This window comes from Bubalus kerabau, chromosome 23, assembly GCF_029407905.1.
Source record: "Bubalus kerabau isolate K-KA32 ecotype Philippines breed swamp buffalo chromosome 23, PCC_UOA_SB_1v2, whole genome shotgun sequence".
Taxonomy (NCBI): domain Eukaryota; kingdom Metazoa; phylum Chordata; class Mammalia; order Artiodactyla; family Bovidae; genus Bubalus; species Bubalus kerabau.
The window spans coordinates 43,240,945-43,313,033 of NC_073646.1; the positions used below are offsets into that span (position 1 = coordinate 43,240,945).

The window sequence follows — 72,089 nt, forward strand, 5'->3', positions numbered from 1 at the left end:
GATGCCATCCAACCATCTCGTCCTCTGTTGTCCCCTTCTCTGCCCACCTTCAATCTTTCCCAGCATCAGGGTCTTTTCCAAGGAGTCAGTTCTTGACGTCAGGTAGCTACAGTATTGGGGCTTCAGCTTCAGCATCTGTCCTTCCAGTGAATATTCAGGACTGATTTCCTTTAGGATGGACTGGTGGATCTCCTTGCTGTCCAAGGGACTCTCAAGAGTCTTCTCCAGCACCACAGTCCGAAAGCGTAAGTTCTTCACTGCTCAGGCTTCTTTATGGTCCAACTGTCACATCCATACATGACTACCGGAAAAACCATAGTTTGACTAGACTGACCTTTGTCAACAAACTGATGTCTCTGCTTTTTAATATGCTGTTTAGGTTTGTCATAATATTTCTTCCAAGGAGCTAGAATCTTTTAATTTTGTGGTTGCAGTCACTATCTGCAGCGATTTTGGAGTCCAAGAAAATAATGTCTGTCACTGTTTCCCCATCTATTTGCCGTGAAGTGATGGGACTAGATGTCATGATGGTTGTTTTATGAATGTTGAGTTTTAAGTCAACTTTTTCACTCTCCTCTTTCACTTTCATCAAGAGGCTCTTTAGTTCTTCGCTTTCTGCCATAAGAGTGGTGTCATCTGCATATCTGAGGTGATTGATATTTCTCCTGGCAATCTTGATTCCAGCTTGTGCTTCATCCAGTCTAGCATTTCTCATTATGTCCTCTGCATAGAAGTTAAATAAGCAGGGTGACAATATATAGCCTGACATACTCCTTTCCCAATTTTGAACCAGTCTATTGTTCCATGTCCAGTTCTAACTGTTGCTTCTTGACATGTATACAGGTTTCTCAGGAGGCAGGTAACGTGGTCTGGTATTTCCATCTCTTCAAAAAATTTCCATAGTTTTTGTAAAGTAATTAACCTCCAATTAAAATAAATAAATTTATATTAAAAAAATTCCATAGTTTTTTGTGATCCACATAGTCAAAGGCTTTAGTGTAGTCAGTGAAGAAGTAGATGTTTTTCTGGAATTCCCTTTCTTTTTCTATGATCCAATGGATGTTGGCAGTTTGGATCTCTGGTTCCTCTGCCTTTTCTAAACCCAGAATGTACATCTGGAAGTTATCAGTTCATGTCCTGTTGAAGCCCACCTTGAGGGATTTTGAGCGTCGCCCTGCTAGCGTGTGAAATGAGTGCAGCTGTACAGCAATTCGCACAGTCTTTGGTGTGGGCTTTCTTTATTATATATTGGAACAGCACGGATTTGTGATGTAGGTTTTTAGGTGTCCAGGAACTTGATTCAGATATATGTAGATGTATATCTATTCTTGCTCTGAAAAGTGTGTTCAGTAGGGTTCTCTGTGCAACTCTGTGTGTCCTTTCTGATGACCTGTTGGGCACACATCAGCGTGTGTGGCATAATGCCAGTCTTAGTTCATCCTTCTTCTTCTTTTTTTTTTTTTTTTGTAATCGTAAGTTGGTTTTCGAAGTCCCTAAGCCTGTTTCTGTTTTGTACAGTAATTCATTGGTATAAACTGATAGATTCCACCTGCGGGTGATACCTGATGAGATTTCTCTCTCTGTCTCTGATAGACTTCATTGCGCATGGTCATGTCTTGGTCTGCCTCTGCTGCTCCATGACATTATTTATCTGATTAGCCCTGTTTTATACGTGAGGAGTATTCCAGGATCTAGCTGTCTCACTTAGTCTTCATTTTTCACTCTCTGGCCTTGTTGGTTGATTCTCTATCTCGGCTCTAGTAAATAGTGCTACTCTGAACGTAGGGGTGCACGAGGCATTTCAAATTATGATTTTTCCCCATGTCTGAACCCAAGACTAGGACTGCTGGCTCATATGGTGCCTGCGTGTTGGATTTTTAGGGAACCTCCGTGCTGTTTCCCACAGTGGCTGCACCCATCTACACCCCCACCGAGTGTAGGAAGATCCCCTTTATCTCCAACCTCTGCAGCATTTATTCCTTGTGGATCTTTCTGATGATGACCATCCTGACCATGGTGAGATGATTCCTCAGTGTTGTTTTGATTTGCATTGATTTGATAATTAGACATGTGGAGTGTGTTTTCATGTGCTTTTTGATCTTATACAGTGTGAGTATAGTTTACCTGTTGAAATTGGCCTCTTGAACATCGACCCTGTTTTGAATTCTTTTTTTGGTGCTTTACCCTAAGGACGTTTCTTGAGGGCGTTTGTCCTTTCCAGCCCTGCATGCCTTGTGAATACTGAGATCATTAGCACCGGTTTTAAAGTTGTTGTTCTGAAAAATGGCCACAAGGCGGCAGCATTTCTTCCTGCCCAACTCTGGTTACTCAGGCAACCAGGGGCGGGGCGGGGCGGGGCGGGGCAAGCCTTGCTCCTGGATTGTCGATTTCAGCGGCAAGCGGCCTAAGTAACAAAGAGCCAGGTCGTGTTGTGTCTTTCGATTTCTTCCCCCTTAACCTTTATTTCCCGGACACATGCTAATTCCTGCAACTCCACTTTGTGGAGGGTGATGTCTTATGTAGTGGGGTTAACCCCAAGGAAGGAGGCTGGAGTTGGGATCCCCACCACCAGGAGTCTTGGAGACCGGGGGACTTTTCAAAGCTCTCCCATCCCAGAAGTTCCAGCAGCTTTTGGATGCAATAGGCTTGGCTTGGCTGCAGGAGGACCCCCGCCCCCGCCCTGCCCACACACACGCACACACTCCCAGAGCTGGAGATTCCCCGGTCCTTGGGTAGAGGGCTCATTGCAGGCACTTCTTCCTAGACCACTCAGATGCAAGACACTCAAGCCTTGGGACCCAAGTCTGCTCAGCCTCCAGGGATGGGACACCAGCCTAGGCCACCATGTCTGAGGGGCCTGGAGCTAGCATTTCCATTTCTTCTTTTTTATTGTATCGTTTGGGTTGGGGTGCGTAAGTGATTTACAATGTTGTGGATTTTTTCCTGGTAGACAGCAACTCTATTCACTTATTGGAGGAAATGGCAACCCACTCCAGTATTCTTGCCTAGAGAATTCCATGGACAGAGGAGCCTGGCAGGCTGCAGTCCATGGGGTTGCAAAGAGCTGGACATGACTGAGCGACTTTCACTTATGTATAGACATTTGTGTGTTCCTTTTGTGTGCTTTTCCCATATAGTTTATTGCAGAGTGTTGACTAGGGTTCCACGTGCTATACAGTGGGTCTTTCTGGATTATTTCATAATTAGGAGTGTGTATATGAACCAGCTAACTTCTCCCCACTCCCTTTCCTTCTTGGTAACCATGTTTCTTTTCTATGTCTGTGAGGCTGTTCTCTTTGGAAAATATGTCATTTTTATCCATTTTTAGAATCCACCTAGAAGTGATATCGTATAATCCTGGTCTTTTCCTGTCTTTCTACTCCACTTAGCATGATCACCTTTATTTTCTCCTTTGTGACTGAACATGGTGTTATTTCATCCTTCCTTACGGTTGAGTAATGTTGCACTGAGCCATGCACCCTGTTTCTTTACCGTTCACCTGTCCTTCCACACCTGGGCTGCTCCGTGCCTTGGCTACCGTGCCCAGTGTGGCCAAGGTTGCAGGGTGCAGCTGTCCTTAAAACTCTGGAGTCCTCAGGACCCAGGACTGGGCATAGGATGGCTGGGTCCATGGACTTACACGTTGAGTTCTTTAAAGAACCTTCACACTCTTCTCCCTAGTGGATGTCCTGATTTACATTTTCAACAACACTGTGGGCGAGTTCCCCTCTCTCCACACCCACTTTAGGACTCATTGTTGGAGATTTTTTGAGATGGCCATTCTGACCTCAGTGAGGCAGCAGGGATCAGTGGCGTGAAGTGAGACCTTAATTCTCTGCCCAGGAATTGAACCTGGGAAGCCTGGATGAGAACCAGGACTCCTAGCCACCAGGCCAGCAAGGGCCAGAGGCTAGAAGCTCTTTTCCCCTGGATCTTTGCCCTCAGTGAAAAATGCATCTGTCGCAGAGGCAGAAACTGTGAGTGCAGGTACAAAGTTTATCGTTAGAGATATCGCACAACAACAAGTGGGAGAGCACCCAGAGACACGTGTGTTCAGTCAAGACAGAAGCAAGGCAGAGCTGCAACCCAGAAAGAAAGGCTGTGGGCATCCTCCCTGGTGAGGAGTGCAGTAAAGAGGCCGTCAAGTCATTTACATAGGGCAGTTCTTCCAGGACTTTGTCTTCCTTCAGGCCAATTATCTTGTTTCTTTGTCCACATCTGACCTAACCTCGGACCCTCCCCCGGGTGTGCACGCACCCCTCAGCCACGATGGGTCTTGAAGTGAAGGCTTCTGGGAGAAGCAACTCCTTATGGCCTGGCATTATTCCTTGACCTTTGACCCACAAGGAGCCTTTCTGCACATGCGTAGTGTCTCCCTTGTCCAAAAAGTGGGGGAAGGGAGATCCCTTAATCTTTTACTCACACAGGTTTCGACCCCTCTTTGTCCTTGCCTTGACTGCTGCCATGACTACTACCTTAACGCGTTTACAGAAGACAAGCGCCGGCTGTTCACCCTGTTTCTGTTGTCCTTCCATTTCGGAGGGCAAACGAGGCTGATGTTAACGCCTTGACTGGAGCCCCCTGTCTCTTGTCTTAGGAAATGAGCCTGCAGCCCACTTCTTCCTGCCCCGTGGAACGTGAACAAGAGGCCAGCTGTAAAAGTCTGACCAGAGCCCATCTGTCTCCTAACTCATCCTGACTGGTGTGAGGTGATATTACTTTGGACTTGATCTGCCTTTCTCTTATAATTAGTGATGCTAAGCATCTTGCAAGGAGATCAAACACGTCCATCCTAAAGGAAATCAGTCCTGAATATTCATTGGAAGGACTGATGCTGAAGCTGAACCTCCAGTATTTGGGCCAACTGATGGCCAAAGAGCTGACTCATTTGAAAAGACCCTGATGCTGGGAAAGATTGAAGGCAGGAGGAGAAGGGGACGACAGGATGAGATGGTTGGATGGCATCACCGACTCAATGGACATGAGTTTGAGCATGCTCTGGGAGTTGGTGATGGACAGGGAAGCCGGGCGTGCTGCAGTCCATGGGGTCGCAAAGAGTCAGACACGACTGAGCGACTGAACTGAGCTGAGCATCTTTTCTTGTTTTTATGGCCCTGTGTCTGCCTTATTCAGAGACATGTCCATTGAGATCTTTAGTTCAATTTTTAAAATTAAATTATTTATGTGTGTGTTTTTTATATTTCACGAGCTATTTCTACATTTTGGAGTGAAATCCCATTTGGAAGATTGTCTTTTTCTTTCTGTTAGGATTTCCTTTGCTGTGCAAATGCTGTTAAGGTTAATTAGGTCCCATTTGTTTATTTTTGTTTTATTTTTCATTAGCGTAAGTGGTGGATGAAGAACAACTTGCTGAGATTTATGTCAAAGCGTGTTCTGCCTGTATTTTCCTCAAGAGTCATGTAGTACCTGTCCTTTTGTTCAGATCTGTTTGGAATTTATTTTTGTGTATGGTGTTAGGGTGTATTCTACTTTCATTGTCCTTTTTATTGTTTAAGGAAGGTCCATACTGTTCTCCAGAGTGGCTGTTCTCAATTTACATTGCCAGCATCAGGGTTGGAGGGTTCCCTTTTCTCCACACATTCTCCAGCACTTATCATGTCTAGAGTTTTTACCAAAGGCCATTCTGAGCAGTGTGTGGTGATATCTCGGTGTAGTTTAGATTGTAGTTTTCTATATTTATTGATACAATTTTTCGTGTCATTTTTGGAATGGATTTGAGTAAAACATGCTTCTTGACCATCTCCCCTTTTGAATCCTTTTTTGATGACCACACCTAGGACATTTCTTGAAGGCAAGAGTTTTTTACTGATAGCCCCACAGGCCTTGTGAACATTAAACAGTCCATGGAATTCTCCAGGCCAGAATACTGGAGTGGGTAGCCTTTCTCTTCTCCAGGGCATCTTCCCAACCCAGGGATGGAACCCAGGTCTCCTGCCCTGCAGGTGGATTCTTTACCAGCTGAGCCACCAGGGAAGCCCTAAATGGCCATCAGCACAGCTTTCAAGTTGTTTTTACAGAAAGTGGCCACAAGGCTACATTTTTTGTTGTATTTTTCTATTTTTGTCTATGTATTTCTATGTATTGTCCTACTTTTTTTGTTGTATTTTTCATTTTTATTATATATTGTGGTAGCGTAGATTTCCAATGTTGTCTTTGTTTTAGGTATCTGGGAACTACTTCAGATATACATAGACATGCATCTATTCTTGCTCTGGGCTCTTTTTCCCACATAGGTTATTACAGTGAGTTGAATAGGATTCCCTGTGCAACTCAGTATACCTTTTCTGATTATCTTTTGGATACATGTTAATGTATATGTATTAATGCAAGAGTCTTAATTTATCACTCTTCCTAACTTTTTTTGATAAGCATAAGAAACTTTGCTTTTTGAAGTTCATGAGTCTTTCTGTTTCGTATAGTAGTTCATTTGTACAGATTGATAGATTCCACCTGTAAGTGATATCTTATGATATATTTTTCTCTCTGATTTACTTCACTGCATATGACAATGTCTTGGTCCATCTGTTCTTCTGCCAGTGGCATTATTTTATTTTGGTTTATGACTGAGGAGTAGTCCGGGGTCTTGGATCCCACTTAGTTTTCCTTTTTCAATCTCTGAACATGCTGGTTGATTGTCTGTCTTGGCTCCAGTAAATAGTGCTACTCTGAAAATAGGGATGCCTAACTCATTTCAAATTTTTATTTTCTTCAGTTTTGACCTAGGAGTGGGCCTTGTGGGGTCATATGGTGCCTGCGTGTTGGATTTTTAGGGAACCTCCATGCTGTTTTCCACAGTGGCTACACCCATTTACACCCCACCAAGAGTGTAGGAAGATCCCCTTTGTCTCCGACCTCTGCAGCATGTATTCCTTGTGGCTCTTTCTGATGATGGCCATCCTGACCATGGTGAGATGATTCCTCAGTGTTGTTTTGATTTGCATTGATTTGATAATTAGTCATGTGGAGTGTGTTTCCATGTGCTTTGTGATCTTATACAGCATGAGTACAGTTTACCTGATGAAACTGGCTTGTTGAACATCAGCCCTGTTTTGAATTCTGTTTTTAATGGTTCACCCCTTGAGATTACTTGTGGTCAGGTGTTTTTTCCAGCTGCAGGCCTTGTGAATATTCAAAGGCCTTCAGCACAGGTTTTAAAGTTGATGTTATGGGAAGTGGCCACAAGGTGGCAGCATTTCTTCCTACCCAACTCCGGTTACTTAGACAACCAGAGCCAGTGAGAAAGCCGTTGTCCTGGACTGTCACTTAGAGCAGAATGTTCCAGAAGAAACACCTAAGGCTTCTTGTGTTTCCGCCTTATCTTCTATCCCCTGGACATAGCCCAATTCCTGCAACAACACTGTGTGGAAGGTGGTGTCAGCCGTGGGTAGGGCGACCCGTAAGGAAGGAGGCTGGAGGTGGGACTTCACCCCCAGGGACTTGGTGCCCAGGGGACTCGCTCAGACCCAGGACATTGCAGCCTTGGGACCCAAGCCTACTCAGGGCTCCAGGGGTGTCACCCCAGCACTGGTAACCACACCCAAGGGGAATAGAGTCAGCATTTCTTTTCCACTTTTTTAAAGATATAGTTTAAAAATTTTGTTTTTTATTGAAGGATAATTGCAATATTGAGCTGGTTTCTGCCATACATCAACATGGATCAGTCAAAGGTATACATTGTCCCCTCCCTCATGAGCCTCCCTCCCACCTCCCACCCCATCCCACCCCTCCAGGTTGTCACAGAGCCCTGGTTTGAGTTCCCTGAGTCATACAGCAAGTTCCCACTATCTATTTTACATATGTTAGTGTATATGTTTCCATGCTACTCTCTCCATCTGTCCCACCCTGTCCTTCCCACCTGCCATGTCCATGAGTCTGTTCTCTACGCCTTCATCTCCATTGCTGCTCTGCAAATAGGGCCGTCAGTACCAGCCTTCCAGATTCCATATATAGGCATTAATACACGATATCTATGTTTCCCTTTCTGACGTAATTCACTCTGCATAATAGGTCTATTTCCATCCACATCATTAGCACTGACTCAAATGCGCTCCTTTTTATGGCCGAGTAATATTCCATTGTATATATGTGGCACAGCTTCTCCATCCATTCATCTGTCGATGCACACCTAGGTTGCTTCCATGTCTTAGCTATTGCAAATGGTGCTGTGGTGAACATTGGGATACATGTGTCTTTTTTAGTTGTGGTTTTCTCAGAGTATATGGCCAGTAGTGGGATTGCTGGGTCATATGGTAGTTTTATTCCTAGTTTTTAAGGGAATCTCCATACTGTCTTCTATAGTGGCTGTCTCAATTTACCTTCCCGCCAGCAGTGCAAGGGTGTTCCCCTTCTCCACACCCTCTCCACCATTTATTGTTTGTAGATTTTTTGTTGATGGCTATTCTGACTGGTGAGAGGTGATAGCTCATTGTAGTTTTGATTTCATTTCTCTAATAATGAGCAGTGTTGAGCATCTTTTCATATGTTTCTCAGCCATCTGTATGTCTTCTTTGGAGAAATGTCTCTTTAGGTCTTCTATCCACTTTTTGATTGCGTTATTTTTCTGACATTGAGTTGCATAAGCTGTTTGTATACTTTGGGAAGTAACCCCCTTGTCAGTTACTTCATTTGCTATTATTTTCTCCCATTCCGAGGGTTGTCTTTTCTCCTTGTTTATAGTTTCCTTTGCTGTGTGTAAGGTTTTAAGTTTAATTAGGTCCCAGTTTTTTTGTTTTTTTTTTTTAATTTTCATTACTCTAGGAGGTGGGTCATAGAGGCTCTTGCTGTGGTTTATGTCAGAGTGTTCTGCCTATGTTTTCCTCTAAGAGTTTTATAGTTTCTGGTCTTACAATTAGATTGTTAATCCATTCTGAGTTTATCTTTGTGTATGGTGTTAGGAAGTGTTCTAATTTCATTCTTTTACATGTAGCTATCCAGTTTTCCCATCATCACTTATTGAAGAGACTATCTTTGCCCCATTGTATATTCTTGCCTCCTTTGTCAAGGATAAGGTGCCCATGGGTGCATGGGCTAATCTCTAGGCTTTTGAGTTTGTTCCATTGGTCTATATTTCTGTTTTTGGGCCAGTCTGGAGGGTTGATTCCTCCAGCTCCATTCTTCTTTCTCAAGATTGCTTGGCTATTTGGGGTCTATTGTGTTTTCATATTAATTGTGAAAATGTTTTTTCTAATTCTGTGATTGCACTGAATCTGTAGATTGCATTTGATAGTATACTAATTTTCACACTACTGATTCTTCCAACCCAGGAACATGGAACATCTCCCTGTCAGTTTATGTTGTCTTTGATTTCTAGTATCAGTGTCTTATAGTTTTTGTACACAGCATTGTTAAAAATATATAATTTGAATTGTAGTATATATGTAATTTGAGGGCATCCCTGGTGGCTCATTAGTAAAGAGTCCATCTGCAAAGCCAGGAGACGTGGGTTTGAACCCAGGGTAAGAAGACTCCCTGAAGAAGGAAATGACCACCCACTCCAGTATTCCTTCCTGGGAAATCCCATGGACAGAAGAACCTGCTGGGCTACATTCCATTGCAAGAGTCAGAAATAGCTTGGTGAGTAAACCACCGCCACACGCAGGTGATTTACAGTGTTGTGGGGCTTCCCCCCTGATACACAGCAACTATGGGGCTTCCCAGGTGGTGCCAATGGTAAAGACCCCACCTGCCAATGTAGGAAACATAAGAGATGCAGGTTCGATCCCCGGGTCAGGAAGATCCCCTGGCGGGGGGAATGCAGCCCGCTCCAGTGAATGTGTCTGGAGAATCCTGTGGACAGAGAAGCCTGGTATGTTACAGTCCACAGGGTCAAAAAGCGTCGAACACGACTTTAGTGACTCAGCACGCACACACACTGTCTCCATAGATGCTCTACCCGAATGACGTCCCAGCACCAGTGCAGGGGGGTGCTCACTTCTCCCCACCCTCTCCAGCCTTGGTTCTTTGTAGAGTGTTTGACAATGGCCATTCTGACCGGTGTGAGGTGATGCCTCATTGTAGCATTGATTTGGATTTCTGTAATATTTATCAATGTTGACATCGTTTTCTGTGATTTTTTTTTTAAAGAGTATGAGTGAAACATCTTGCAATTGACTCTTGAACGTCTGCCCTGTGTTTTGATAAACACTCCTAAAACATTCCATGAAGGCGGGTGTTCTTCGCTCACAACCCCACGGGCCTTCTGAATATTGTGTCCATCAGCACAGCTTTTGACGTTGTTGTTATGGAAAACAGCCGCAAGGTGGCAGCATTTTTCATGCCCATTTCTTTTTTCTTTTTCTTTCTGTGCAATTTCATTTTGATCTTATTGGAATAGAGTTGATTTTCAATGCTGTGTTTGTATAAGGTGTACAGGAACTTAATTCAGTCATGCATAAACACATATCTATTCTTTTCCAAGTTCTTCTTCCCATATAATGAAGATCCTAAAAAGTACTGAGAAGCAAGAGTCGGAGGAGAACAAAAATACAGCAAGAGGTGGTGCAAACAAATGCAAAATCCAAGAAATGTAATCCTGTAGAAGCAGGGCTCTACGAGTTTAAAGCCCGGAAACTGGATTCCGGAATTCTTTACAGTGGGCACGTTTCCCCTAAGAAACTGCCTGAGAAGCCACCCACCGGGTCCATCTGCTTTGATTTTGAAATGGAGAAAAGAATCAAACAGCGAAAAGCAGAGAGGGTATTGGAAGATAAACACTTTAAATTTATGTGAAGCCTTACCCTTCTTGTATCTTGTTAGGTGTTCCTGAAAAGAAAGAAACTCCACTCACTGACCCCAGGACTCCTGCCTTTGCTGGGAAGAAGAGAACCCAACACCCACCCAAGAAGATGAAGAGGAGCAGCAGGCAGTAGTGATAAAGAGCCCAACAATCGCCCCATGCTGGAGCACCTTTGAAGCCCAAAATCTCGGTGAGGAGAACCGTGGAAATGCTCCCTCTCTCTCTCTCTCTCTTTTTTTGCCCTTTCTCTTTTGATTCAAAAAAAGTCCCTTACAGAAGAAGAAAATAAAACAGCTGCAGAAAGGGGAGATGCCCAACTTCTAGGCACTTCCTTCACCTCATTTTACACGATTAACCTGCAGGAGAAGATGAAGAACAGGCTCAGGCTGAGCCTTCTGCGTGTTGCCGAGCAGAAGAGGCGCCTGAGGGCACACACTTGTGTTCTCTCCGCGCCCGGCGACAAGGGCTCCTCCCGGGGTGATGGGCAGAGCAGCTCTGTGTCCCGCCGGCGTCTGCAGCCGGGTCTGGCGGCGGAGTCGACTGGAGAACCCGGGTGGTACCCACCAGTGAAGGGCCTCACTCAAGGTAGTTTGTGCGGCTTCCCTTCTCCTCCTCCTCTGTTTTATAAGTGTCAGAATATATCGTTGATTTACTTTATAATTTATTCACTTAAAGTATAATTTTTTTTTTTTTTACTTTTATCCTTCATTTTTTATATTTAAATCTAAAGATACCTGATTTAGTTTACAGTTTATGTCTGATTCTTTTCTCTTCTCCGGCAAGATGAATTTGGAGTTAAGGAACCCTTTGCTGTGAGAGGGGAGCCCCGTTAACCCCCCGATGAGGCGGAATTGATCGGCGCGTCCCTCACCGAGGCTGTCTGTCCGCTTCGGGCGGGGCTGCTGTTCAGCACCTCCCCTTGTGGGTGCTGACGATGAAGGAACGCTGAGCAGGACATGTTGTAAGTCCCCCTGTGACCTGGGCTGGGATCAACATGTTTGTCTTGTGTTTGTTGCTTAGTCGTGTCCGACTCTTTGCAACCCCATAGACGGCAGCCCACCAGGCTCCCCCATCCCTGGGATTCTCCAGGCAAGAACACTGGAGTGGGTTGCCATTTCCTTCTCCAAAAGGAACTATAGAAACAATTAAAAGAAAAAAAGACAGTTCCATACTCCGCTCCACAGTGACCGCGTGCGCACCGCATCCGCGCCGCGGGTGTTCTCTTTGCTCCGCCCCTTCGCCGCCGCTTCCCTTCGCAGGCTGCGAGCGCCTTTCAGACAGCGGCAGTGTTCCCTCGCCGTGGCTTCCTTTGCGCGTCTCCGCGGTTCCTGGTGTGCAGCACGTTTTCATGGACTTTGATTTTAACTAGTGTGTGTGGAATTGACGGCGGAAGTTTTCTTCTTTGCACTCTGCCCAGTTTTTATTCACTTTCAGTTAGTTACCCAGGGACATTTTTAAAGTGCCGATATCATTTAGAGCCCAGCGGTCCTTGTGAATATGAAGTGTTCATAAGTGTGGCAGTGAAATGAGAAAGTTTTCTTTTTCTCTTTTGCCGTTTGAGTCCTTCTCTCCTTTAACTGTTCCTGATCTACAGTCTGCAATGATAACTAAGTTTCCTTCTTTTCAGAAGACCAACCTGTTATGTAAGCTCTATCCTGCGTGTGTGTGTGTGTGTGTGTGTGTGTGTGTGTGTGTTAGTCGCTCAGTCATGTCTGACTCTTTGTGATCCCATGGACTGTAGCTCGCCAGGCTCTTCTGTCCATGACATTCTCCAGGTAAGAATACCGGAGTGGGTTGCCATGCTTTCTCTAGGGATATCCCGCACCTATTGCCGTCTAACTCTGCATGAGCCATACTTTGCATCTATTATCTTTTAATTTCATGCTAGCCACATCCTTAAGTTAAGTGATGCTTTACGTAAGATAATTTCATGCTAGCCACATCCTTAAGTTAAGTGATGCTTTACGTTACTCTCCGCAGACCTTCCCTTGTCATTTGTTAGTCTCTCTTTTTGTATTACGTAACGAAAGCCGCAGTGCAATCTGCAAAAGGCAGCGGCCCCAACTCCTGGGGCTGCCTGCCGGACCCAAGCTACTGGGCTCCCTGACGCCAGCCTGTTGGCTGTTTTGAAACAAAGCAAAAAGAAAGAACACAGGGTCCTTGCATGCTTGCTCTCCATCTCCAGCCTCTGACCACGAGCCCCAAGTGTGTGATCCCTTGATTCCCCACTGGGGGAGACACAGCTCTTGAGGCACAAGCCTAGCGTTTTCTCTCCTCTGCCAGCTTGGGGATTAAAGCCATCTTTCTATTTCCTCCAGAAAACATTTGTTTCCAGAAAGGTATAAGGTTCCTGTATTTTTGTTCCTTTTTGCCTTGTTTCAAAACAGTCAATAGGTCCTTCTTCTGAAAAGAAGGAAACTTAGTTATCAATGCAGACCGTAGATCAGGAACAGCTAAAGTAGAGAAGAACTCAAAAGGCCAAGGAGAAAAAAACTTTTTCTTACTTAACTGCAGCATAAGCAATAGCTTTAAAGTTTCTGTTGCAGGAAATGGCCACAAGGAGACAGGATTTCTTCGTGCCTTACTCCTGTTACCAGAGTAACCAGAGCCTTAGGGTGACTCCTAGTCCGTGGTTTCTTCTGGCACATGCCAGAAGCCTGTGGCTCATTAATCCTTGTTTTGTTCTTTTTAAACTTCATTTTTACTTCTTTTGGAGGATAGCTGACTTACAATGCTATGTTTGTAGGTGGAGAGATTCTTCATCAGTTATCACCATACATACACCGATTCATCTGTGTGTTTTTCACATACACATTATTATAGAGTGTGTAGTACACCACTCCTCACTGCTGCCCTGGTGGCTCAGAGGTTAAAGCGTCTGTCTGGAATGCAGGAGACCCAGGTTCGATCCCTGGGTCGGGAAGATCCCCTGGAGAAGGAAAATGGCAACCCACTCCAGTACTCTTGCCTGGAGAATCCCATGGAGGGAGGAGCCTGGTAGGCTACAGTCCATGGGGTCACAGAGAGAGTCGGACATGACTGAGCGACTTCACTTCACATCACTCAGTACACCACCCTTTCTAAAGTAGGTCTGTGTCAATTCTATATTCTATATGTATTTGTGAGGATACATGAATCCCAACCTCCTAATTTATCCCTTTCACCTGCAACCCACCTTCGGTAACCATGCTTGTTCCCTGAGACTGTGTGTGCATTTTGCTTTTATAAAATAGCTCCTTGGTGTCAGTTTCTCCTTCTGAAGTACTTGGCTCACTATGATTGTTCTAGATTATCCCCCAAAATGGCATTATTTCTTTTCATGGCTGACTCATGTTCCATTCTATGCATAAATGATGTCTTAATTCATTCACCTGTCCATGTACATTTTGGTTACTTCCAGGTCTCAGCTGTTTAAATGCTGCCGCATACACGCTCGTGTGCACTGTCGCTGTTGTGCAGTCGCTACCTGGGCAACTGATCGCAGGGCACATGGATCAGGCAAAAAGCCAATGAGCAGCAGGTGAGGCTGCCGCTGTGATCTCCTCCCAGCAGACCGTCCAACTCAGCAGAGACCAGAGCTGCCCCTTGTCTTCCGGCCCAGAGTCCGGTGTGTTTTTGCAGCACCTCTGCGGGACAACAAAAGCCCAAGACCGCCATCACCAGGGCAGCGTGTTCAACATTATTATGGCAGCTGTAAAGACAGCACCGCACGGGACGGAAGGGACAGGAGGGGCTGCCCTGAGACACGGCGGGGAGGAGGCCAACCGGGCACACCTCTGTACCCAGCCAGGAGGTCACAGGAGCTCACTCGTCTCCACCATCGAGGCCCAACCAGCAGAGACCTGGTGTCCTAACCAAGGATCTTGCCACCCCAGGTGCAGGGTCTGGGAGGGCGTTCACCCTAGAGACTGTGGATGTGTGACCCTAGGTGCAGGATCTGGGAGGTGGGCCACCCTGGAGACTGGACGTGTGACCCCAGGTGCAGGGTCTGGGAGGTGGGTCACCCTAGAGACTGTGGATGTGTGACCCTAGGTGCAGGATCTGGGAGGTGGGTCACCCTAGAGACTGTGGATGTGTGACCCCAGGTGCAGGATCTGGGAGGTGGGTCACCCTGGAGACTGTGGACGTGTGAGCCCAGGTGCAAGGTCTGGGAGGTGTGTCGTCCTGGAGACTGTGGACATGTGTCCCCAGGTGCAGGGTCTGGGAGGTGGGTCACCTTGGAGACTGTGGACATGTGAGCACGGGTGCAGGGTCTGGGGATTGTGTGGGTCTCACTACAGGCACACAGGTCTGGATCCTGTACGTAGAGACCCCATGTGTGCTCTTTACCTCAGAGTGTCTGGTCCGCTCTGAGATTTCCAACGTCTGAATTGAGGGTGTTGCCTGGTTAACCTGTGCTCCTTTTTCTTCTCTTCATATTGTCCCATTCACATGAGGTCCGGCACCTCTGAGTGAGTTGCTGCTCTGTGTTCCGCTGGGTGAAAGAAAGCCTTTCGTGGTGTGACATTAATATCATAGCATATCATGTGTCTAATTCACAGGGCCACCGCTGTCTGGCTTCCTCTAGACCGAGTGCATGTGATGTAATTTGCAGTTCACTGTTGTTTTATGTTGGGAGTAGCGTTGCTTTCTGATGTTGTGCTTGTGTTCGCTGTACTGAAACACCTGAAACGATGAATCGGCTGAACTTGACTCAGTTACATGGACGCATATCTCTTCTTTTCTGTTTTTTCCTCATATAGGTTATTACAGTTTGTTCAGTAGAGTCTCCAGTTCTATTCAGTACGTCCTTTTTCATTATCAACTTGATGTATATTAGTGTGTATATTTTCATCCCAAACTTAATTTGTCTGTCCGTTCTAGCTTTCCTTTCATAGTCCTAATTTGATTTTCTCAGTCTGTGAGTCTGTTTCTGTGTTGTAAATTAGTTCATTGTTATGAACTTATAGATTCCACTGTACATGATATCTTAGGATATTTGTCCTTTTCTCTCTGAAAAACATTTATAGTATGATAATTTCTTGGTATATCCAAGCTGCTGCCAATGTCATTCTTTCTTTCTGTTTTACGGCTGAGTGGCATTTCAGTGTACAGATGTGCCACACAGTCTTCATTTTTCTGTCAAGGACATTTTGCTGGATTCTGTGTCTTGACTGTGGTAAATAGTGCTGCCCTGAAAGTCAAGGTGCATGTGTCATTTTGAGTGGCGATTTTCTCTGCACCTAAACTGAGCATGGGATTGCAGGATCATACAATCCCCCTGTGCTTGGTGTTTCACAGAACCTCCATGCTGCTTTCCATCGTGGCTTCACCGTTTACACGCCGCCAAGATTGTGGGAGGACTTGATTTTCTGTACATTCTCTGCAGTGATTATTCTTTGTAGATCCTTTTTAATGAAGGCCATTGTCAGTGTGAGGTGATACCTCATAGTTTTTTTGGCATTGATCTAATAATTACTGATGTGGACTATCTTTCCATGTGCTTTTATTATTATTTTACATCTTGTGAGAACAACTTACCTCTTCAATCTGGCTTCTTGAAAGTTGGCCCTGTTTGGAATTTTTTTTGATGATTTACCCCTGGACATTCTTGAGGGCAGGTGTCATTGACCGCCCTCTTGGACTTGATGTGTTATGAGCCCTTTAGCATCTGTTTTAAGGTGTATATATTGATCTGAACCAGCTAATTACTCCCTGTCCCTCCGCCTTTCTTTTTTGGTAACCATGAGTTTCTTTTCTAAGTCTGTGAGGCTGTTTCTCTTTTGTAAAGACGTTTGTTTGCATCCACACTTAGATTCCACAGGAAGCGATGCCCTAGGTTTGTCTTTTTCTTTCACTTCACTTAGTATGAGTATCTCTAGCTTCTTCCCAGTAGCTGGAAATGGCATTATTTCATCCTTCTTCAGGTCTGAGTGCCGTTGCATCGTGTGCACATACCCCATTTTCTGTCTTCACCCATCTGTCCTCGCATGCGTAAGTTGCTTGGTTATTGCACCGAGTGCTGCCATGATCATTGGGTGCGGGCGTCTTTTTAAATTTCTGTTTTCTCTGGATCTATGCCTAGGTATGGGATTGCGGGTCACTGGGCACTTCTGTGTTTAGTTTTTAAGAACCTCCCATGATATTCTCCCTAGACGGGGCACTGACTTACATTCCCACCAACAGTGTAGGAGGGTCCCCTTTTCTCCACACCCTCTGGAGACTTTATTGTTGTAGGGTTTTCAGTGTGGCCATTCAGATCAACGTGAGGTGATAGCTCATTGTACATTTGATTTGCCTGTCTCCAAGAACTGGTGATGCTGAGCATCGTCTCATCTGCTTCATGGCCATCTCTATGACTTCTTTAGAGAAATGTGCATTTAATCTTCGGCCAATTTTTTATTGGATTGTTTGTTTTTTGCTATTGAGCTGTACTGGTGGTTTGTGTGCGTTGAGGAGAAACTCCCTATGCGTATCTTTGTTTGCAAGACTTTTTTTTTTCCATTCTGAGATTGTCTTTTTCTTTCGCTGATGGTTGCCTTTGCTGTGCAGATGCTTTTAGTGTTTATTGGGTCCCATTTGTTTATTTTTGTTTTATTTTCATGATTCTACGAGGTGGATCAAAAAAGAACTTGCTACCTTTTATGTCAAGGCGTGTGCTCTTTTCCTCAAGAGTTTCGTAGTACCTGCCCTTTTATTTGGCCCTTTGATCTGTTTGGCGTTTGTTTCTGTGTATGGTGTTCGGCAGCATTCTAATTTCATTGCTAAGGAACCTGCCCCGCGTCGTGCACGCGGCTGCTCCCCGTTTCCGGTCCCGCGTCTGCGCAGGGAGCGCCCTCTCCCTACACGCTCGCCGGCAGTTCCTGTTTGTTTCATGCACGGCCATTCTGACCGGCGTGAGGTGACGCTTCCTTGAAGTTTTGATTTCATTTCTCTCACCTTTAGCGATGTTGACATCTTTACATGTGATTTTGTAAACAGTGTGAGTTAAACGGGCTTCTTGAACGCCTGCTCTGGTTTTCATGCTTTCCTGTTGCCCTCCCCTCGGGCATTTCTTGAGGGCCCGCAGGCCTAGTGCCGGCGAGCCAAGCATTCAAAGCTGTTGTCGTGGGAATTGGCCGCAAGGCGGCAGCGCGTGCTTACGCCCCTACGCTGGTTACGGGGGCCAGAGCCTTAGGGAAAGTCCTGTTCCTGGACTGCCGCTTACCGTGGAACATGCCAGAAGAAACACCGAAGGCTTGTGTCCCATCCCGTCTTCCTTCCTTACCCCATGCCCTGGGCACGTCCCAGTTCCTGCAACACCACTCTGCAGGCTGCTGTCATCACAGGCGGGGCGATCCCGAGGAAGGGAGCTGGAGGCGGGCACCCAGGGGGCCTTCCCCACGCTCTTCCAGCCGGGCCGCCACGTCCTTTGGGTGCAGCAGGTGTAGTTTCAGTGCAGGAGGACCCGCCTGGATCTGGAGGTTGCGAGCCTGGGCAGAGGGGAGCAGGCCCCCAGGCCCACGGGGCAGGGCTCATTGGCTGGCACCACCTCCCCACCCCCTCAGCCCCAACGGTCCACCCACGGACCCAGGCTGCTCAGGCTTCAGGCACGTGGCGGCAGCCCAGGTCACCAAGGCCTGAAGGGAACAGTCAGCACTCTTTTTCTGTACTTAGTGTTTTGTATTGGTGTAGATGTGACTTACAGTGTTGTAGAGTGTGTTTGCTTTTTTGTTTCAGGTGTACAGCAGCATGGTTCACTCATGTATACCGTGTACATGTTCTTTTCTGGGTTCTCTTCTCATACAGTTTATGATGCAGTGTTGAGTATGGGTCCTTGTCCTACAGTGGGTTCTTGTTGATTATTTTATAAAGAGACATGTGTGTGTGGGGGTTCATCTGTACCCTCTCATTCCCTTTGCCCACCACCTTTCCATTTTGGTAACCAGAGGCGCTTTGCTATGTTGTGAGACTGTTTATGTTTGGTAAAGACGTTCATTTGTATCCACTTTTAGAATTCACCTCCAAGAGATATCATATACTTGTCTTCCTTTGTCTTTTTTACGTCACTTTGTACGACGTCCCTACGTCCTTCCTTGTTGCTGGGCATGGCGTGATGTCACTCTCTTTTTGGCTGAGCGATATTGCTGTGTGTGTGTACCCCACCTGTTTACCCCTCACCTGTCCTTGCCCACTCAGGCTTCTTCCGTGTCTTGGCTCTTGTACATGGTGCTGCCATGAACATTGGCGTGCACCTGTCTTTTAAAATTATGGTTTTCTCTGGATCTGCGCCCAGGAATGGGATTGCTGGATCCTAAGTTACTTCTCTGTTTAGTTTTTCATGACCTTTTGTCCTGTTCTCCTTCGTGGATTGAATGACTTTCACTCCCACCAACAGGGAGGAGGGTTCTTTCCCTCCATTCCCTCTCCAGCACTTACTGTGAAGAGTTTCTATGCTGACTGTTCTGGCGTCTGTGAGGTGATGTCACTTCTGATTCACAGTTCTCTGATACTTGCGGATGCTGAGCATCTTTTCACGTGCTCCGTGGCCATCTCTATGTCTTCTTTGGAGAAAGGTCCACTTAAATCTTGTGCCCCTATTTGACTGGGTTGTTTCTTTGATATTGAGGTGCCTAAGCTGTTTGTATATTTTGGAGAGAAATTCCTCATGGGTGTCTCTGTTTGCACATATTAGTTTCATTATGGGGTTTGTCTTTCTGTTATGTTTATGGTTTCCTCTGCTGTGCCAGTGCTTTTAAGGGGAGTTAGGCCCCATTTATTTTTATTTTTTTCCATTTATTTATTTTTGTTTAATTTTTAATGATTCTAAGACGTAGGTCAAAGAAAACCTTGCTGCATTTTGTGTCAAAGTGTGTTCTGCTTTTTCCCTTAGGAGTTTCATATTATCTGTCCTTTTATTTAGGTCTTTAATCTTTTGGAGTTTATTTTTGTGTATTCTGTTAGGCAGTATTCTAATTTCACTCTCTTGACCATTTCTTAAAGAACCTGCACACTGTTCTTCATGGTGGCTGCTACTAACCCACCTTTTCACCAACAGTGTGGGAGGGCACCCTTTCCCCACACTTTCTCCAGCGTTTATTGTCTGTCAGCGTTTGGACAATGGTCACTGTGAATCGTGTGAGGAAATACCTCATTGTAGTTTTGATTTGCGTGTCTCTAATGTTTAGTGATGTGGACCTCTTTTCATGTGATTCTTTTAAAGGGTGTGAGTTAGACTTACCTCTTGAAATTGACAACTTGAATGCCTGCCTTATTTTGAATTTTTTTTTCAGTGATACCTAGGAAATTTCTTAAAGGCACATGTCTTTAACCTTCACCCCTTGACCCTTGTGCATTAATGCCCAGCAAATAGATTTAAGGGTCTAGATCTGATGGATAGAGTGCCTGATGAACTATGGAATGAGGTTCGTGACATTGTACAGGAGACAGGGATCAAGACCATTCCCATGGAAAAGAAATGCAAAAAAGCAAAATGGCTGTCTGGGGAGGCCTTACAAATAGCTGTGAAAAGAAGAGAAGAGAAAAGCAAAGGAGGAAAGGAAAGATATAAATATCTGAATGCAGAGTTCCAAAGAATAGTAAGAAGACATAAGAAAGCCTTCTTCAGCAATCAATGCAAAGAAATTGAGGATAACAACAGAATGCGAAAGACTAGAGATCTCTTCAAGAAAATTAGAGATACCAAGGGAACATTTCATGCAAAGATGGGCTCGATAAAGGACAGAAATGGTATGGACCTAACAGAAACAGAAGATATTAAGAAGAGATGGCAAGAATACACAGAAGAACTGTACAAAACAGATCTTCACGACCCAGATAATCACGATGCTGTGATCACTGACCTAGAGCCAGACATTCTGGAATGTGAAGACAAGTGGGCCTTAGAAAGCATCACTACGAACAAAGCTAGTGGAGGGGATGGAATTCCAGTTGAGCTCTTTCAAATGCTGAAAGATGATGCTGTGAAAGTGCTGCACTCAATATGCCAGCAAATTTGGAAAACTCATCAGTGGCCACAGGACTGGAAAAGGTCAGTTTTCTTTCCAATCCCAAAGAAAGGCAATGCCAAAGAATGCTCAAACTACCGCACAATTGCACTCATTTCACATGCTAGTAAAGTAATGCTCGAAATTCTCCAAGCCAGGCTTCAGCAATATGTGAACCGTGAACTTCCTGATGTTCAAGCTGGTTTTAGAAAAGGCAGAGGAACCAGAGATCAAATTGCCAACATCCACTGGACCATGGAAAAAGCAAGAGAGTTCCAGAAAAACATCTATTTCTGCTTTATTGACTATGCCAAAGCCTTTGACTGTGTGGATCACAACAAACTGTGGAAAATTCTGGAAGAGATAGGAATACCAGACCACCTGATCTGCCTCTTGAGAAATCTGTATGCAGGTCAGGAAGCAACAGTTAGAACTGGACGTGGAACAACAGACTGGTTCCAAATAGGAAAAGGGAGTACATCAAGGCTGTATATTATCACCCTGCTTATTTAACTTCTATGCAGAGTACATCATGAGAAATGCTGGACTGGAAGAAGCACAAGCTGGAATCAAGATTGCCCGGAGAAATATCAATAACCTCAGATATGCGGATGACACCGCATGACACTTTCTATGGCAGAAAGTGAAGAGGAACTCAAAAGCCTTTTGATGAAAGTGAAAGAGGAGAGTGAAAAAGTTGGCTTAAAGCTCAACATTCAGAAAACGAAGATCATGGCATCTGGTCCCATCACTTCATGGGAAATAGATGGGGAAATAGTGGAAACAGTGTCAGACTTTATTTTTCTGGGCTCCAAAATCACTGCAGATGGTGACTGCAGCCATGAAAATAAAAGACGCTTACTCCTTGGAAGGAAAGTTATCACCAACCTAGATAGCATATTGAAAAGCAGAGACATTACTTTGCCAACAAAGGTCTGTCTAGTCAAGGCTATGGTTTTTCCAGTGGTCATGTGTGGATGTGAGAGTTGGACTGTGAAGAAGGCTGAGCGCCGAAGAATTGATGCTTTTGAAGTGTGATGTTGGAGAAGACTCTTGAGAGTCCCTTGGACTGCAAGGAGATCCAACCAGTCCGTTGTGAAGGAGATCAGCCCTGGGATTTCTTTGGAAGGACTGATGCTAAAGCTGAAACTCCAGTCCTTTGACCACCTCATACGAAGAGTTGACTCATTGGAAAAGACTCTGATGCTGGGAGGGATTGGGGGCAGGAGGAGAAGGGGACGACAGAGGATGAGATGGCTGGATGGCATCACTGACTCGATGGACGTGAGTCTGAGTGAACTCCGGGAGTTGGTGATGGACAGGGAGGCCTGGCGTGCTGCGATTCATGGGGTGGCAAAGAGTCAGACACGACTGAGCTACTGAACTGAACTGAGCGCGGCTTTTCATGGTGTTAGTAAATGAAAAGGCCACAAGGGGGCAGCACGTCTCCATGTCCCACTCTTTTTTTTTCCCCCTGTAATTTCCTTCTTATTTTAAGTTGGAATGTTGTTGATTTCTGATGTATTTGTTTCAGTGGTACAGATACACGATTCAGTTATGCATAGATGTTTATTTATTCTCTTTGGGTTCATTTTCACGTATAGGTGATTACAGTGTGTTCCTATGCTATTCACTAGTTACGTGTTGACCATTTATTTGATATATATTTCTGTGTATACGTTAATTCCAAATCTTAATCTCCCCCACTTGTTTCCGAAGGCTGGGGGCTCTTCAGAGGGCAAGAGGCACTGTGGGTCCACTGTGGGGGCACGCCGCCTGCCACGTGCTCCAAGCTCCCTCAGCCCCAGGACACTCCGGCCTTGGGACCCAAGCCAGTCAGGTTGCAGGGATGGGGCACCAGCCCAGGTCACTGTGGCCTGAGAGGACTAGAATCAGCATTTCTTGTTCCGTATTTTTCTGTTTTTACCCCATGGTTTGAAGCGTAGTGTATAGGTGAATTACAATCTCGTTGGATATTTTTTTTGTTTGTTTCCTTTTCAGTCTAATGCAACTTGATTTTCTTGGTGACCAGAAGTTTCTTTCCTAAATCTGTGAGGCTGTGTCCGTTTGGGAAAGAACTTCATTTGTATCTATTTTAGATCACACCTACAAGTGATGCCATATGATACATGTCTCTCCCTGTCCCCCTTGCTTCACTGGGAGTGATCGTCTCTACTTTCTCTGCTGTGGCCATACTTGCCATTATCTCCTGCGTCCTTATTGTTGAGAAATATTGCACTGTGTACATGTGCCTCATTGTCTGTTTCCATTCATCTGGAATGTCTACATTTAGCTTGCTTTCGTACCTTGTTGGGCTGAACAGGGGTTCCCATGTCTTTTAAATTTTTTATTTTCTCTGGGTTTATGTCCAGGTTTGGGACTGCTGGGTCCTCAGGTGCTTGTGTTGCAGTGAAAAGGGAAAAAAGAGGAATTTGTTGCAGTAAAAAGAAAAAAAAAAAAGAAAAAGAGATAAATGAGTTTTTCTTTTTTCCCTTCCTGAGAACAAAGAAGATAACGAGAATAGTGAGCAGGCCTGAGTATTCCTCGCTTTTTTCACTTTAGCCACTCCTAGCTCTGATGTCTATAACTAAGTTTGCTTTCCTGCCCCCCTAACTCTGCAGAAGCTACACTTTACATCTATTTACAGTCTACTCTGTACTGGGAACAATTAAATCATTCTAAGAATAATCAGTCTAATAACACTAGAACACTGGGCTGGGTGCCCTATGGGCAATGCCAGTAGATGGTTTCCTTGAAAAATCAGGGTTGGCATGGAACAAGCTAGACCAGATGACTTAGGTATGTGCTGGGCTACACATAATGGGAGTTCTTGACTTAAGTTCTTACTGATGACCTTATTATTATTGCTAGCTGTATGGTTTTCTGTATTGCCTGTTTCAAAAGTGTTGTCCCGAGCCTATTACACAGACTGAAGTAAGTCAGAAAGAGAAATACCGATACAGTATATTAACACATATGCATGGAATTTAGAAAGGCAGTAATGATGATGCTATAGGCAAGGCAGCGTAAGAGACACAGATGTAAAAACAGACTTTTGGACTCTGGGAGAAGGCGAGGGTGGGATGATTTGAGAGAACAGCACTGAAACGTGTATATCATCATATGTGAAATAGGTCACCAGTGCAAGTTTGACACATGAAGCAGGGCGCTCAAAGCCAGTGCTCAGGGACAACCCAGAGGCACGGGAGGGGGAGGGCGGTGGGAGGGGTTCAGGGCGGGGGACACGCGCACCCATGGCTGATTCACGTCCATGTTTGGCAAAATGCACCACAGTGTTGTAAATTGATTAGCCTCCAATTAAAATACATTAATCTTAAAAAGTTATAAAAAGTGTTGTCTCTTACATTATCAAGTGTGTGACACAATGGTTATGTAGTGCCCCCAAACTATGGTCAGATCCATGACCCTGAAGGGGCTCTGCCATCTACCTCTACAAAGATTGGATCATGGCCACTGAGGCCGCTGACCTTCAACACGCCCTGAAAGGACTCCAGGGTGGAAATTGGGAGTGAGCACTCTGTGCTCCAAAAAAAAAACTGCAGAAGAGGCCTTCAGATAGACATTCTTGGGAGGAGATTTTAATGAGCCTTGATTCTTGTATCTTCTCAAGCCTAGAGAGACACTAACCTCCTGACACCGACAGCCATTTTGGCTATTAAGGAAAAAATTGCAATTAAAGTCAAAACAGAGTAGCTATGGAAACTAGGCGACATGACGGTGTGACTTCAGACAAGTCCTGGGATTGCTGAGAGCTTGAGTTTTCTGAGCGTCAGACTTAGGTTGCCATCAGCCCTTCTGAAAACCGAGTCTGCGAGCAGCAGGTGACTGCAGCCTTACTTTTTAAAGGTCTCTTCTTGTAACTGTTATATGTTTAGACAAGGAAATTTCTCTGGATCATATGTTGACAAGAAAAAAAAATGTGTAATGACCAATAGCCACATTAAAGGTTAAGACCTATGTAGATAAATCTAGACAACTGACTATCTGGCTACACGTTCCCTCAAAGTGTTAAGTCTAAATTAGGATTCAGGCTCAATTTCAGGGTTAATTTTTTCTAATTTGTCTAATGTTCAGGTTGTCATTCCTCCAACTATTTCTGGGTCCGAATGGCTCCATCCCTTTGGACAAGATGACCCAAGCACTGACCCTGTCTGAACCACAATCAAAATCGTCAGCAAGTGTACCTTGGTTCCTACTCCTTCTTTGAGCCCTGGTTACAATAACTCTCTTACTGATCTATGGCCTCTGTTTTCTTAAACTTCCTGTTAAGACTTGTCTCCTCCTGATGACAACAGATTTATGTCAAGATAATAATGATGCAGAGAGAAAACCCACGCCCCCAAAGAGATGACAGACACTCCTCCAAACAGATCCTGTGGGAAGAACCACAGAAGCCACTGGGGCCCCTTAATGAAACGAGGCGAGAGCTGCGTCACCCTGACTGCATAGGGTCTGTGAGTCCCATTGAAGAGGGAATTCATACGGCCTGGACTCCGTCTTAGGCCAGTTCATGCTGATCATGCTCGGCCACCTCTCCAATGGACTCTGAACTCTGTGTTTAGTGCCTATGGAGATGCCAACAGAAGGATAAGACCCCTTCTGGACAGGCCATAAATATTTCTGTACCTATTAGAGTGTAACCTTGGGCTTATTGATTATTGGCCAATTGCTTAAGTGTTTGAGCACATAACACATGAGTGACGGGGTTATTGGGATTGTATTACCGTTCCTTTGTTTATGTAAGTCTCAAGGAGTTTGGGGTGGTGGGTTCAGACACGTACACATGGGGTGTAAAAGATTTTCACAAATGCTGGTCGGGGTCCTTGGCTAAGAGGAGACTCTGCCTCGGGCCCACCGGTGGAATAAACTGCACTCCACTATCTGCATTGTCCTTCTGAGTGAGTGTGTTTCCCTGAACGTGTGGCTACAACACCATGTCAGCATTGAAGAAGTAATGAAAGATTTACCTCCTGTCCCTCATCACCCCAGTAAAGATTACTTGGGGTTCACGTCTCTCAAGGGCAATTTGAAGCAGGCAATAGATGGGCCCCTGGGAGGAATAGCTGATGATTGCCAAACAGTAAAACTGAGGTTTTCTCCTCAGCCAGACAGGAACAAGAATGACACCTATTTCCCTTTCTCCATTGATATGGAGGAAATAAAATGAAGGGGGAATTTGTTGCAGTGAAAAGAAAAAAAAAAACAAAACAAAAACAAGAGGAGTGAGTTTTTTTCTTTTCTTTCCTGAGAACAAAGTGCTGTAGCCGCACGTTCCGGGAAACAAACTCACTCAGAAGGACAATGCAGACAGTGGAGTGCAGTTTATTCCACTGGCGGGCCCAAGGCAGTCTCCTCTTAGCCAAGCACCCCGACCAGTTTTGGTGAAAACCTTATATACCCGAAGTGTATGTGCACAAACCCACCTCCCCAAATTCCCTGACAATCAAGCCCAGGTAGTTAACAGTGGACAATTATCAATAGGCTTGTGGTCAAAGCCCAATAAGCAAAATAGAATGTATGATTCTATTCAGTTACACAGATAATTAGGGTATTCTTTTAGACGATGGAGAGCCCTGGGGCTCGTCCTTCTTGGGGCCTGGTTTTCCAGATGGTATGTCGTTTCCATAGATGCTGGGCATTTAGCTCTAAGTCCACAGTCCGCCCGAGATGGAGTCCTGCTTTCAAGATAGAGCCTGTTCTGTTTCCTCCTTCATTTCTAGAGCCGTCCCAACCCTCTCCTTGAGGCCCCAGATGCCGTGAACCCAGTGCTGATGGCTGACTGCAGAGAAGCCTCTCAGGCTGACAGTCACTTCCTCGCCCCGCCTCTGATTCCACTTCTGGGGCTGCAGCTTCTCTTCCAGTTCAGCTTCACTCCCTGCTCTGGGCTCCGTTCTGGTTAGGGTTCCCACTTGGCTCAGGGTCCCCTCAGGACCACCTCTGGAGAGACAAGCCTCATTTTCAGGAAGGAAAGGCCCTGTTTTCAAACAGAACAGATCAGAAAGGAGCTGCTAGACAGAGCACCCGTCTCCGCCTACCCAACAGTTTCCCAGAGAAATTCGAAGTGAGTCTGTTTGAACCTGGGCTGCGGTTTCATTGGTGGGCATGTAAGTAATCTCGAGGAGGAGGTAAAGCAACTTGAGATGAACTCCATATGGACTAAAGCTTCAAGATGAGGACAGGACAATTAAGGGAGGAGGCTGGGCCCTGCCCAGACCACATCTTTCTCATTCTCAGGAGACCTTGCCGACCACACATGTGCAGAAAGGCTCCCAGGAAGTCAAAAGGGGAGAGATGTCAAGGGATGCTCTACCCACAGGCCTTGGCAGTAGAATCTGTCTTGGCTAAGAGATGCGTGTGCATACATGGGAGGATCCTGAGATACACCAAGTATAGGCTGTGAACCAGGGAAATGATTGGCCAAAGGAAATCCAGAGACATCCCCCATAGAAGTAGTTCAAGTTGCCACAAGCATAGAACTCAGCCCTCTTTCTGAATCCATCTGTGTGTCTATCCACATGCAATGTACTGTTTTTCCTCCAAATAGACACATTCCTTGCTTTACTACTTTCCATCTTTGTGGAGGTTCTTTCCTGCAAAGCAGAAGGGCCAGGGCTCTTGTCACTGCCCACTGATCTCGTGGTCAGAGCTTGGTGCTCTCACTGCTGTGGCCTGGCCTCAGTCTCTGGCTGGGAACCCAAGCCCCGCTTCAAGCCACTGCAGGCCGAGGTCACCCGAGATCAGCCTAACTCACCCCAAATTTGTCCCTGGTTCTCACCCTTTCAGGATACACTTAATACAAGACACACTTCTTCAAGGCAAATGAAATGAATGCTGTCCTGCACAGCTCACAGTTTACTGGGAGAATTTGGCTTGTTCACGGACACACACACACACCCCTCACACCCAAGGCATAGCTATTTCGTGTGTTCTAAGTGGCAGCTTTTACCTTTGGGGAGGTAACCCAGAAGCATGGTTCTCAAGTAAGGCTTTGGGAAACCTGGTAGACCTCATTTAGTTATTAAAAAATTTAGTTTCTAATTTTTATTCTTTAACAATAGATATATAACATTCTCCTTGTAAAAACTTAGAAGTAAATGCATAGAATGAATAGTGAAAAAAAAGAAAAGAACCCAAAACTCAACCCTAAAACTTCATTCTGTCTCATTCCTCTTTTACATAAATTTAAAAAGTGGGTGTTTATCATTACAAACTGTTTTCTTTGCATTTGCAGGCATATCAAAATATATGCAAGTATATCTTTCTCGTAAATATTGCTGCACTATCTCAGTATGCATAACACAATTTTCACCAAATACGTCAAAGGATGTTAACATCTGTATGTAGACTTCTGTATGTAGATTTATCTTATTCTTTTGAATTGCTTGATATTCCAACCCCGCCCCCCCCCCCCCCCCCCAAAGTACTCTTGCCTGGAGAATCCCATGGACAAAGGATCCTGGTGGGCTACAGTCCATGGGGTTGCAAAGAGTCAGACACGACTGAGCAACTAACATACACACACACATAATTTTCCAGTGTATGGCTGAAACACAAATTAACCATAACCCTGCTGAAGCTGAAGCTCCAATACTTTGGCCACCTAATATGAAGAACCAATTCATTGGAAGAGACCCTGATGCTGGGAAAGATTGAAAACAGGAGGAAAAGGGAGCAACAGAGGATGAGATGGTTGGATGCCATCACCGACTCGATAGACATGAATTTGAACAAACTCCAGGAGACGGTGAAGGACAGGGAAGCCTGGCATGTGCAGTCCATGGGGTCACAAAGAGTCAGACACGACTGAGGGATTGAGCAACTGTTGACAGATTTGTAGGTTGTGTAGTGTTTTGCTGGTATAAGCAGTGCTAAGTGAATCAATGTCTTTACTTAGAACATAAGAACTGTATTTGTGAGATTTTTCTTAAGAAAAGGACTTAGTATGCCAAAGGATAGCCTCATTAAAATTTTTAGAACTATTGAAAATTAAAATTGATAGAGGCTGTATCAATTTACACCCTCAAAAATAGTGTATGGTGTTCTGTTTTGCCGAAGCCCATCTCAGAAGGCCATTAGAGTGATTCATGCCATTGGTATCTTATTCTGACTTAATTCTTTTAACTTGTTGCTTAGACTAACCATATGTCTCTTTGGGTGAACTACAATCCTACATCTTTTTATGGTTTCCATTTTTGGACATGTACAATTTTCTTCTTGACCTTTTCCTGTGTGTTGAGTCATGAGGACTCCCTTGCCTAACCCCTTTATTCTGGTTGCTATGGTTTAAGTTTGTGATTGAATCAACTAATGCTTTTTTTTTTTTTTTCCTTCTTAATGAGTTCAGGACTTTGTGTCACAGTAGACAGATATCTTTCTTTCTGAGATTATAATTATCTACGTTTTTACACTTAAATATTGATCCATCTGGAAACTTATTTTAAAGTAATGTAAAGAGGTTAAGAATCAATGATATTGAATGCTTGCTTTGAATAAAAATTGTGCCCGCTTTCCATAATATGGAATTTAATTGAAATATGGCTGCCAAATCAAGGACTGCATTTTCTACTTCCTTTGACTTACGTGTGTGGCCATGTGACCAGTACTCACTACAAAATGTACGTGGGGGTGATGTGTGTCACCTGTAGGCCAAGACCTTAAGAAGTTCTCTGTCCCTTCTGCCATCTGGACACAGGCAACAGAAGAAGCCATTTGGATTGTGGCACCAGAAGTTGGCAGGAACCTGGGTCCCTGCTTTACAGGGGTCAAGACAGCCACTCACTGACCAGGAACACCAACAGCGACTGTTACACGAGTGAGAATTAGACTCACACTGTGAGGAGCCACTACACGGTTGGCGTTTATTTATTGAAGTGGCCAGTACGGCTTCAGCAATACAAGATCCAGAGAGGAGCTAACGTTCCCTGAGCACCCGTGTCTGAGCACACTTCATTCTGTTCAGTGAGCACTCTGCCTACTGTCAATGAACAGGATATGTTGGTTACATAATGTTCGCAAAGGATGGGGAAGGGGGTGGTATGTCCGTGGGCGACTTTCACGATTAACTGCGCGTAAAGCGAAAATTCTATTCAGTGCACTTGCGTCATCTGCATCACTAGACTGGACCTGGAAAAATCTGAACATAAAAAGCAGAGGTATAGCAAACCAGTCCAGGCTTATTTTAATTCATCTCTCAATAATAAGGCTTCATTTAAAACAAGGCATCCAGTACAAACTTAAAGTAGGTGGTACACCAGGATGACAGTAGGAACCAATTTTGGCTGCTGGAGACAGAATTCACAATTGTGTAGGAAATTTATCAATGACCTGTATTAAGCAAAATAGGCTTCATCTGTAAATGTGAATGGATAACCCAAGATTGCATCTGGAGGAATACTTGGAGGAGGAGATGAGCTAATAGAACACCTAAAGTGACCAAACAACAAATATTTGGCAATTAAGTTGAGATTGAATTAAAGATATTCAGGCATGATAGTACACAGCTGTTTCTCTTAGCTGCCCAGTATCAGAGTGTGCAAATGCTTGGTTCTTTGTGGAACTGCTTTGAAAACCAAGCTGCTGCCCTGCAAAGCCATCGAGCTCGTCTGTGAAGCTGTGACTAGTTTCTGAGTCGACTCCTCTACTCTTTCTTGTTGCAACTTGTTCAGAATCAGTGTGAATAATCAAAATGTTCAGTGAAGGGAGCACCATAGAAACGTAAAGTTTGGAAGACTTTAGCAGAATGGAATTCCTGAAAACACGGTATATAAACAGGAAGTAATTGAATTTGTCAGTGCGAAAGTGAGGGGCAAAGTGACAAAACCAAGTGAGAGGTGGGCAGTGTGCCTGAGTGACCCTTCATAGCTGTGCTTTGTAATTTCATAACTCGTGAGAACAAGTTTTGAACGAGCTTCCATTTGGGGGTAAATTTACATTCTGTAACGAATAGAATGAAATTGAAAAGCCCTATTGTTTTGTGACATCTCTGTTTTGTTTGGCAAAGTATTCAAGATAATTAGAAATGGAGAAATACTGTTGAGTTTTGTGTTATAAAATATTTGTCTAAGAATGAGTCTTAATGAAATAAAAATGATATGATGAAAATATTTGGACTAAAATATTTAAACATTTCCATACATAAAAGCATAATTATGTACCTTCACTGAGAATTTTCCTGAGCTTACCAGGAATCTCAACATATGTAGAAAGAGTTAATTTTTTCAACAAAATATGGGCTACAGAGAAGAGTTTTTTTTGAAAGTGTCAATAAATTTCAATTTATTAATTATTAAACACAATCTTGGGGACTATTACCATTTTATGACAACTGAAAATAATGAGAACATATTTATAATTAAAGTCACTGAAGGAAAGAGGAGAGACAATGTGGCAGAAAAACATTTGAACAAATAAAGGCTAAAATATTTCCAAATATGATGGAAAATATCAAGCCACAGGTCCTAAGTGCTTAAAGATATCTAAGAAGATTGAATAGAAAAAAACCACATATAATCTCATCATAGTCAAATTGCTGAAAACTAGTAATAAAAAAATATTAAATGAATATAGAGGGAAAAAAGGCATATTCCATAGAGAAGATCAATGTGAAAGTGAAGACTGAATTCAACAGCACTGCATCAAGAAGACAATGCAATGATATTTTTAAGGTGTTGAAAGAAAAAAAGTCTTCTCAACTTAGAAATCTATATCTGTTTAAACTATTCTTCAAAAATGAAGAGAAAATAAAGGTATTGTTTAATTCATGGTCAAAGAAGAAATCACAAGGGAAATAGGGGCTTATTTTGGAATGAATGATAATGAACATCTCTCATAAAAAAAAAAATTTGTGGATACAGTTAAAATAGTAGCTAGAAGGAGATTTATAGCCAATTGGGAAAATGGCAAATTCCGTACAAAACAAACATACCAAAATTGACCCAGGAAGAAAAAGAACATTTTAATGGCCTTCTGTTTGTTAAAGAAAGTGAACCTGAAATAAAAGCCCTTCTCAGAAAAACTCCACACGCAAAGACTTCACTAGTGAATTCTACCAAACATTTGATAAGAAATGAAAAAATGATGTCAACCATACATCGCCAATAGGAGAAGGCAATGGCACCCCACTCCAGTACTCTTGCCTGGAAAATCCCATGGACGGAGGAGCCTGGTAGGTTGCAGTCCATTGGGTCGCACAGAGTCAGACACGACTGAGCGACTTCACTTTCACTTTTCACTTTCATGCATTGAAGAAGGAAATGGAAACCCACTCCAGTGTTCTTGCCTGGAGAATCCCAGGGATGGGGAGCCTGGTGGGCTGCCGTCTATGGGGTCGCACAGAGTCGGACACGACTGAAGCAACTCAGCAGCAGCAGCAGCATACATCATATATTTCAGAAAACAGAAGAGGAAGAATATTTATTGGCTTGTTTCCTGAGGGCAGTATAACCCTGATACCACGACCTGAGAAAGGCATCACAAAAAAAGGAATTGTAGACCAATATGCCTCGTGAACACAGGGACAAATATCACTGACAAAATATTAACAAAAACGGCAATATATGAAGATAATGACATGCCATGACCAAATGTGAATTATTCTAGGAACACAAGGTTAGTATAAAATGATTCCATATAAGTTGATTTAAAAAAATCTTTCAGTGTAAGTTGTCACATTCCACAGACTACAATAGAAAAACAGACATGACAATCTCAGTTGTCAGACAGGAATCTGACAAAATTTAATACCCATTCATGTTAAAACATGCCAGAAAACTAGAAGTAGGAAGGGGCTTCCACAGTCTGACAGAAGATGGTGATGAAAAGCTTCCAGGCCATCATCATATTTGATGAAACACTGATTCCATTCCGTACGAAGCTGACAGCAGGCAAAGGGGCCACTGTGCTGCCCTATATTTTCCTGGGTGTTTTAAGCCTGTGCAGTAAGGTAAGTAAGAGATAGAGTTTATGTAGGGAGAAATAAAATGGTCTTTATGTGATCCTGACATAACTGCATAGATTAAAAACTACTAAAAAAAGTACAAAAGTCTACATGAATAAGTGAACCTAAAGAGGTTACACATAGTAGGGTAGGTGTACCGAAACCAATTGCGTTCTCATGTACTAGGGAAAGAAAAATGAAAAAGGGGTTCAAAGTATTTACAGTGCTAAAAAATGATGATGTTTAGAAAGTAAATCCATGTATATCTATAAGATACTTCTGAAAAACATGAACTAAGGTAATAGGTAAGACACAAACCATGTTCACAGATTGGAGGATTTCATATTGCTAATATATCTGTTTTCCCCAAACTGATCTGTAGACTCACCATGACCCAATTACGATCCCAGAAACCTTTTTATTTTTTTGATATAAGGACAAGTGATTCTAAAATTAGTATCTAAATGCAAATAACCTGTAACAGCTAAAATAACTTGGAAAAGAGGGAAAATGCTGGATAACTTACCTAACCTAACTTCCATAATTAATATAAAGCTTCAGTAATCAATACAGTGTGGTATCCACTTTATTACAGAAAAACAGATAATAGAGCCACACATAAATTGTCACTTGGGTCTCTGACAGAGTTGCCAAGTTAGTCGCTCTGGTGAGAGGACAGTCTTTTCACTGAAGATGCTGGGATGACTGGATAGCTATAATGGGAAGAAAGTGAGCCTGTACTCAACTCCCCACAAACACAGGTTTGTGATTCATATGTAATATGATATAAAATGTAAATATAAAACTATTAGCTTTGAGAAGAAAATATAGATGCTTTTTTGTAATCTTGGATTAGGCAAAGATGTCTCAGAAAACACTAACCATAAAAAATAAATTTGATTCCAAAACTTTAAAAACTTCTGCTCATCAAAATACACCATTAAGAAAATGCACAGAAAAACCCCAGACTAGGAGAATAAATAACAGTCAGTTATAATTTTACACAATAATGCATATGAGAAGTACAATGAAAATAATATTCCATTTTAGAATATAATACATAAAATATTTGAATTCCAGGCATAAAATACTAATGATAAAATAAAAGGACAAATAATTGGAAAGTTATGCTTGATTGTATAGACCATAATAAAGATGAAAACACTTCCTAATTTAGTAAAAATATTTTAATGAGACATTAATTTTTCTCACGATATTTTAAATAACATTTTAAAACGGTATTTACAAGCCAAGAAAACATGCCTTTGTTTTTAGCTTATTGACTATTCTTAATAGTGCATTTTCATCAGATTGCATTGGGCCAATCAGGAATTCTATAGTTGGTCTTTGATTTGTTAGTGGCTATTCAAAGCAACTTTCAAAAAAAGGTTAAGAATACTGGGATAAAAATTAGACCATGAGCAGCTCCAAATACCATCACAAGAAACATAATCTTGAAAAATGTCCTGAAGATGTATGCTTTAGCTGTGGACAGGACACACACCCCTATTATTGTTGAAACTGCACTCTGTAACACGGGGTAGCCCAGCAGGTACAGGGCCTCGATGGCTTTTCTGTTTACTGAGGGCTCTGAACTGGACACAAAGGCATAGGAAATGTGAGCAGAAAAGTCAAAAGAAAACCCTATACAAATGACAAGATTAATCATGGATATGGAGTCAAGGTTGACGTTCCAGAAGGCCATAAAACCCGTGACGCCCACAATCACAGAAGCAATAGCAAAAGTTACCCACAAAGAACACAGGGGATGAGGAATTAATAATAAGGAAACAATGAACATAGCTGCTGAGGCAACAATCACATTTCGCACAGTGTTCTCTACTATTGCAGAAAACTGATCAAAATATATGAATGCCGAGTTGTACACCATCAGGGGAACCTCACACTTCTCAGCCATGTCTCGGAACTGGAGCAACATCAGCTTCTTACTGGTTGAAGAAGAAATACCCATGGTTTGAATGAAGGCCCGGGAACAAATGATTTCCTGTGATGATGTTATATTAATATCATATGCAAAAAGTGGAAAATCCATTAAAAAAGTGGGAATATTGCTTAGAAACGCTGTCTTATCATTTATATCTTGACGGAGGTTTTCCATATATTTAACATATTCTCGTAGCCAAAACTCTGTAAGGTTTTCATCTACATACTCACTGTTTTCAAAATCTGCCAGACATTTTTCCAGTTTTTGCCTAGCATCTTTATCCCAGTAGTCAAGAACCTCAGTAACGATGACCATAACCCTGGGACCATAAGTAGAAAAATGTTCTTCTTCTACATTAAAATATGGTGTGATGTAGGAGTCGTCACTTGCCAAATTTCGGAGGTCTAAACCTTCCTCCACTCGGAAACACCCATATAAACTAGTTATGATGTACGAAACATATAGGAGCACTACAAAAATCTTGGACTTGGTGCTTGTGAGAAAAGGACCAAAATAGTCTCTAAAGAACAGATTCATTGGGTGGATGTCGGCTTTATACTCATCTTGGAGAGAACTACCTGGGAGGCAGCAGGACTTTTTTAATGAAGAACATTTTTGGTTAGGTGTTTCTGGCTTCTTCAGCCAGCGCAGACAGACTACTTCTCTTTTGCCATCCAGGGCCATACATGCTCCAAAACAGGTGATGCTATAAAAATAACAGAAGAGCAGGGTTGTTCCTGTATAGATGCAAAAGTATTGTACGGACCTGAAAGAGGTCATAATTCCCGTATAGAAGGCCAGGACATTGGTCACGGTGGTGATCGTAATGGACACTGCCACTTTTGAATAGACATCGGACATCCGCTCGCTTATGCTATCCGTGATGCTGGTCTTCTGCCAGGCAGAAATCATGATAAACATGTCATCAACCCCAACACCTGTTAGAGAAAGAAACAGAGTCTTTGTACTTTTTAACATCCATTAAAAATTAACCAGATCAACTCAAACCGTTTTCTTTGCCCGTCTCTCAAGGTCTCACTGATCTTGCGGAGTCTGTGTTTGGATACTGCTTTCTCTGACGCCTTCTCTGGTTGCCTCTGAATCCACAACACAACTCTTCACTCCTTGCTCTATAATAACTCTGTGCTTTGTACACATAGCACAGTACACTCTACTCCTAGTCCTCATTCAGGGTGTTTCAATGAAGAGTCAGGAAACCTGGCTGACTGGGTATTATTAGCCATGCATCTCTGATTCCATCAGAACATTTGAGAGACCATTTTCTCTTATAAAGCATTTTACTCTAAGGCACTAATACTGAGTATTCTGTTGTTTAAAATATGAGCTGGATTTCTCTGTTCTCCAGTTAGCACCTAGCTATCAATGTGGTATGTACACACACACACACACGCAGATATACACACATACACACGCACACATGCAGATATACACACATATGTAGTTTTCGGTTGGTCTGGTTCTGACACCCAGACGCTGTCATTCAAGCTTCACTTGCCCGGGTTAAGGCATTATGTCAGTAAAATGCAGGTACTCTTGAGATCAGAAACATGTACCAAAGTGAACCTTAAGAATCCTCTACATAATAAATGAATACTAAAGTAACCAGTCTCTTCCACAGTGATGCTTCCTGACTGATTTGGAATAAAGAGGCCAGGAGAACATTTGAGGACTCTGAAGTGGTCACTGAAGGTTAGGAGAGGAGGACTACAGAGAAGAAAGGGGATTACCAAGGACAGCCTAAGCACAGTGCAGATAAACTTCACTCCTCCAAGCTTCCTATGCTTTCACTCCTACACACCTGTCTCTGTGTGTCAATACTTGGAACTGAATGCTGATTTTAATATCAACCTTGGAAGATCCTCTCCATGGATGACACGGGAAGGTACTGGGAACTGCACTTGGCCTCTAATTGGGATGCTCTGTGCGTGTGGTCTGGCAGAAGGCCTGCAGCGGCACAGGCTGTGTGGTCTGTCACATCTGCATCCTGACATGCCCCCCGCAGCCAGCTGTCTGGATTTCGCTTGCATTCAGCTGGACGAAGGGCAAGAATCTGAAGTACTAAGGACCACAAATAAACTCATTGATATGGAACAGGTATTTAAAAACCAGTTTTATTATTTATGGGACTTGGTTCAGAAACTGTCCTCACACATTTCTTGAGCTACTGAAATCACAGCCCTGCCACACACATGCAGCCCTACACTCACATGTCTATGCATATACAGATAATACAAAGACGCTGATATAAAACCAGTTGTCCACACATTGTTTGTTTATGGCTATGGGAACACTGAGTGTGTAAGCGTGAGTGTGCTAGGAAGGCACACATCCAGTGCACACTTCCCCCCCTATTTCCCCAGGAAACTAATCATTAATCCTTCCAAGTTGCTGACCATCCAGAATAGAAACATATTTGCCTTCTTATGCTTATTGTAAAATAAATCCTGAAAGTACAGGCAAATACAAAGAAAACCTTTAAACAACTGTAATTCTACCTGTCAAGGATAATCCTTGCTAATATTTTAAGTATTATCTATCCAGAATTTGCTCTATACAAACATATATGCATATTTGTATATATATATATATATACACACACACATATATACACACATATATATCAGAGAAGGCAATGGCACCCCACTCCAGTACTCTTGCCTGGAAAATCCCATGGATGGAGGAGCCTGGTGGGCTGCAGTCCATGGGGTTGCTAAGAGTCAGACACGACTGAGCGACTTCGCTTTCACTTTCACTTTCATGCATTGGAGAAGGAAATGGCAACCCACTCCAGTATTCTTGCCTGGAGAATTCCAGGGATGGCGGAGCCTGGTGGGCTGCCATCTCTGGGGTCTCACAGAGTCAGACATGACTGAAGTGACTTAGCAAAAAAAAATACATATGTGTATATATATATGTATATATGTGTATATATATGTATATATGTACAAATATGTGTGTGTATATATACAAATATATATGCATATTTGTATATCTCTGTTTTAAACATGTCTCTGTATATGTTTTAAACATTTTGTTTCATAACCAGCATTTTTCATTTAACATTTTATATCTACCTCTTTTGAAAGACTGAATAGGATTCCAAAACTTTAATGTGATCTGAGCAGACCAATCCCATGTTGATATAGGATTAGCTTGTTTTTGTTTTTTTCCTATTCTAAATCACACTATAATGAACACGCTTATTTTATTTTGTGAAAACCTGTCCAATAACTAGGACAAATTCCCAGAAGTGGAGTTGGCAGGTCAAAGGTAATCCATTTAAAATTTTTAAGTCTTCTGATTCGTTGCCAAGTTATATCTTAGAAGTGCACCAATTTACAAATCTCCCTCAGCAGAATATGGGAGTGTTTACTTGCATACAATCTTCCCCAAACCTTCTATCTTGCTATAATATTCGTTAATCTAATAAGAAGACAAAGTATCTCAGTTTTGGTTTAACTTGCATCTCTTGATTAATCGAAAGGTCAAATATTTCTTTCTTACATTTTCAAGGATTAGTATTTTGGATTCTGTGTGTGTGTGTGTGTGTGTGTGTGAAATACCTGTTCATGTCCCTGGTCTGTGTTTTTCCATTTGGGGTACCAGATTTTTCCAACTCTAAAGGCATATAATTCCATTTGATTTTCTTTTTCTCCTGATTCCTCATTTTGGGTCTGTAGTCACCTACATATAACTATTCTGCCTGATCTAACACAGTGCCCTTCCTTTGCCCACCCCACACCCCCATGCGCAGTGTGCAGCCTTGTGCTTCGTTTTACTCACCCAGGATAAGAAATGGTGAATTCGCGACTATGAGCACAAAGGGCACCCCGACGTACAGCATCAGGCCGAAGCCACTCACCACGGCCAGGGCGGTGGAGATGACTCCGAAGACCGCGACCCACATTTTGTTCCGCACACAGTCACACCTGTAAATTTGGAGGGAAAAGTCATGGAACTTGTGGTGGTAGCTTCCATACTGAAATTCCAGCCATTCATAACATTCTTGACTTGGACACCTCTTCAGAGCCTCCTGGGCAATAATCCCCATAACCTGTCTGCTGGAGAACTTTAATTTCCAGGCACTAGCCCAGACCAACTGAACAAAAAAAAGGGCGGTGCGGGGCGGGGGATGGGGTGGGGACACAAAAGTTGGGAATCTGTACTTTTACCAAACTATACTTGTTGATTCTTATGCAGCGAGCCAAGCATGAATCCACCGACTGGCCTTTCAGAACCACAAAAAGATACTAAAACATTGCAAAAAGCTAATTCCACTCTGATCTCCAAAGGAGTGTGAATAGAAGTAAGCAGTATAAAAGTGCCCACGTCGAGGTACCTTCTCACCCACTTATGACTCCCATCAGCCATAAACACAATCCCAAATACCTCCTGTATGTCAAAGCTGGTTTAATATATATTATGGCTAACAAAAAGAATGAAAGCCTCCTCCTGAAAGTTTTTCATGGTTCTCCTCTGCTAAAGAAGTATGTTCTAGAAAAGAGGCTCTGTGTGTGTGTGTGTGTGCTCAGTCAATTCAGTTGTGTCTGACTGCTTGTGACCCTATGGACTGTAGCCCACTAGGCTCCTCTGTCCACGGGAGTCTCCAGGCAGGAATAGTGGAGTAGGTTTCCATGCTTTCCCTCGAGGGGATCTTCCCCACCCAGGGGTCAAACCCGCATCTCCTGTGTCTCCTGCACTGCAGGCAGATTCTTGACCACTGAGCCACCAGGGAAGCCCAAGAAAAGTGGCTGCTGCTGCTGCTAAGTCGCATCAGTTGTGTCCGAATCTGTGCGACCCCATAGACGGCAGCCCACGAGGCTCCTCCGTCCATGGGATTCTCCAGGTTAGAGTACTGGAGTGGGTTACCATTGTCTTCTTCGAGAAAAGTGGCTACTAATTGAAAAAAAAAAAGTAATATATACTCCATTTTGAATAACAGAACTTATGTCTATTTCTTGGTTGAACCAACAAAAATGGGAATATATATACAGCATTTTAAAAAGATTGGATTTAATACTTTAACTTGCCAACAACCACAACTTTACATTTTAAAGTATTGATGACAATCTCTAGGTTTCTGTTTTACTTCATTGCCAACTGCGTCAAAACAAATGACTGACGGCTGCCTCTAGAAACTTCAGGAGGAGAGAGAAACAGTCTGGTTTGAAGACTAGGAAAGTCAACTATGGAAATGGAGCTGCCGATTCCCAAAAGCAAGACTATAACTAAAGACCTTATTGATGCAAAGCCACATTAAGATAACCAAACTTTCTTATTAAAACAACGATATGTGCCTGTATTTCACTTTTTCTCAAACTGCTGGTGCTATCTGTTAAACTCAGGGCCCCAAATCAACATAGATACACGGACCAAAACAAAAGTATTTTGTTTGATTACAAAACAAAATTTGATTACAACCAATACTTTCTTGTGGACTTCCCTAGAGCTCAGATGGTAAAGAATCTGCCTGCAATGCAATCCCTGGGTCAGGAAGATCTCCTGGAGAAGGAAATGGCAATCCACTCCAGTATTGTTGCCTGGAGAATCCCATGGACAGAGAGGCCTGGTGGGCACAGACACAAAGAGTGGGACACGATTAAGTGACTAACACATGCACACAACACTTTCTTAAAGCAACAATACTGGTTTACAAGAGTTTAAGGTAAAAGTAACACAAACGAACCTTGAGACCGGAAAGATGAACAGGATAAAAGCTGCGGAGGACATGCTTAGCCCCATTCCCTCTTTCAGGTTTCTGGGCTGTTGGTACAAATGTTTCCGAGGATGGAGGGAGTGAAGTATAGTATTGGCTAGAGTGATCTGAGTTCGACTAGTCGCTGTGCTGGCTCTCTAAGTGATCCTTATTTTAGGGTTTGACAGGCAATAGAAGGACGATGTGAATGCAGAACACCGGTGAACACACTCGCAGCTTTTCTAGTCCCCAAGAAGGACTCTGGTTAAGCAGTGTATCAGAATGACTTAGGAGAGTCTCAGAACTTTAGATTCCTGCAGTCCTGGAACACAGCTCTGCAGACTCTGATCTACAGTTTGTAGGGAAGTTGCAGAATCCGTGTGTCTAAAAATTTCATGTGATTCCAGTGCTCAGGCTGACTTGGGAATCACTGGCAGCAAAATGACCAACCAAAACAGCTCACTAACTACACATTAGAGAAGGCCCTAACCCTAAAGAAGGCGTGGAGCAGGAGGTGCCTGTGGTCCAGGGGTTAGGACTCCTCAGCACTGTCATTGCTAGGGCCTGGGTTTGGCCAAAAAAAAAAAAAAGGTATAAATGGATGAAATGAAGGGTAATAGCTCTAATATTGGAGAAGGCAATGGCACCCCACTCCAGTACTCTTGCCTGGAAAATCCCATGGATGGAGGAGGCTGGTGGGCTGCAGTCCATGGCGTTGCTAAGAGTCAGGCACGACTGAGCGACTTCACTTTCACTTTTCACTTTCATGCATTGGAGAAGGAAATGGCAACCCACTCCAGTGTTCTTGCCTGGAGAATCCCAGGGACGGGGAGCCTGGTGGGCTGCCGTCTATGGGGTCGCACAGAGTCGGACACGACTGAAGCGACTCCGCAGCAGCAGCAGCTCTAACATATACAGAATATTAAAAAGCCAAACAATAGAAGTAAGTCCGTCCTTGTCAGCAATTATTTTACATCTAAACAGATTAAACTTTCCAAACAAAAATCAGATATTGTCAGAATGTATAAAACAGCATGATTTAACTATATGCTATTTATAAGAGATTCACTTTAGATCCAAAGACATAAACAGATTGATAAGAGGACTGAAATAGATTCTCCATATGACTAGGAACCAAGAGACTAGGAGTGCCCATACTGATAACAGACAAAATAGACTGTTTCAAAAACCATTAAAAGTTTTGAGACAGGAGGAATTATATATTTATAAAAGGGACAATTAATCAAAAAGATGTAACAACTATAAACATAAATGGACCTCATAACAGGGACCCAATATATACGAAGCAAATATTAACAGTATTATAAATACATAGCTCTACAGTAATAGTTGGAAAGTTCAACACCTCCCTTTCAATAATGGATAAAACATCTAGGCTGATAATCTATAAGGAAAATGAAAACATACAAAATACCATAAAACCTATGAGATGTACTGACACCAGTGCCCAGAGGCAAATTTATGCTGCATTAAAAAAAGAGGAGAGATCTCAAACCACTCTGTGGATTTAGACACCTTGTGGAACCAGAAAAAGAAGAGAAGACCTAACACAAAGCTAACAGAAGGAATAAAATAAGAACAGTGATAAATATAATTGAGAATAGAAAAACAATAGAGAAAACCAACAAAGCCAAAAGTTGGTTATAAAAAAAAACACAAAAAACCAACAAAATGGAAAGACATTTATTTAGAGTGATAAAGGGGAAAAAATACAAATAACTAAATGAGACATAAAAATGGGGATATCACTACTGAATTTACAGAAATAGAAAGGATTTAAGACATTACTATAAGCAACCTATGCCAAAAAACTGGATAACCTAGATAAAATACACAAATTCCTAGAAATACACAAAGACCTAAACTGACTCAAGATGAAACTCTCAACAGAACATGTAAAGGGACTGATCCGTAGTAAAAAAACCTCCCCTCACCTCCGAAATAAAGTCCAGGCTTGATGGCTTCAACAGTGAATTTTATCAAATATGTAAAGAAGAATTAACACCAATCCTTTTTAAACCCTTCCAAAAAAACTGAAAGGAAGGGAACACTTCCTAACTCTTTTGATGAGGCCATTATTACACTGATCTCAATGTCAGACTAAGATACCACAAGGAAGCTACAAATACCTCTTATTAATATAGATACAAAAATCTTCAATAAAATTCTAGCAAACACAATTCAATAAGCATATTAAAAGAAGTATACATCATGACCATATGGGATTTGCCCCAGGAATGGAAGAGTGTTTCAACACAAGAGCATCGATGTAACACAGCACACTAACAGAACAGAGGATAAAAACCATATGACTCTCTCAAAAGGTACAGAAAAGGCACTTGACAAAACCCAATGTCTTTTCATGATAAAAACTCTCAAAAACAAGCAACGGAAGGAAAGTTCCTCAAAATCATAAAGGCAATTATGAAAACTGCACAGCTAATGTTATACTCAATGGTGAAAAAAGAAAGCTTTCCCTCTAAGATCAGGACCAACATAAGGATGCCCACTTCCATTGGTGACATTCAAAGAGGTACTAGAAGTGCTGATCAGACCAATTAGGCAGGACCTTGAAATTAAAGGAATTCAAACTGGAAAGGAAGAATTATAACTCTCTTTTCACAGATAATATGATCCTACACATGAAAACTCCAATGAATCCAAAGGAAGCTACCAAAGTTAGGAAACAAATTCAGTAAAGCTGCAAGATACAAGATCAACACACAGGATTCAGTTGTTTCTATCCACGTGCAATGGACAATCCCAAAGAGAAATGAAGAAAGTGATTTCATTTAGCATTTAAAATAATGAAATACTTAGGAATACATTTAACCAAAGAAGTGAAAGACTGGTACATGGAAAACTACAAAACACTGGTGAAAGAAACTAAAAAAGACCTAAATTAATGGAAAGACTTTCACAGTCCACGCTGGGGGGAAGACTTAATATTGTCAAAACGACAATCTCGCCTAAGGTGATCTACACGTTAAACACAATCTCTATCAAAATTCAAGCAGCTTTTATTCAGAAATGTATAGGTCAATACTCAAATTCATATGGAATTACAAGGAGCCCTGGATATTCCAGAATAACCTTGAAAAGAAAAAATAAATGGACAACTGAGATTTCCAGATTTTAAACCTTATAGCTACAGTATTTAAATCAAATTGGTACTAGTACATGGCCAGACATATAGACCAATGGAGTAGAACTGAGCACCTAGAAATAAATGCATATATCTACAGCCCATTGATTTTTGACAAGGATGCCAAATCCAATCAACTGGGAAAGAGCAGTCTTTTCAACAAATGGCACTTGGATGACTGCATTTCCACAGGAACAAGAATGAACTTGGGCCCCTACTTCACATCATGTACAGCTATGATTACAAATTGTAACCACCTGAATATCGCAGCTAAAACCATAAAACTCTTGAAGGAAACATAGAGCAATTGCAGACAATCTTGCTTGTCAACGGAAGCTCAGAGGCAACACCAAAAGCACAAGCAGAAACAATGGAAATAACAAGCTGAATTCATCTGCATTAAAGCCTGTGTACATAAAGGACATTATCAGCAAGTGAAGAGATAATCTACAGAGCGAGAGAAAATGTTTGCAAATTATATAACTTGATAAGGATTTAATAGCCAAAACATATTCTCAACAACAACAGAATTCAACAACAGAGGGACAAACAGCTTCACTAAAAATGAACACAGGTGGGAATTCCCTGGCAGTCCCGTGGTCAGAACTCCAAACTTTCGCTGCCAAGGGCCTGGGCCCAAGTTCAACCTCCGGTCAGGGAAATAAGATTCTTCAAGCCTTGGGGCGCAGCCAAAAAAATGGCAAAGGACTTGAATAGACATTTCTCCGTAGAGGATATGCGTGTGTGTGCAGTAGCTCAGTTGTCTGACTCCTTGTGACCCCTAGCCACCAAGCTCTTCTGTTCATGAAATTTTCCAGGCAAGAATACCAGAGTGGGTTACCATTTCTTTCTCCAGGGCGTCTTCCCAACACAGGGATCGAAACCAAGTGTCTTGCATTTCCTGCATTGGCAGGCAGGTTCTTTACAACCGCGTCACCTGGGGAGCGCCAAAGAAGATACACAAATAACCAATAACCACATTAAGAAGATAATCACGCTTAGAATGTAGAGAAATTGGAAAACTTATACATTGCTGGTGGGATATAAAATGGTGTAGCCTCTGTGAAAAATAGTTTGGTGGTTCTTCAAAAAGCTAACCAGTGAATTATCACACAACCCACTGATTCCACTCCTAGGTATATACTGACAAGAACTGAAAACAGGAGCTTAAACAGAGATCTGGACAGCATGGCTCACTGCAGCATTATGCACTATAGTCCAAAGGTAAAAATATTTCAAGTGCCCATCAACAGATAGGTAGCTAAACGAATGTGGTATATACATAAAATGGAATATTATTCAGCCATGTAAAGGAACTCATGCTACAACATGGATAAATGTTGAAAACATGGTAAGTGAAATAAGTCAGTGACAAAAGGACAAATACTGTATGATTCCAGTTATATGAAATCTCTAGAATAGGCAAATTCATGGAAACAGAAACTAGATTAAAAATTAGCCAAGACTTGGGGGAGACAGTGGGGAGTTATTACTTAATGGTTACGGTGTTTGGGGTGATGGAAAATATTCATAAAGGGGTAGTTGTGATGGTTCCACGACACTGATAATGTAATTAATGCCACTGATCGTACACTTAAAAATGGTTTTTGAAATGACACATTTTATGTTATAAGTGTTATATACACATTATATACATTATTACAATGAAATATTTTTTAGAGTTTAAAAAACTAATAAAATTGCTTTACCTGTAGCATGATACAATTGCAAATAATATGATTAGAAGGTAGGCCAAGTGAAACAAGGGGACCACGGTCATAGAAGTTGCCTCAAATTCCAGTTGTCTAGAAAGTGATGAAAAGTAGACAACCTGCCACAAAAATATACTCAGGTAAATGACTTTCAATTCTAATACTGCATGTGAGTTACATATGATACTGAAAAACTACAACTTATTAATTTAAACATTAAAATTCAGTGAAAAATCAAAATATATGGATTATGATTTTAAAATAAAGAAAGTAATAAAGATTTGCTTCTTCCCACAAATCTCTGCATGCTTTTCAAAGTTTCTTTAAAAAAATCTAAAGTTTTAAACTCCTGAATACACAAAATCTGAATCTTATATAAAACTGTGAAAGCATTAAGAACTATAGACATGATAACTTTTTCTAAACTTCTATTCAGTCCTTAGCTTTTACTATTTTAATTGTACAAACATCATTTCAGACAGGCTTGGGCATTAAAAGGCTTTTCCCAGAAGATATCTTCTCATTCTCACCAGTTTTATTCAAAGTATTAGGTTTGCCAGCCCCAAAATTACTGAACAGCTAATATGTGCCTGGCACTATGCTATATTTTACTTTTAAAATGCTCATCTTTCTCAAAAACATCATGGAACTTTTGTTTAAAGTTTTGCTTTTTTATTCCAATGAACTCCAGAGTTTAGGGGGCTCCCAGAAACAGCAAAGGCTTAAACTGAAAGCAAGAATTACAGAGTAATTTGACCAGATAAACCAAACTAAACCTGAAGATCAATGTCTGTACTGAACAGACCTACCCTGAGAATATACCATTTGTGTTTTTGACCAGAAAGTTACCAGGGATTTAAGATTTGTGGCATTCTTCTCCTTTCTTTTAAAGTCCTCTTTTTACTTTTTCAACAGAATTATTGGAGTATAGTTGATTTCCGGTGTTGTGTTAGTCTCACGTGCACAGCAGCGTGAGCCAGTTATACACATATCCCCTCTTTTTTAGAATCTGTTGTGGCTTTCTTCAGTGTGCTATTTTAAGAAAGTTGGATTATGGATCAAATAAAGCAGAGCACACCTAGCTTCCAGTCAAGGGCTCTATCTGATAATCTGGGAGTGCTGCTGCTATGGCCCTTGGAACAAGTCCTCTTATCCCTCCCACCTTCTCCTGGCCTCCCATAAACCCCAGCCACTAGGTACCTGGATCTTCTTCAAGGCCAGACTCTCTTCAAGGCTGCCAACCTTCATCAGGAAATGGATCATCCACGCCTTGCTCCGTTCATTTTCCTCTCCTTCACCTGTCTCCAGGTAGTACTGCAGCCGCATGGCTTTGGCCTGGAGGAGTAACTGGCTCGGCCCCATACTCTCGCCCAGGACAGTTCCTCCCAGGATGTTGGCCAGGGAGACGATCTGACCAGCTAGGCTGTAGATGGGGAAGGTGATGGTTCTCAGGTTGAGGCCCTTGTTCCTTTTCCAGGCGAACAAGAGTGGGTTAGGGGGTACACAGGAGCCCTGGTTCTTAGTGCACACCTCGCTGTAGGGGATCTGGGTTCCGTTGTCCTGGGTCACAGTCAGAGCCTGCACCGCGTCGTCCACCTTGCTGATTTCCTCCAGGATGTCCGGCTCCAGCAGGGTCTCGGTGTTGGAGACCACGAGGACGGAGGCATAAGGGACCTCGGCGCTCTTCCTGGAGATGGAGAAGATGAGAGAGTCGTTGGCGGTGAAATGTGTCTGCACGAAGCGCCGCTCGGCCTTGGCAGGGCTCCCGATCGGGGTGTACTGCTCCTCCAGGTCTTCTTCTCCATCCCGGGGCAGGTACATCAGGCCGGTGCCCAGGATGGCCGTTAGCGCCAACGGCAGCAGCAGGAAGATCCAGGGATGCGCGCCCACCTTCCTGCCCAGCCGCTGGAAGGCCCGCGACAGCAGCGCTTCCAGGCAGTTGGTGTGGCAGCGGGGCCGCGGGGCCAGAAGGTTCTCAGACCGCGAGGCCGGCGGGGGCGGCGGAGCCTCCGGCCCCCGAGAGGGCTCTGCGCTCGGCCCCGGCTTCCGGCCGCGTTCGGGCTCCCAGTCCTGACCCGCCGCAGAGGGCGGCTCCGGCTCAGGGCCAGGCCCTGGGGGCGGCCCGCTCTCTCTCTCAGGCCCCGGCCCCTGGGCCTCGGACCCAGGCCCTTGTCCTGCCTCCCGCTCCGGCTCCGGCTCAGGCGCAACCTTCGAGGGATTAAGGCTCATTTCTAGGAAGGAAAGCCCACGTTCTCAGTACGGCAGATCAGAAAGGAGCTGCCGTACGGAGCCCCCTCTCCACCCACCAACGGTTTCCTGAAGTTCCAGGCGCGTCTGTTTGACCCCAGGCTGCTCGCGCCCCCGATGCTGGAGCGTCGTTGGCGGTCACGTGGTTCAGTTGAGGTCAGTTCAGTCGCTCAGTCGCGTCCGACTGTGCGCGACCCCATGAACCACAGCACACCAGGCCTCCCTGTCCATCACCAACTCCCGGAGCTTACTCAAACTCATGTCCATTGAGTCGGTGATGCCATCCAACCATCTCATCGTCTGTGGTCCCCTTCTCCTCCTGCCCCCAATCCCTCTCAGCATCAGTCTTTTCCCATGAGTCAACTCTTCGCATGAGGTGGCCAATCTGATTACACGTTTACCATTCAATTTATGTTGATTGGTGTCCACTTAATCTACCTTCATTCTTAATATAAGTGGAATACATTTTTTGTCCTTGTTGACTCTTGCTAATAATACCAGCATAAAAGCAAATCAGAAGCAGAAGTAATTTCTCATGAATGAGTTTATTCTTGTTTAAGGGCTAATCCAATTAAAAGGGGTGCACAATTGAACATGTGTAGAAAGACTCTGAGAAGTAACATTTACTTACGGTAGTATCACGGGAAAGATGGATTCATTTAAGCACACAAAGTATTGTTACTCAGGCTAACGTACTAATTGCCACAAGCCACATTCCTTCAGATTGGTTCAGAGAAAAAGCAGATGGTGGGAGGAGAGTTCTTTTTCATAACTTTAGGTTCTAAGCAGGAAGAAAGAGTACCATTTTATTAGTATTGGAAACTACATTAACAAAGTTTTTTTTTTAATGTTTTCAAGTTTTAATGTTTTTTAAAGTTTTCAAGTTTCACTCAAGTTTGCTTCTAGCAAGTTGATGTCAAGTATGAAACGATAGGCTGCTCAAGAAACAATTGTACTGACAGAGATCATTATAACTTGACCCTTTAAGATCACATTTTCTGTGATCCTTATGGCAGACATATTCCTCAGTGTCCACTATTTTATGTTTTGTTTTATAAGTAAAACCTTTGTCACCCAGCTGCTCACCACGTTCCCATTGCCCCTCGTCAGTGGGAGACAGAATGTTTCAAGTCCTGGCAATGAGCCGTCCGTAGAAAGTGGTGCCTGAAACCTAAAGACCACCTTCTGTATGTTAAAGCCATTAGATACGGACCTTTTTCTCTTCCTTCCCACTTGAAAATGTTGCCAGTGAAATGATCACTTTTTAGACAAAGATGGAAACCACATATTGAGGGTCTAATTGCCTTTCCCAAACCCCTTAACTCATACTGCTGCCTGAGAAAGCAATAATTTATTAAGTCACTGCATCTTGGGAGTTCACTTAGCTATAGTGCTATATTTGCTCTTATAATACTTTCCATAAACATATCCATGGCAGTTCACCTCTGCATCTTACCACTCACTAGGACACTTTTTACCTGAGAATGATCAAGTCTCTTCAGAAACTATTCTGGTATTGAGAGAAGGGCATCTTGTCTTCTGTTGAGGTCCTTAATGAACCAGAACTTGGTGGTCCGGAGTTGATGATAAGAAAGTAAAGGAGAGAAAGGGGCTGATATTCCTTGGTTTACACAGAAAGCCGATAAAGCCCCTGCATGGGGCTTGCTCTGTTCACGAAGGCTTCAGGCGCCCTCTCAATGGGGTGAAGGCACAGAGCACCTTCTTGAGAGGATCTTAGAAGCTCGGGCAGGAACATGAACTCAGAGAGCCTCTGCGCTCCAGGGGATCAGCCTGAAAGAGAGAGAGAGAGAGAGAGAGAGAGAGACAGGGACCAAAGCTCTGATGGAGCAAAGGTGTTTTAATCAACATGGTGTGGGCATATATACCATCTTACAAAGTAGTTATTCTCAGCAAAGATAAAGATTAAAATTCCAGACTTACAAAACATAGGCAATCCATATTACAGAGATTTGTAAACAATCACTTTTACCCTATGGTTCACAAGAAGGAAGAGGGTACTTATCACCATATAGAAACGCTACTGAAGGAAATGCCTGGGTTCCTCAGTCCCGGGAGAGGCTTGCCTCTCCTCTTAATTCCTGAGGAGCAGAGAATTCCTGACAGATCCAAAACAGCACACAGGAAGCCTCCTGTTAAATGCTTCCTGACAGTCTTCTGTCTTAACCAGAAGGAGAAAAACTCAAGCTTCTGATCTATATTAGATATTAGGTTATATATCCCTTTGTCCTAACTACTTGATGAGTGCTTGGGCTTGTTATGACCTTTAAGAGTCCAGTTGTCACATTAACTGGTTTTGGATCCCTTTTGACCCATCATCTGGGCCATTTCACTAGCCTTTTTAGGTACTTACAAGTCTCTTTCTTAAGCTTAGGAAACCTCAGCTATTTTTTGTCTGCACTGTGCTTGCAGATGTAGATAAGGTGTGTTTTCACCATACATTTGAGCCAGCACATCTTTAACTGTCCTTACTTATTAGTGGGGTTTCCCCAATGACTCAGCAGCAAAGAATCATCTGCAAGGCAAGAGACATGATTTCAATCCCTGGGGGAACATCCCCTGGAGAAGGAAATGGCAACCTACTCCAGTATTCTTGCCTGGAAAACCCCATGGACAGAGGAGCCTGGCGGGTTACAGTCCATAGGGTCACACAGAGTCAAACACAACTGAGCATGCACACACTTACATGCACTTATTCTGAGTGAAAGTGTTCCCCCAGAAGATGTGTTAAGTTCCTAACCTGAGGAACTTCAGAGTTTGATTATAGGATCATTGGGTTATAGGGTCATTATTTGGATGTAGGGTCGTTGAAGATGCAATTGTTAATATGAAGTCATACTGAAGTAAGGTGGACTGTTAATCCAGTGTGAGTGATCTCCTTACAAGAATGAAGAAATTTGGACACAGATGTAGAGGGAAGAAGACCATGAGAAGACAGCAGAGACTGGAAAGATGTTTACAAGACAAGGAATGCCTGGGACCATGAGCAGCTGGAAAAAACAAGGAAGGAAGCTCCCCTAGAGCTTCTAAAGAGCCTGGTTCTGCCAGTACCTTGACTTTAGACTTGTAGGCTCCAGAACTGTGAGAAAATAAATTTTTGTTGTTCTAAGTCAATGAGTGTGTGGTACTTTATTAACGCAGACTGATGAAACTAATATATTTCTTTTACAGTATTGTTTCAATGTTAGAACTTTGGTTTTACTTTAGTTTTTCTTAGTGTCCCAGGCTATCATCCTTTCTGCTCTAGGAGCTCTTCAAAAGTACCTGAAGTTTCTTTGGTAAACATGTGGTTTTGCAGCAACCTCCCCTGAATCCAGTGTGCTACCCAGAAGGGGCACCGGGTTCCTTTTGAAAGATTCACTAACCTTTAAACACTTCTCACATCACCAATCTCAGGTTCAGTCCTTACTCTGCAGTTTACTATATAAGCTTGCTGCTGTGCTTTTAACTATTTAAATTATACTTTTGGAATTATTTGAAAAATAGCAACAACAAAGATGTTCTCCTCTCTTGAGTTTTATCTTTGGCAATTGCCAATCATGATTTCTAAGATTAGTTTCTCTGCAACTGTGCTCCCTGACCCCAAAAGAAGTTGATTTAAGAACATGAAAATCAGGATTGCAATTCATTGCTTCTCTTCAGAATTTGTACAGTTTACATCCACTTAGAACACCTTGTTGCTGCTTTAATAATGGTGTTGAGGTTAGGTGAGGCATCAGATCAGATCAGATCAGTCGCTCAGTCATGTCCGACTCTTTGTGACCCCATGAATCGCAGGATGCCAGGCCTCCCTGTCCATCACCAACTCCCAGAGTTAACCCAGACTCACCTCCATCGAGTCAGTGATGCCATCCAGCCATCTCATCCTCTGTTGTGCCCTTCTCCTCCTGCCCCCAATCCCTCCCAGCATCAGAGTCTTTTCCAATGAGTCAACTCTTCGCATGAGGTGGCCAAAGGACTGGAGTTTCAGCTTTAGCATCATTCCTTCCAAAGAAATCTCAGGGCTGATCTCCTTCAGAATGGACTGGTTGGATCTCCTTGCAGTCCAAGGGACTCTCAAGAGTCTTCTCCAACACCACACTTCAAAAGCATCAATTCTTCGGTGCTCAGCCTTCTTCACAGTCCAACTCTCACATCCATACATGACCACAGGAAAAACCATAGCCTTGACTAGACGGACCTTTGTTGGCATATATTAAAATAAAGTTTAATATAAATAAGTTAACATGGCAATATTGATGTCTTCACATAAATGTGAAATCTAATTTAACAATGAAATGCTTACTAAGATAACTTGGATAAAATAAGCTAAACTGTTTCTAAATAACTTATACAATCAAGTTTTTGCCAGTATTTTCCAAAATAGCAGACTATTCAGCATATTCAGGAATGTTTTTTATTTTGCCCTATGAGAATAGCTCACAATATCACCCACATGGTAGACACCAAACATTTGAATCTGAATTAAAAAAAAAAAAAAGACTTCCATTTGATGGTTTAAGTGGTCTTAAATTGCATCACTTTATAACCACCCCAACATAGAACAATATTCCTGACATCTGACAGCAACCCCGTTTATAACTTGGTTTTAAACTACCGCTTCCTGTCAAACCATTGTAATTTCTTCAAATCCCTAAAATATAAAGGGATCTTAAGCTTTGCTGAGGGAGTGTAGGGGTATGTCTGCATTTTTGTTTTGATACAGAAAAAGAGAGTATGACTTTCTAAAAGCTGACCCTGATTTCCAGATCTGCATGTCGAAAAATGACATCTTTTCAAACAACATGAGAACCATGGAGTTACAGAGAGTGACCGACAGAGAGTCTAGTGGGAGTCAGAAGCAGAGAGGAATGATTTTTAGCAGACAGGGTGCAGCTGAGGAACAGCTACTGCCTGGAATGACATGGGGATGGACAAGAAACTTCCTTTACCACCTCCCTTGTTCTGTCTCCACAATGTATAAAATAGAAACATTTTTGAAAGCAGCGGCTAAATCTTATTATTAGTTAAATAGAAACTATCCAGGCCAAAACTATCAAGTGTCACAGATGCAAATAGTAGCGATTTGTTAAAAATGTGCAGTATAGTCTTTTAAACCTTTTACTTATAAATTATATGAAAAATAGAACACATGTGCAAAGTCATTTTGCTCATATAAAAATGGTAGAAATAAAATTAACCTATCAAAGATAATAAAAACAACACATCTGTGTGTGGCATAGTTCCAAGACAGTCAGTGTTACAAGATACATTTTAATGGTTACTAGAGACAGGAAATAACATTTTTCAAAGGCTTTCCTCAAGGCATTTTTACCTCTTGGTTCCTCAGGCTGTAGATCATGGGATTCAACAAAGGAATGACTATTGTGTAGAAGACAGAGGCCATTTCGTCTGTGTCGAGGGAATGGTTTGATTTGGCTGCAGATACATGAAGCTCAGAGTCCCGTAGAATGTAGTGACAGCAGTCAGATGAGAACCACAGGATGAGAAAGCTCTGCGCCTCCCTTCTGCAGACTGGACTCTCAGGATGGCAGCCGCAATGTGCAGGTAAGAAACAAGGACCGTGGTCAAAGAGCTGATCATGTTGAATCCAGCAAAGATAAAAATCAAGATCTCTCTGAGGCTGGTGTCTGGGCAGGCAAGGGCCATCAAAGGGACATCATCACAATAGAAGTGATTAATAGCATTGGGGCCATAGTAGATGAGTCGAAAAGTAACAGCTGTGTGGAGGAAAGCAACAGAAAAGCTGTATCAGTAAGGGCCTGCGACCAGTTGCATGCACACCTTTTGGGACATGATCACGATGTAGAGAAGAGGATTGCAGATAGCCACAGAGCGGTCATAAGCCATGACTGCAAGAAGGAACGTCTCCAAAATCAAGAAGTTTAGGAAAAAGCCCAGCTGTGTCACACATGCATAGAGAGATATGGACCTGTGCTTGGTCAGGAGGGTCTCCAGGAACTTTGGGGCTATTGATGAGGAGTAAGAAAAGTCTACAAAGGCCAGATTACTGAGAAAAAAGTAGATGGGTGTGTGAAGGTGAGGATCCAACTGGATTAAGGAAATCATGCCAATGTTTCCCACCATTGATAGAGAATATACCACTAAAATGAGAAGAAAGAGAAGGATTTCAATCTCTCTCTGGACTGAAAAACCCAAAAGAATGAGTTCCATCACCTGGTAATATTCTCTTCAATCATTTGTTCTAGTCTCTGAACTGCTGAAGAGACAAGTTAAAGACAGATAAGTTATCAGGAGTAAGGAATTGTCATCAGATGCCAAAACATGTGTGTTTTAACTTGAGGAAGTATTGCTCATTGAAGCAGAATAAGTGAAGTTGCTCAGTCGTGTCTGACCCTTTGCGACCCCATGGACTGTAGCCTACCAGGCTCGTCCATCCATGGAATTTTCCAGGCAAGAGTACTGGAGTGGGTTGCCATTTCCTTCTCCAGGGGATCTTCCTGACCCAGGGATTGAACCCAGGTCTCCCGCATTGCAGGCAGACGCTTTACCATCTGAGCCACCAGGGAAGTTCCCCAGAAGTTCTGAAGCAGAATATCAGAACAAATAAATATATCCCCTCTCAAACTCTCCTGTCTGACTATTTATAATTTTCTGAAGCCAAAAATTGAGGTTTAATAAAAATAATGTTTATAAATATATGTAATATTTTAAGTTTAGATTATTTTTAGTCATATTAAATAATATAATGAAGACATTTTAAAATACCCTGCTCCCATATTTACTTCTCAGTGCAGTAAAACTTTAATATGTAACATTTTATTTGTTTTAATAGACATTTATTTTAACAAATGTTCATTATGCTAAATATAATACAAAGCTAAACAGGATATTCCATGGATAGAAAAGTGGAGGAAATTAAATATTTCTATTTGTGAATTAGGCAAATTTTGGATTCATATGTAATTTATTCATTTTCAAATACTACTTTCTAAAAGTGAAAAAGCACACTTGTAGTTAGAATACACATATGTTAAAAAGTAGAGTTCTTTATAATCATTTACTCAATGGACTTGAGTTTGAGCAATCTCCGGGGGACAGTGAAGGGCCGGGAAGGCTGGCATGCTGCAGCACATGGGGCCACACAGAGCCAGACATGACTGAGTGAGTGAACAGCAACAAACAGTTTTACATTAATTATTTTCAACACATAATCAGGAATACTTTCTAAATTATTGATGTAACATTGTTGGTGTTACCAATTTTTATTGATTTTTTGCCCAGGGAGCCCTAACGCAGGGCGGGCCAGCAACTGCCTGCAAAGGCCTCCCGTGGCTGTTTGCTTCCTTCTACCAGAGCTAGCTGTGTTCTCCGCTTCAGTTTTTCGCAAGCCAGGGCTGCGCCTGCCACTCTTCACCAGGGGCCCATGGGAGGTGCCAGGCGCCCTCGGCTAGGTGACCCCAGCATGGCACGCCCATGGGAGGTGCCAGGTGCCCTCAGCTGGGTGACCCCAGCATGGCACGCCCATGGGAGGTGCCAGGTGCCCTCGGCTGGGTGACCCCAGCATGGCGCCCCGCTGTGGTGCTGATACGCTCCCGAAGCCTCCTTCCCCACGGGCAGTGCTGCGCTCACCTAGAAATGTGTTTGCAAGGCTCGGAAGGTGTAGGGGGCACACGGCCCTGACCTGGGAACTGAGGCCCTGGGAGCAGGCTTGGTGGGCTGACCTGAGGAGCCAAACCCCAGCTGCGAGGAGAGCCCTGAAAACACATTCTCTTGCCTGCCTTTCCTTCCTCCAAGATAGATAGCTTTCCCAGTCTCTTGTGTGCTGAGAGTCACACAGGGCTGGAATGCACTTGCTTTAATGTCATTATTCAGTAGCAATTGCCCCTGAGGCCCTGCACCTAGGCTGGGCTCCCACACTCACAGGCAAATCAAAGTGACCTCCAAATGAGTAAGCTCTTTGCATCAAGTGGCCAAAGTATTGGAGTTTCAGGTTCATATTTGTCCTTCCAATGTATATTCAGGCTTGATTTCCTTTAAGATGGAGTGGTTGGGTCTCCACAGTTCAAAAGCATCAAATCTTAGGCGGTCAACTTTCTTTATAGTCCAACTTTCACATCCATACATGACACATGGATAAACCATAGCCTTGACTAGACAGATCTTTGTTGGCAAAGTAACGTCTCTGCTATTTAGCATGCTGTCTAGTTTGGTCATCACTTTCTTTCCAAGTCATAAGCGTCTTTTCAGAGAAGGCAATGCCAACCGACTCCAGTACTCTTGCCTGGAAAATCCCATGGATGGATGAGCCTGGTAGACTGCAGTCCATGGGGTCGCTAAGAGTCGGACAAGACTGAGTGACTTCACTTTCACTTTTCACTTTCATGCATTGGACAAGGACGTGGAAACCCACTCCAGTGTTCTTGTCTAAAGAATCCAAGGGACAGGGGAGCCTGGTGGGCTGCCATCTATGGGGTCGCACAGAGTTGGACACGACTGAAGTGACTTAGCAGCAGCAGTAGCAAGCCTCTTTTAATTTCATGGCTGCAGTCACCATCTGCAGTGATTTCTGAGCCCCCCAAAATAAAGTCTGCCGCTGTTTCCACTGTTTTCCCATCTATTTGCCATGAAGTGATGAGGCCAGATGCCATGATCTTAGTTTTCTGAATGTTGAGCTTTAAGGTAGTTCTTACACTCTCCTTTTTTCACTTTCATCAAGAGGCCCTTTAGTTCTTCCCTTTCTGCCATAAGAGTGGTGTCATCTGCATATCTGAGGTTATTGATATTTCTCCGGGCAATCTTGATTCCAGCTTGTGCTTCATCCAACCCAGCGTTTCTCACGATGTACTCTGCATGTAAGTTAAATAAGCAGGGTGACAATATACAGCCTTGACATATTCCTTTTCCTATTTGGAACCAGTCTGTTGTTCCATGTCCAGTTCTAACTGTTGCTTCCTGACCTGCATACAGATTTCTCAAGAGGCAGGTCAGGTGGTCTGGTATTCCCATCTCTTTCAGAATTTTCCCCACTTTATTGTGATCCACACAGTCAAAGGCTTTGGCATGGTCAATAAAGCAGAAATAGATGTTTCTCTGCAACTCTCTTGCTTTTTCCTTGATCCAGTGGATGTTGGCAATTTGATCTGTGGTTCTTCTGCCTTTTCTAAATCCAGCTTGAACATCTGGAAGTTCATGGTTCACGTATTGTTGAAGCCTGGCTTGGAGAATTTTGAGCATTACTTTACTAGCGTGTGAGATGAGTGCAACTGTGAGGCAGTTTGAACATTCTTTGTCATTGCCCTTTTTTGGGACTGGAATGAAAACTGACCTTACAACCTAGACGTTTTCAATCGCAAATGCTAAAAGAACCAGCTTTGCAGTTTCCAAGAAAAAAAAAGTTTCATTTTAACCAATTTTCTCTGAAATCCAATGAATATCATGGCCATCCTGCATCAAAAAGTCATGTTTCCTTTATGTACTCATAGTTTCATGCCTAAATTATGGACCAAATAATGCTCCAATTGACTCTGATATCAGGGGCAGATCAGCTGATAAAAAGCTTGGATTGTCCCTCTGGAGGGAAGTGAGACCTTGGTCCCATCAGAAGAATCTGAGGGGTTAAGGGAATTTGCAGGAGTGGGGAAAGCTTGGTCCATCCTACATGTACCATAATCTTAAATAATGCTTATTTAATTTACTGAAGTAAAAAAAATTATAAAAACAAATATAAATCACTGAAAGGTAAAGAAATTCATAATCTGTGATGGCAAGCTTCATTCTAAGCAAACTGTGTTCTCTTAACCTAGAGAGTAGACTAAATTCCAGTCTGACCAGCTTACCAGATAACAAACAAACAAAAAAATTGTTTATGGGTAAGCTTAGAAAAGTCCTTTCCATATATCTTGAAGGAGCAGTATTTTTGCAAAGGCACCAGTGTGAAGCCATAGACGGCGTGCTTAAACCTGATTGAATTGAAATTGGCAAAGTGATCTGGCCACTGCTGTGACCTGAAACACTGGATACGATAACGAGCACTCTAACCGACAGCATGTTACCAGAACATATCCGACTTTCATGAATGTCACAGAATTTCTAGGATATCTGTATTAGTATCATCAACCACACAATATAACTTGAGAAGAGTCATCACTCTTTCTGACAACACGTCCCATGTAATTTAACATGTCCAGTGAACTCGGGTAGTTTAATATCTCTCTTTGGGATGTCTCAGGGGCCCTCTGAAGCACCCCAAAGTTAGCTAGACGTCAAATGATTTCTTTGGTTTTCCTCTTCTGTATATTTATCTGAGATCTAATCTTAACTATTTTCATTCCTTCTTCTAGCTTTGAGTTTGGTCTGCGCTCCCTTTTCTGCCTAGGGTAAAGATAGGTTGCTTATTTGAGCTTTCTTTTTAATGTATGCATTAACAGCTTTACATTTCATTGTTGGTGATGTTTTTCCAGAATCCAATACATTACTGCAGCTTCCTAAGTCCATACCTAGGATTTGTTGGCATAAAGTTCAACCAGGAAATGTGAAATTCATGAAAATCTGATATGTCCTGATAAAATGTTGTCACATAATTTCTATATTAGTAACATTAACCATACACTATAACCTGACAAGATTCAATTTTAAACAAAAGTTACTTCAAACAGGTCAACAAAAGTAACAAATCCTTAGCTATACTGACTAAGAAAAAAGACAACTAAAATCGGCAACAAAGAGGAAACATAACTGCTGATATGAGAAAACAGCACAGTAAGGGAGAGCTCTGAGCAGCTGAGCGCTGTGAGATGGGATAACCTGATGAAATTCTGTTATTTAAGCCTCAGTCTGTGGTATTTTATTCTGGCAACCCTAGCAAACTAGCATAGCTTTATCCTCTTTCTTGCAAATAAAAGTTATGAAAATAGTGCCAAACCCACAAAGTATATAAAGTATCCGAAAGGAGGAAAAAAGAAAAGGACGAACTACCTAGGGTGTTGGTATGTTCTGCTGACCGTCGGGCAGTGCCGGGCCCGGGCCGAGTGCGTGAGACAGAGATGGTTGTAGTGGGAGTGGACGTGGTGCCCGGCGGCCAAGACTGTCTGCTTTAGCTGCAGTTTGTTCCCCTTCCTCAACTCAGTAAACACCTGCCGTGGTCACTGGGTGGGGACAAAGGTCTGCAGAGGTGGCCCTGCCACAGCCACTGTTGACTCTCCTTGGACACCGACCCTCATGGCCTTCAGCCTGCCCCTGTCCTCTCTGCTGACGTGCCCTGAGCCCCTCCTGGGCACCAGAAGCCTCACCAGGGGCTGGGAACACAACCAGAGGCGACCGCCCAGCCTGCACCACAGGGCCCTGGTCTGGTAGGGAGGCGGCGTGAGCTGGGTGAGTGCTCCACAGGGTACTGGCCGGGGGTCTCATCGTCTACCCGGCAGCTGTGAGTCAAAGGCGGGAGTAGCTTTTTCTTTGTTTCTTACCAAAGTTAAAATAAAAACATCCAAACCACCAGCCTTGATGTACTCCTTTTCCTATTTGGAACCATGTATTGTTGTTCCATGTCCAGTTTTAACTGTTGCTTCTTACAGGTTTCTCAAGAGGCAGGTCAGGTGGTCTGGTATTCCCACCTCTTTCAGAATTTTCTACAGTTTGTTGTGATCCACACAGTCAAAGGCTTTAGCATAGTCAATAAAGCAGAAATGGATGTTTTTCTGGAACTCTCTTGCTTTTTTGATGATCCAGTGGATGTTGGCAATTTGATCTCTGGTTCCTCCAGCCCAGCATTTCTCATGATGTACTCTGCATATAAGTTAAATAAGCAGGGTGACAATATACAGTAAGTCAAGGCACCAGCAAGATCACAGGATCTGCAATCAACAGGGATCTTAATGGTACCAGAGAGCCTTTTTTTGCCATGCTGCAGGAGGTGCATGCTGCTGCTTTATTCTTGCCACCCTGGAGTTGCAGCTTCCTAAGTCCTTACCTAGGATTTGTTGGCATAAAGTTCAACCAGGAAAAACAGAAAACAAAACCTGTTTTAGTGTGTCTCTTGATATTTGGTTTTGTTTTCACATTTGCAAGAGCAAAACACAGAAAATGAAGCAAAAGGTACTTTCAAACATATATGGTTACCTGATTTAGAATTACTGATTCAAAGAGTGTCTGTAAAAATAAAATGTGACTTCCACTTCCAGCTTTAAGAGGAACAGTATCTGAACTTCCTCACCTGGCACTGGTAATTAGAAAGCTGAACAAAATACTGGGAACAACTGTTTTCAGATCCTGGACAGTGGCCATGCAGGACTAAGTTCCTAGAGTGAAGATGGATACACAAATCCATCTGATGACTCCCGGCTGTCTGCCTTCAGGCAATTTCCATGCTGCAGGTACAGGGAGGGGAACCCAGATGCAGCCCAGCAAAGCCCTGATCAGAGAACACAGGTGAGCCAGGGAGGTGCAGCAGGTGATATGTGTGGGGCAGGGCATCAAAAAGAGAGCTACTCAGACAGAATGATTACAAGTGCCTAATGAGCCCGCTGAGTCTGTCATCTGGTCACACATGGGTTGGCTTCGCTAAAATGTCTATTCATGAGTCTTTTCTGGTTGTAATGTTGTCTTTTTTTTTCCCCTATAGATCTGTTATTATTTGCTTAAAATACCTAGGTGATCCAATGTTGTTTTATATCTTTGCATATGTATGTGTGTGTGTGTGTGTGTGTGTGTGTGTGTATACTTTTTGATGTATTAACCCTTTGTCATACAATGGCCTCCTTTGATGTTTGTTATCGTTTTTTCTTAAAGTCTATTTTGTCTGATATAAGAATTACTATGCCCCTTTTCTTTCTGTTTTCATTCCTGTCAAATATGTTTATCTATCCCCTCACTTTGAGCCTCTGTGTATCCTTAAAGCTGAAATGAGTTTCTTGTAGACAGCATATAGTTGGGTCTTTTTTTTTTTTTTTTTTAAGCATCTGTGTCTTCTTATTGGTGAACCCACTCTCTTTGCATTTAGACTGGGTATTGATTGTAAGAGCTGACTCCTGCCATCTGAGTGATTGCTTTCTGGTTGTTTTTTGTCTCCATTGATTCCCTTTCCCTTTGTTTCTGCCTACTTTTGTAAATTGGTGGCTTTTCATCGTGGTCTTGTTTCCCCTTTCTATATTTCTTGCATCTACTCTAGATTTTTACTGTGGTTACCATGGAGCTTACATTAAAATCTTATACCTAAAACAGTTTGTCTTGTGCTGATTGCAACCTGGCTTTTTTAGCCACTGAAGTGGCTCCACCATTTAACTCTTCCTCTGCAATGTTCTGATGTTCTGGTTCTCTTTGATGCTGTGTGTTTGGTGATAAGGTGTATTAGCTGTAGTTACTTTTAGTCATCCTTTCCTTGAACCTTTATACTTGAAGTTGTTAATATACCATTCTTCTAAGTAACTGGAATTAACTAAATCTGACTCTACATTTTTACCTTACCTAGTGTGTTATATACTTTTGTGTGTGTTCATGTGTTACTTTGTGTCTTTTTTATTCTGCTTGAACTTCTTCAGCATTCTTTGCAAGGCAGGTCTGGTGGTGATGAACTCCCTCAGCTTTTCTTTAGGAAAGCCTTTATTTTCCCTTCATATTTGAAGGATAAGTTTGGTGAATAGAGTTTTCCTGGTTGGCAATTTTTATTGCTCTACCCTCTGAATATTCATTTTACTCTCTCCTGGCCTGTAGTTTTCTTCTGAGAAATCCCCTGATAGCCTCATGGAGTTTCCTGTGTCAGTTATAGTCATCCCTCTAAGTAAATCAGACATTCCTATTTTAGATAGGAAAATTTAATCAGTATTTTGTAACAACAGTAAGGAAAATTATTGTGGTCTGGGCTCTGGTTGAAAAAGAATTTCCTGACATGAGACAGAGTGAGAGGGAAATAAAGTTTCTTAGCGTGGGAGACGCTATTAGAACAGCGGGCCAGATCAAGAGAGAACCATCTTTGAACAGGGGCCCTTAGTCCAATTTTATACCCAGGGTACAGGGAGCAGGATAGGGGTCTTGCGGGTCATTGCTGATTGGATGAGAGGGGGTGCGGAGAGTAAGTCAAAGACCCTCTCCCTATGGGCTAGGAGGGGAGACAGGTTGTACTGCTCAGGAGCACCTGAAATCCGTTAGTAGTTACACCATGGGGGAGGGAAGGACGATCAGGGTCTGGTTCTCATTCCTGTATTCCGTTCCCCCTTGGTTTTCTCTGCTCTTCTGTCCTTGGGTCTCCACCTTCCTCCCTCTCTATTTTTAGGGCCAATTCTTTGGCCCCTTTTGATATGCTGCTCATATCTAACGATCTACCTATTTCCCTTCTCAGGCATTTGTGAACCCGTTCTCAGGGGAAAGGGGGCGATGACCGCTCTGGCTTCTTCAGGCTGCAGGGCCGTTGTGGGGTTCTAGGTTCCCTTTGCCTGCTCTCTGCCAGGATGCATTTACAGAAGGAGATGAGAGCCCATGGAACGATAAGGCAACTTGTTTCAGCGTTGTCTGGGTGTTGGCCAGGGAATATTGTTGTCAAACTATCACTCGGAGGTTTGTTGTATTCTAGAAGAAACAAACTTAACAAGAAAGTTAAAGATACATGGCCCAAAGATTGAGAGAAGCAGAAAAGCTCCCGAGGAGCTAGACAGGAGAACCAGGACTAGACACTGGATCATGCCATTAGTGTTTCTCTAGGTGCAAGAAGAGGCGAGAAGCTGGGCTCATAAAAACCTTTACCTGAAAACATCCGGTTCTCTGAAGGCCAGTTCTTCTGGGTTTTTCCCATAGCACACAGTGCCTTATATCTGATCTCCACCCTGAACTCCTTTCAAGGTCAGCAGCTTGCAGTGGTCAGGATGTAATCTTTGTAGAGACAGCTGGCAAGTGCCAACTTCCAGCCAGCAGGGTCCCTTCATAACCACATATTTGACCATGCTTTGGGGGCATTTCAGGACCCTTGTGTCCCAGGTCTAATGAAGATTCCATTGACAGGCCATTGTGTGTGTTACTAGACCAGACCTTGCAAGTAGCAAAAGTCTCAGGACCAGACCTGTCTTACTAGCCTCTTGGCCCAGGAGAATATTCCCTCTTGTTGCTTCTTTGCATATCTAGAGTTACATTATTACATTCATTGATCTCATCAGTTCAGTTCAGTTCAGTCACTCAGTCCTGTCCGACTCTTTGCGACCCCATGAATCGTAGCACGCCAGCCCTCCCTGTCCATCACCAACTCCCGGAGTTCACGAAAACTCATCGAGGTGGTGATGCTATCCAGCCATCTCATCCTCTGTCGTGCCCTTCTCCTCCTGCCCCCAATCCCTCCCAGCATCAGAGTCTTTTCCAATGAGTCAACTCTTCGCATGACGTGGCCAAAGTGCTGGAGTTTCAGCTTTAGCATCATTCCTTCCAAAGAACACCCAGGACTGATCTCCTTTAGAATGGACTGGTTGGATCTCCTTGCAGTCCAAGGGAGTCTCAAGAGTCTTCTCCAACACCACAGTTCAAAAGCATAAAGAACTGCATATCAGCGTTTTATCACATCAGTCACACATTTAGTAATGTAAGAAACAATCTTCTGAAACAAGCAACATGGAAAATAATATAGCTAGCAGGTATTAGTAAGGTCACAAGCAAGAATTTAAGTCAAGAACTTTCATTAGGTAGAGAGCCCAGTATACCCCAGGTCATCTGACACAGTTAAGTGATGATAGCCAGTTGTTAATCTCCTGGTTGTACATCATGGAGGATCTGACCTTTATCCAAAGATTGGTTACTGAGATAAGGTTTAGAAACAAACTTACAGCGTCCTTTTAAATAACTTAATTAATTAAACCTTTTAGCAATATAACGTAACAACAAGGAATGATCTCAGAAGTGAGTCGTGGTAAACACAGACCTTAACGAACAAAACTAGAACTTAATATTAAGTGAAGTATATATATTTTTGTCTTTGTGAGGGCATTAACCCTGAAGCCAGGGAAGGCTTTAACCCATCAAATAAAAATGAGGTTTGTCAAAGAGCTGGGAAAAGCCATGCGGCTGCCTTGGATTTCCCATAGCCCTGACTCCTTGATTTACAGCTACTGTTCATGCATTTTTAATTCCCCATTTTAGGAGTAGACTGTTGCCATGTTTTAAGAACATCAGAATAGCAAAAGTCTAACAGTGAGGGGTTATTTTTTTGTGGAAGCAGAATGAGCTTTCACATGTTCCATAACCTTAAATAATGCTTATTTATTTACCAAAGTAACAAAAGATGTTAAAAACAAATATAAATCACTTAAAGGCAAAGAAATTCATAATCTGTTTTTGAAAGCCTCATTCTAAGAAAACTTTGTTCTCTTAACATAGTCAGTTCAGTCAGTTCAGTTGCTCAGTCATGTCCGACTCTTTGCGACCCCATGAATCGCAGCACACCAGGCCTCCCTGTCCATCACCAACTCCTGGAGTTCACTCAGACTCACGTCCATTGAGTCAGTGATGCCATCCAGCCATCTCATCCTCTGTTGTGCCCTTCTCCTCCTGCCCCCAATCCCTCCCAGCATCAGAGTCTTTTCCAATGAGTCAACTCTTCTCATGAGGTGGCCAAAGGACTGGAGTTTCAGCTTTAGCATCATTCCTTCCAAAGAAATCCCAGGGCTGATCTCCTTCAGAATGGACTGGTTGGATCTCCTTGCAGTCCAAGGGACTCTCAAGAGTCTTCTCCAACACCACACTTCAAAAGCATCAATTCTTCTGAGCTCAGCCTTCTTCACAGTCCAACTCTCACATCCATACATGACCACAGGAAAAACCATAGCCTTGACTAGACGGACCTTTGCTGGCAAAGTAATGTCTCTGCTTTTGAATATGCTGTCTAGGTTGGTCATAACTTACCTTCCAAGGAGTAAGCATCTTTTAATTTCATGGCTGCAGTCACCATCTGCAGTGATTTTGGAGCCCCCCAAAATAAAGTCTGACACTGTTTCCACTGTTTCCCCATCTATTTCCCATGAAGTGATGGGACCGGATGCCATGATCTTCCTTTTCTGAACGTTGAGCTTTAAGCTTTTCACTGTCCACTTTCACTTTCATCAAGAGGCTTTTGAGTTCCTCTTCACTTTCTGCCATAAGGGTGGTGTCATCTGCATATCTGAGGTTATTGACATTTCTCCCAGCAATCTTGATTCCAGCTTGTGTTTCTTCCAGTCCAGCATTTTCTCATGATGTACTCTGCATATAAGTTAAATAAGCAGGGTGACAATATACAGCCTTGACATACTCCTTTTCCTATTTGGAAACAGTCTGTTGTTCCATGTCCAGTTTTAACTGTTGCTTCCTGACCTGCATACAGATATCTCAAGAGGCAAGTCAGGTGGTCTGGTATTCCCACCTTTTTCAGAATTTTCCACAGTTTGTTGTGATCCACACAGTCAAAGGCTTTGGCATAGTCAATAAAGCAGAAATAGATGTTTTTCTGGAACTCTCTTGCTTTTTTGATGATCCAGTGGATGTTGGCAATTTGATCTCTGGTTCCTCTGCCTTTTCTAAAACCAGCTTGATCATCAGGAAGTTCACGGTTCACGTATTGCTGAAGCCTGGCTTGGAGAATTTTGAGCATTACTTTACTAGCGTGTGAGATGAGTGCAATTGTGCGGTCGTTTGAGCATTCTTTGGCATTGCCTTTCTTTGGGATTGGAATGAAAACTGACCTTTTCCAGTCCTGTGGCCACTGATGAGTTTTCCAAATTTGCTGGCATATTGAGTGCAGCACTTTCACAGCATCATCTTTCAGGATTGAAATAGCTCAACTGGAATTCCATCACCTCCACTAGCTTTGTTCATAGTGATGCTTTCTAAGGCCCACTTGACTTCACATTCCAGGATGTCTGGCTCTAGATGAGTGATCACACCATCGTGATAGAGAGTAGACTAAATCCCAGTCTGGTACTAGCTTACCAGATAACAAACAAAAAAATGTATTTATCTGTGAATCTTAGAAGTCTTCCATAAATCTTCAAGTAGCAGTATTCTTGCAAAGGCATCAGAATGAGACCATAGAAGGCGTGTTTAAAATCTGATTAAATTGCAATTGACAAAGTAGCCTGGTCATTGCTGTGATATGTAACACTTTAATATGATAACTAGAATTATAACTGACAACACTTTACCAGGACATATCAGATTCTCATGAATTTCACATAAATTCTAGGATATCTATATTAGTAACATCAACCATACAATATAACCTGACAAGATTCACCACTCCTCCAACAACACTTCCCATGTAATTTAACATGTCAAATGAACTCAGGTAGTTTAATATCTCTCTTTGGGATGTCTCAGGGGCCCTCTGAAGCATCCCAAAGTTAGCTAGAGGTCAAATGATTTAGGAAATGTTTTCAATAATATCAAACGGGTTTATAACACTCTGTTGGATAGGATCATATAAGTCGCTATGAAACAGTAGTTACTCATGTAGCCAAAGGTAACAAAAGATTTCAAAGGTAAACATAGATCACTTCAGAGATAAAGAAACTTAAAATCCAGTATCAAAGGCAGTTCAACATCTCAAGAAAACTTGTATTTATGCACAAAACTCTTTCCTTGGGGTCCACTTCCCATAAAAGCTTCTCATCACGTTCTGTACCCATTACTTTGCTCTCCCATCCTGAAACAGCCACCTGTAAGTCAGACCCACTTCCTTCTCCCTTCATAAAATGTAATTTCATGTCTCATATCTTTTTTACTGAAAACACACATCCTACTTTCCTTAAGCAACCAAGAACTGACCTATTTTATATTAGCATTCTATAGATGGGCGAACATAATTACCAGTGATAATTTCTAAAGAAAATTCTAGAGAACATCTCAGGATGGCATCAAACAGTATTCACTAATAGTCCAAAACCCTCTAGTTTCTCTCTAAGAGGAAGTTAGTGTTCAGTAATGAATGTTTCAGAACCTTATTTGGAAGTGACCAGCTATTCAATAAGCTCCTGTCACTTAGTTTAGCACCCCCCTAGAAATTCAAGTCACCCCAATCTGGAGAGACTACTTTAGACAGGCATTCCTAAAATATAATCATTCTTAATAGTTTATCTAAAAGTTCATATCTCACTTACATTTTTTATGAGCTTTTTTTTTTCTAGAGGTACTTTCCTTGTTGACAAACTTGTAACAGATATAACAATATTTAACTTATAATAAACCTAGGCACAATGAAAATATTAAGCTTAATGTTAATGACTCTTAGACATGTCTATATTAGATTAGCAAACAAACATTAATACTAGATATTTCATATTGAATATTTCCCAGTTCATGTGAATCTGATATTCATTTAGGTTAATTTCTCTTGTATTTAGAATTGTCTGATTTGTAAGTACTTATTTTTCTTTGAAGGGAAGTGAAGTGAAGTCGCTCAATCGTGTCCAACTCTTTTCAACCCCATGGACTGTAGTCTAACAGGCTCCTCTGTCCATGGGATTTTCCAGGCAAGAATACTGGAGTTGGTTGCCATTTCCTGCTCCAGGAGATCTTCCCGACCCAGGGATTGAACCTGGGTCTCCTGCATTATAGGCAGACTCTTTACCATCGGAGCCACCAGGGAAATGTGACCCTCAAATCTATGGCCAGCTGACTTTCAACCAGCATCCTGAAAGGATAGGCTTTTCAACAAGTGGTGGTGGAACAACTAGAGAGCCGCTAAGTGAAACGAACCAACGAACTACCCCAACCCTTACTTTAAGAATTTTTATTCTTCAACTTTTCTTTAGGCCAATTAAATTAGAACTCATTTGGCATTTTGGCAATATTATTAAAACAAACAAACAAACAAAAGACACATATTGAGACATACATAAATCGAGACAGACAGACAGAAATCTCATAGTTTTCCCCTTGACATTTAAAATGTCTCTTTGATGACCCCCCCCCACCCCCCCGCCACCCATTTTCTTGAAGTTCTAATTTGCCCAAAGCTGAGGTCTCAGGCAAAGTGGGCTGTGTATTTCAGGGACATGAAAAGGGTTAACTTCAAGCTTTTCCCTAGGCAGTCTTTTTTAACAAACTTGTTGTTTGTAATTGCATATGCAAAAAGACCTTGTTTTGCAATTTCCAAGAAAAATTTTTTTCAGTTTAACCAGTTTTCTCCAAAATCTAAAGAATATCATGGCCATCCTGTGTCAGAAAGTCACCTTTCCTTTCTGTAGTCATAGTTTTATACCTAAATTATAGGCCAAATAGTGCTCAAATTGACTCTGATATCAGGGGCAGATCAGCTGATAAAAATCGTGGATTGTCCCTCTGGTGGGAAGGGAGGTCTTTGTCCCATGAGAAGGATCTGAAGGGTTAAGGGAATTTGCAGGAGTGGGGGAAGCTTGGTCCTTCCCCACCCTGAGAAACAGGAGTAGTTACAAGGGAATTATTTGGGGTGTTCAGGGGTGGGGGAAGCTTGGTTCCCTCCCCACCTGAGAGATAAGCATAGTTAGAAGGGGATCTTCAGAATGTTAGGAGAGCTTTTGATCCTTCAGGCTTTTGAATATAGGAGAAAGACCTGGACCAAAGGGAACCTCAGAACCCTTTCCAAGAGGTCATGTGGGCATGAAAGGTCGAGAGGGGTCATCTAGGAAACCTGATGGAGAGAGACAGGGGGGACAGGAGACAGGGAGGCAACAAGGAGACATGCGGCATGAGTCCCTGAGACCCGGATTCCGACTGAGGGCCCCGAAGTACTGAACGTAAGGAGATTCTGAGTTCTCTCACTGCTTTTGGCAAAAGCTAGTGTGCCTTTCAGACGCCATTTTTTTGGGGTCCCCCATGGCGCAGGAGTGCGGCCGGGAGGAGCTACTGCACATCCAAGGTCAGGGGCGGCAGCTGAGAGGAGCTACATCACGTCCAAGGTAAGGAGCAGCGGCTGTGCTTTGCTGGAGCTGCCATGAAGAGACACCCCACGTCCAAGGTAAGAGAAACCCAAGTAAGACGGCAGGCACTGAGATAGGGCATCGGAGGGCAGGCAGACGGAAACCACAATCACAGACAGCTAGCCAATCTAATCACACGGACCACAGCTTGTCTAACTCAATGAAACTAAGCCATGCCCTGTGGGGCCACCCAAGATGGACGGGTCATGGTGGAGAGGTCTGACAGAATGTGGTCCACTGGAGAAGGGAATGGCAAACCACTTCAGTATTCTTGCCTCGAGAACCCCATGAACAGTATGAAAAGGCAAAAAGATAGGACACTGAAAGATGAACTCCCCAGGTCGGTAGGTGCCCAATATGCTACTGGAGATCAGTGGAGAAATAACTCTGCAAAGAATGAAGGGATGGAGCCAAAGCAAAAACAACACCCAGTTGTGGATGGGAATGGTCTTAGAAGCAAGGTTTGATGCTGTAAAGAGCAATATTGCAGAGGAACCTGGAATGTTAGGTCCATGACTCAAGGTACATTGGAAGTGGTCAAATAGGAGGTGGCAAGAGCGAACATCGAGTTGGACTATAAAGAAAGCTGAGCACTGAAGAATTGATGCTTTTGAACTGTGGTGTTGGAGAAGACTCTTGAGAGTCCCTTGGACTGCAAGGAGATCCAACCAGTCCATTCTAAGGGAGATCAGTCCTGGGTGTTCATTGGAAGGACTGATGTTGAAGCTGAAATTCCAATACTTTGGCCACCTGATGTGAAAAGCCCCTGATGCTGGGAGAGACTGAGGGCAGGAGGAGAAGGGGACAACAGAGGATGAGATGGTTGGATGGCATCACCAACTCAATGGACATGAGTTTGAGTAAGCTCCGGGAGTTGGTGATGGACAGGGAGGCCTGGTGTGCTGCAATTCATGGGGTCACAAAGAACTGGACACGACTGAGTAACTGAACTGAACTGAGTTTGTATTTGGGCCAGGCCTTTTGCAGGGCTAAATTTTCCAGTTTCTGAGAATGTAGCCAAGGGGTGAGTCTGAGAGAGGCTCCCGGGATGCACCAGAGCTCACTCGTAGCCTATCTGCCATAGAATGGGGTACTGAGAGTCACCGGCTGACAGAAAGGTGTCCCTTTTGTCCCAGTGATCTCCCCGTGTGACTAATACACGGAAATGGCCGACCGACCCAATAGTCACTCCTGACAGTGATAGGTGACCCCTGAGAACCGTGCAGCTAGGGCACCGTGTGACCCGGGCAGAGACAGATTCCATAATTTTCACAAGTGCACAGGGAACATTCTCCAAAATTGACCATATGTTAGGCCGGAAAATATGTCTACTCTAAATAGACTCAAATCATACAAGGGAACTTTTTCCTGTCACAATGCAATGAAACGAAAAATCAATAGTAGAAGGAAAAGTGGGAAAATCCACAAGTATGTGAAGATTAAACACACTCTTCAATAACCAGCAGGCTGAAAAATAATTTAAAAAAAGGGACTTAGAAAACACCTGGAGACTAATCAAAATATAAACAGAGCATACCAACATGTATGGGATTCTGCAAAAACATCATTAACAGTGAAATGTAAAGCTGTGAATGCATACATTAAAAAGAAAGCTCAATAAGCAACCTATCTTTACACCGAGGCAGAAAAGGGAGAGCAGACCAAACTCAAAGCTAGAAGAAGGAATGAAAACAGTAAAATTTAGCTCTCAGATAAATGTACAGAAGAGGAAAACCAAAGAAATCAATTTTAAACAAAAGTTACTTCAAACAGGTCAACAAAAGTAACAAATCCTTAGTTATACTGACTAAGAAAAAAGACAACTAAAATCAGCAACAAAGAGGAAACATAACTGCTGATAAGACAAAAGAGCACAGTAAGGGAGAGCTCTGAGCAGCTGAGCGCTGTGAGATGGGATAACCTGGTGAAATTCTGTTGTTTAAGCCTCAGTCTGTGATATTCTATTCTGGCAACCCTAGCAAACTAGCATAGCTTTATCCTCTTTCTTGCAAGTAAAAGTTATGAAAATAGTGCCAAAACCCACAAAGTATATAAAGTATCTGAAAGGAGGAAAAAAGAAAAGGACAAATTACCTAAGGTGTTGAGAAAAATCTTTTTCTTTGTTTCTTACCAAAGTTAAAATAAAAACGTCAAAACCACCAGAAAAGACTCATGAATAGATTTTTTAGAGAAGCCAAACAACAACCGTGGTAAAACAACCAGAAAGTCATTCACCTGGTAAAAACAGTAGAATAATACAGTAAAATAAAAAGAGTAAAATGCATTTTATTCTTTGGAGGTTTTTAAAAATTCAATTTATTGAAAGTTCCAAAGAGGTTATAATACAGGTACATGATTCAAGATGCTGAAAATACACTTTGCCTTAATCTGTGCCTCCTGTCGTTTAGCCTGTGTGTCCAGGGCCATCTGCCTCCACAGGTAGCATTTTGTTTCTTACGGATCCTTCTAGAGTTCCTTGTAAGCAAACATGAAAATATATCCCTTCTTCATGCCCTAATTTAAAACATACATAGTGGTATATTAAGCATGGTGTTTTGTTACATGTTGCTTTTATTCATTTGACAATGCCTTGGAAGTTGTCCTCTATCAGGACATAATTTCCTCCGGAGCAGTGCACTGAGTGGATGATGTAGTAGTATAATACTTCTTGCCCATCCACTTTGGGATGAACACTGATATGTAACACTCTGTTTATATTACGAGCAATGCTGCAATGGAGAACTGTGACCTGTACTCTTCTGCTGCAAGCAAGTGTAGGATATATTTCTAAAGGATTTGTAATCTGGAGCATTTGTAACTGAGAGAGCATTTGATAAGTTGCTACCAGTAAGAACCTTCTGAGCCAGCAATGAGCCTTTCTCTTTAAGCTGCAACTTCATCATACCACTCCCCCACCTGTGCTTAAAACTGCTTTCCAGTGCTTTCTAACATTCAGAAACCCTCTATAATCTTCCCTTTCATCAACACTGCCCTTTATTCTCAGTGCAGTTACAGCATCACTGGGTACGTACCTGTTGTCTCCACTCTTCTCTGGGTCCATCACTGCTCAACTCACTCCATTAGAGCTGGAGCCAACATGGCCAGATAACTCCTTGAGTGTAGAGAAATGGGTCATGGATGATCTGAACCAGGAAGCCTGGTGCCCAGGAGAGAGGGAGGGTCCATAAGGGGTGTAAATGGGGAGAAAGAAAGGTATATTAGGTTTGATCCATGGTAATTTCTCAGGTGAAGATTCTACAGAACCCAGATGTGGGAGCAGGAGTCTTGGTTGGGGAATTTGTACTTGGGAATTTGTATCCAAATAGCACAGCTAAAATGGGAGGCGGGGACTCCAAAGGGAACAGCATGTGAGTGAGTCTGCTGTGAACCTGCTGTGAGTGCCAGGGAGAGACACACACGGGGACAGGATGCAGCAGAGAGGCAGGAAGGCAACAGCAGGCATTCCAAAAGGAAGGAGAGAGCGTCATGGCAATAAGGACGTGTCACAGAAGCATGTGCCACAGAAGGGTGGATGTAAATGGAAAAGCGATCAGAAGTCATTCATAACTCCTGGCAAGTTGCTTCATGAGAGGGTAAGGGCACAATCAGACCATAGGATACAATGAAAAACTGATAAAATCAGTAGGTAAAACCTATTCATGTTCAAATCGAGATTTTGTTAAAATGCTCTTTTAAGGGACATAGAAATACAATCTCAGATGGGAGGACGTTGACGTTTAGGTGATG

At 42.8% G+C, this 72,089-nt stretch overlaps 1 protein-coding gene and 1 pseudogene across 1 annotated transcript; both read right to left on the reverse strand.

Annotated features, from left to right (window-relative positions):
• Nucleotides 1-33,201: 33,201 nt before the first annotated feature.
• On the reverse strand, nt 33,202-47,617 carry LOC129637689 (patched domain-containing protein 3-like; the record flags this gene model as incomplete). Its single annotated transcript, XM_055561905.1, has 5 exons — nt 33,202-35,560; nt 38,427-38,572; nt 45,214-45,335; nt 46,417-46,903; nt 47,523-47,617. Coding segments are annotated over 5 exons (2,355 nt in total), but the record flags the coding sequence as incomplete, so codon positions are not given.
• Nucleotides 47,618-49,090: 1,473 nt separating this feature from the next.
• On the reverse strand, nt 49,091-58,851 carry LOC129637690 (olfactory receptor 1038-like; annotated as a pseudogene).
• Between the last annotated feature and the right edge of the window lie 13,238 nt (nt 58,852-72,089).